At 50.9% G+C, this 70974-nt stretch overlaps 1 protein-coding gene across 1 annotated transcript; it reads right to left on the bottom strand.

The window, feature by feature from the left end:
* Positions 1-23458: 23458 nt before the first annotated feature.
* On the bottom strand, positions 23459-52980 carry GPR26 (G protein-coupled receptor 26). The gene is made up of 3 exons (XM_007519662.3): positions 52197-52980; positions 38230-38343; positions 23459-25692 (listed from the first exon to the last, which is right to left on the bottom strand). The coding sequence occupies exons 1-3, from the start codon at positions 52868-52870 to the stop codon at positions 25464-25466; spliced, it is 1017 nt and encodes a 338-aa protein (XP_007519724.1). The 5' UTR covers positions 52871-52980; the 3' UTR covers positions 23459-25463.
* Positions 52981-70974: the final 17994 nt, after the last annotated feature.

The raw sequence follows: 70974 nt of genomic DNA on the forward strand, positions 1-70974 counted from the left end.
TAGGCGTAGTAAACAGTGGGGAAACTGAGGCCCAGGAGGGAAGCGGAGCATGCAAGGTCCGGCTTCCTCCCTGAAGAGAAGGCAGGACTCAGGGAATGTTGTTGTTTCCTCTGTTTCCCTTGGGAACCCACAGGTCCTGGAGGCCAGCTTTCTGAGGGGCAGATCAGGACTCCCGGCAATGGCAGAAGCTTCTAGAAGCCCTGGTGCATCTCAGAAGCTGGAGAAGAAATGACAGGAGCCTGGTTTGATCTAGTCTGGGGGCAGCCTGTGGGGAGTTACGGTGCTGGTCACAAAGACCCCTGAAGAAGCTTGTTGTCACACTCTGGAAGGGAAGGTCTTGAAGCCCGGTGACATCCTAGCTCTGGTCTCCTTATTCTCCCTGGGTGATACTCCGGAGAGGCTCAGCTGCCCCCACCATCTGGCCTGCTCTTTGAGCACCAGGAGGTCAGCCACATGCTGCCACTTGTCATCTGTGATGACCATGATGTGACATTGGGAGGGAGCAGTGCTCCTGTCCACACACATGTTCCTGGCTGCACCAGCACCTCTCCCATTCAGCAGCTGTCCCCCAGGGAGCTTCCCAGCATCTGCACCACAGAGGGGGCCTGTCACCCTGTCACAGACAGGTGGCCTATTCCACCTCACTCTCCCTGGGGCCTTCGGGAACCAAAAAAATGCTGAGGAGTCTCCTCACCCACAGAGCTGGGAGCCTGAGTCACACACACTCCCCGTCTGGCTGTGAGGTTAGTGTCCCACCCCTGCAGGATGGACCTGCTCCCAGACCCTGTGGGGGAGCAGCTAGGCTACAGAGAAGTGTGGATGTCTTCTGTGGGTGTTGTTTCCCAGCACTGTGGAGAGTCCCTGCTATCCCCTGCTGTACTGGGAGGGAATCATCGCCACTCCTGTTTTTGTTTATTTTTAAGTGGGAAAATTGGAGTTTGGGGTATGTCTAAGTGTGTGAGGCCAGGAGAGTTACATTGTCTTTTTCTTTAAGACATTATCTGTTTGTTTATGTATTTGGAGAGAGAGAGGGAGAGGGAGAAGGGGGCTAGAGAGAGAGAGAGAAAGCGCATCACTTTGACTTTCATGGTGCCAGGGTTCAGACTCAAGGTCAGAAATCTGCAAGTCCTATATTTTACTGCTGCACCACCTCCCAGGGGCAAGAAGAGGGAGCCCCTGGGACCTCACGGTGCATTGGTGGGGAGAGGGTGGGGGGTGGGATTGAGGAGGCTGGGGTGGAGCAGGTGGATGGAGCCAGGCTGAAGTCTGACTCATGGCTACATGTGGCCACTCACACGATGTCCAGCTCCCAGACTCATCTCCCCACGTCAACAGCAGGAGCCATCATACCTGTCTCTTGGGTGGTGTGGAGATTCAATCAGTGCTACCTTCTTCTCCTTCTCCTTCTGCTTCTGCTTCTGCTTCTGCTTCTCCTTCTCCTTCTCCTTCTCCTTCTCCTTCTCCTTCTCCTTCTCCTTCTCCTTCTCCTCCTCCTCCTCCTCCTCCTCTTCCTCCTCCTCCTCCTCCTCCTCCTCCTCCTTCTTCTTCTTCTTCTTTATAGTAGTAGTAGTAGTAGTAGTAGTAGTAGTAGTAGTAGTAGTAGTTAGTAGAAGATCTGTGATTAACAGTGGTTTAAAAGATTGTTAGATGGCAGCGTATCACCACACCCACCACCACAGCTCTCACGAGTCTTAGAACCAGTTCGCTTTTCTTCTCTCCTCATCCTCATCCTCCTTCTTTTTTGCAAGTTCACATGCATCAGTTCTCTAAATTACACACATGAACAAAACTTTCTGGCAGTTGTCTTTCATCTCTTTATTTATTTTGCTAATCATAATCTCTCCCCCAGTTCCATCCATTTTGTCCCAAAGTTATACAATATTGTCTTTTTAATTGCAGAGTAGTATTCCACGGAGTGTTAGTTTTTAGAGAAAGTGGGAGAGAGAGAGAAGAGAGACATCACTACACCACTCGACCATCCACAGAGATACCTCGGTGCCAGCCATGGTACTTCTATGTGGTGCCAGGACATGAACCCAGGGCCTTACACATAGCAAGGGCTTCACTCTGCCAGGTGAGCCCTCTCCCAGCCTTACCAGTAACTTTCTGTAACTACATACTTTCCCTGAAATAGAATATATATTAAATAGAAAGAAAGAAATAGAAATAGAAAGAATACATATAATCTATAATAGAATCCAGCACTTATGCAAACAAAAAGTAAGTGTCTGTAAATTCAGACTTATGCCTACTAATGCTTCAGTGACTATCTCTTTTTTCTTTCTTATTGGGGAGGACTCTCTCCTTTAATTAATGAATCTTTTTCACCACTCCCATCACCAAAGGTCTGTGTCCCCATCTCCACCCCCATAGATAACTGCTATAGTTCTCCCACAATCTTAGATACAGGGTGACATTTTCCCCCCACATTTGTATATTTAATTGTCTGTAATCTGCGTATGAGTGAAACCATTCTGTAGTTGCCTTCCGCCTTCTTACTGGCTTCACTGAGCACCATCTTCTCCAGTTCCATCCACTTGATTCCAAAGGACACAATGTTATTCCTTTGTATTGCTGCATAATGCTCTTTTGAGTAGATGACCCTTAACTTTTATCCAGGTCATCTGTCGGAGGGCATTTTGGTTGTTTCCAGGTTTTTGCTGCTGGGAATAAAGCCACTATAGACATGGGGGGTTTGCATATATCCCTTTGAATCAGTGTGATTCTATCTTTTGGGTAAATGCTTAGTAGTGGAATTGCTGGGTCATATGGCATTTCCATTAGTATTTGTTTAAGGATTCTCCATCCTGTTCTTCAGTGACTTGTCTCACTTAGAAATTGTCTAGGCATTCATTTTATTAATTAATACAGTTAATCTCTGCCCAAGAATTTCAGTCACTGAAAGATCTTAGAAATTAGATTCAAACTGGCACAGGAAAACATGTAATTACTGTTGAAATATAGAATTTGGCAGAATAGCAATTGACTCTAGATGAGTCCAAATCCGCATTTCCGCATAGCTCTCAGCACTAACTAGGAATAATGTTAGCTTATTGGATCAGTAAGAGTGATGAATTCTAGGATGAAAAACACATCCACTAGAGTAGAATGCAGCTCACATTATAGATGGAATTAATAAGTGAGAGAAACTATAGCTATTCCTAGTCAATCAAAATCACTGAACTTCTCTCCTTGGTCAAAGATGTGCTGTAACTCAATGAGGTCCTCAGATGCCTCTAACTAAGTCAGCTTTGGCGAATAGACTGAACATCTCATAACCTTTATGCCCTTGATACGTTGTGTATGTGGTGCTGGCACCTTGCATGTGTATGCTGCTCGTCCTGGGCTGACTTTTATTTCATTCTCTTCACTTCAGATAGAGACAGAGAGGGAAAGGAAGGAGAGATGGAGTGAGAGGGGAAGTACTGCTTCAGCATTTGCAGAGTGGTGCTCTGATGTGGTGTCAGGACTCGAATCCAAGGTTTTGTGCAAGATACACTCACCCATCAGGTGAGCTAACTTTGGCTTTGAGTATGCATTTTTAAAAAACTTTTTTTTCACTTCAGCTCCTTATTTTTGGATAATTTTAAGGTGTTTATTTCTGTAAGCCAATCAAAACTTCTCTCTTTTAATTAATAATTAATTATTTTTTAATTAATTAATCTTTTAATTAAGAATTTTAAAAATTTTCATTAATTTTGGATCGAGACATTGAGAGGGGAGGGGGAAATGAAGAGAGAGAGAACAAGAGACCTGCAACACAGTTTTACTGCTTGCGAAGCTTCCCCTGCAGGTAGGAACTAGGGGCTTGAACTTGGGTCCTTGTGCATTGTAATGTGTGTACTCAACCAAATGCGCCACTGCCCAGTCCCTAATTTAGAAGACCTTATACTTTAGTTTATTAACACCCACCAGTGGTGGGAAAACAAATACAGAGCAAATGACAAAGACTTAGAGATTTACAAACATTTTTATTCCTAAAAATCCTTACAGCTTCAGTTCTACTGTTCTGGTGGAGAGAATCCACAGTCCACAAACCTAAGATGCCTTTTGCTGCTGGGCACATGATTCTCACTTGATTTTAGTTCAAACCAGACAAGCCAGGCTGGGAATGCTGTTCAGCTGTAGCTCACAGGTTATGTGTGTGTGAGAGAGATGCTGGGTTCAATCCTAAGGACCCCCCCCCAACAAACAAAATAATACATAAAGAAAAAATAAGTATGTGAACAAAAGACACAAGTAGAGGGATACTCTCCGTATTCAGGGCTCACTTGGCAGGTGCTGGGGGACACCTGCCCCTGACTCACCCTCTCCCGTGAGTATTGGCTGTGAGCTTGGAGATACCCCAACCTCTAGACCTTGATCAGGACAGTTCTGCTCAAGGCTGCCTTTGGTGAACTTGGCTTTTGTGTCTGTTTCTGCATGGTCTCTCCTTCCTGATTCAAGGTTTCCACATCCTTGCAGGTTTTTTTTTTTATTTTAGTTTTAGATTTAATTAATTTTTATACAAGTTCCAGGAAAGGACTAGAGAGACAGTTGACATGGATTGTCATTCTGCTGTACCCTGCACCCCTGCCCCTACCAAACTGAAGGTGCTGGCGTGTCCTTCTATTTCTCTCTTAAAAAAAATTTTTTTGTATTATTTGTTGCATACATCGAGAAGGGAGAGGGAGATAGAGAGAGACACCTGCAGCCCTGCTTCACCACTTGCAAAGCTTTCCCCTGCAGGTGGAGACTGGGGGCTCGAACCTGGGTCCTTGTGCACTGTAACATGTGCGCTCAACCTGGTGTACCACCACCACCCAGCCTCCTGTCTCTGTCTTTCTATCTATAGGAGTCAGCCTGCAGTAGCGAAGCTCCAGTGAGGAGAGAAAATAAAAAGTTGGGCAAACGCTTTTTCCCCCCATTTACTTTGGCACAGTGCTGTTCGCAGAGGCCTCATTTGCACATCCATTAATTTACTTGTTCCTCCTGGCAGCCCTCTGGCGTAGGTGGATGGTACTGGCGTAGGTGGATGGGACTGGGACTCTGGGACTGGGACTGGGACTGGGACTGGGACTCTGGGCAGCTCCACTGTACAAAGGAGGAGGTGAATTTGGAGCCTCAGTGATTTACTGGGCTGGCTGCCCCTGCCCCCGCTGGATACGCTCTGTGCAGGTGAGCTGTGCATGGCCTCACCCCATCCTGACCTCTCTCAGCAAGGAAGAGGCAAACCAAGCCTGTTTGCTTATGTGTTCATACAAGATTCACAGCCTCTCATCACAGGATGCGCGGCCGGTATTCAGAGCCAAGCTGCTGTCCGTGGTGCTGCCCCCTTGGACTTCCCCCCTCCATGTCCACCTCCACCTTCCTCCAGCCACTTTAATATATATGTATAATATATAAATAATATATATTAATGACTTAATAGTGATTTACAAGATTATAAGATGACGGATATAATTCAACCACCAAAGATCTATGTCCCCCTCCCCTCCATGGCATCACAATGGTTTGAGACCCTTGTTTCATTTCCTGACTCTGTGTGTGTGTGTGTGTGCGCGCGCGCACGTGCATGTATGCGTGTGTGTGTGTGTGTGTGTGTGTGTGTAGTGCATTCCCTTCAACTAAGGTTTAACAAGACCACTATCCTGGAGGGACTAGGTGGTGGTACACCTAGTTGAGTGCACACACATACCATGTACAAGGACCGAGGTTCAAGCCCCTGCTCCTCACTCTTAGAAGAAATGCTTCATGAGTAATAGAATAGTGCTGCAGGTGTCTCCATATCGCTTCCTTTTATCTCTACCTTCCCTCTCAATTTATCTGTCTTTATCTAATAAATACATAAAAATAAAATTATTAAAAATAACTGAAAAAACAAAAAACAGCTCAGCTGGGAGGGTGCCCATCCCCCACCTCCAGTGAAGATATATTTTGCTTTCTTCTGGCCGGTGATGCACAGAGGATCTGGGAGAGAGAATTAGGCAGCAGCAAAGGTTTTTATAAAGTTTACTGTAATAAACAAGTTAAGAAATAGTCACCAAGAGAGGGCCAGAGTGACAGTAAAAAAAGGACCCGTCTGCCTCTCAGGTGAGACAGAGGGAGGTGTGTCAGCAAGGAGAGAGGTGACTACCCTAACTACCCCGTGCTAGGCAGCAACACCGACATGAGATAGATTCCAGTGAAAACTGGGTCTGTGGGAAAGGGCTGGAGGAGTGTCAGGAGCACCCTGGTGTCGGGGGGCAGATGTCTGTTCAGTGCCTCCATTCACAGGAAGGGTGACCAGGGGTGAAGGCTTTATCTTTTGATGTCCTGAATGGCTTGAAGCCTTTTCTTTCCCTTGTAAATGTCTTAGACTTGGAGGTATTTCACAGATAGCCTTATTTTATAAATAATTTTATGACACAGTGCCTAACATTGGCAGAAACTGGTGGCATTTTTCACTCTCCTTTTCTGTTTTTTTTTTATCTGAAAATATTGGTTCAGCATAGTAAAGTTGCATTGATAACAAAATAAATGTTTTGAGAAGATATTGATTTATTTATTAGATTATGAGAGAGAAGAGAGGAGGGGGAAGGGAGAGGGAGAGGGAGAGAGAGGGAGATAGAGAGTGAGAGAGAGAGAGAGAGAGACCTCTGGATGGTGCCAGGGATTGAACCTTTGTCTCTGGGAATCCAGCCAGTGTGCAGGTGGATCCCTGACAACTGAGCCATCTCCCCAGCACCATCAGATGAACCTTGTCACCCAAGGCTTTGATCATCTCTTGATGATGGCATCCTGGTCCTGGGGCTGAGAGAGGGACAGTCTTCTCTGATGACTCAGGGAGTGGAGGGCAGGAAGGGTGACCTTCAGCTGCATTTGGAAGATGAGCCAGAGTTCTCCCCGCAGATCAGGAGAGGGTTAGTCAGCGCAGCCATGGGGATAGGGCTGGGGACAAGGGACAGTTTTGTGAGGTGACACGGGAAGGCAGAAAGACCCAGACGTGAGAGAGAACAGGGTCAGGTAGAGTAAGGTGCCGGCTCAGAGGAAGAGGGCAGAGGATGGAGCCACAGTGACTGTAGGACCAGGTGCTGAGCAGGGCTGCGTGAGCCACCGGCCTCAGAAAACTCAGCTAAGGGGCACCTGCATTCCCACAATCCCCTGGGGCAGGCACCGTGTTCCTCACAGCCTGAGATATAACATCACCATTACAGTGAGAGCTTCCTTCAGCCTGAACAGCTACATCTGAAAAGCTTTTCTCTGATAAATGGAGTAGAAAAATCATTTCCTTAAGAGAGGAGGATGCACAGACTTAAAAAAAAAAAGTAAACCAAAGCAGTAACAGCAGGACAGGTTTTAGGATTTGACGCCAGACCTCAACTTGGCAGCTCCACTACCTTGGCAAGCACTTTGCATGCCTTAGTAAGTCCACTGGCTCCCCCAGGACCACGGAGGGGTGGGGGGAACTATCTCCATTTGACTAATAGGGAACCGAGGCTGGAGGAGGCAGGACTTGGGACTCCTTGAAGCTCTCTGTAGTCAACAGCAAGCTGGCATTTTGTGAGAAAGACATTTAAGAAAAGGGCAAGTAATTGAAAATGCTGGAAGATGATTTGGAGCAGAAAAAAAAATGAGGGGCGGAGATAGCTTAGTGGGTGGATTGCAGACCTCGCCATGTGTGAAGCCCAGGGTTTTAGCCCTGCCCCAGGGATGGTGGAGCAGTGTTCTGGGGTCTTTGCTCCATCTCTCTCTTCCCTTGTTAGAAAAATCTGCTGGAAATCAGAAAGACTGGAGCCGAGGTGGGTGGAGAAGAAAGGGGTTTTGTATCACGTGGACTGAGAGTTGAGAACACTCTGAAGACTCATGGCCCCAAACAAAGGGATGGTTATATAGGGGCTGTGGGCTGAGAGCAGGAGCAGAGGCTGCAAGGCTAAGGGGTGGGCCTTGAACCCAGGCTCAGGGCCTGGTTGCCTTAGTTACTGTTAGGGTTACTGTTATCTTTTCCTGCACAGCTGTGTCTGAGGATACACCACTGGTGGTGGTGGTGGTGGGGTAATACCTTTTCAAAGTCTCTTATTATTTGGGGCTTCTCCTTCTTACAGTTTGGTTAGTTAACTCTTTCTTTGCCTTGACACTCTCTTTTTCATTGAAGGCCTTTTCTTTTTCTGGCCTCGTGCTCTGCTTATCCATTGCTTCCTCAGTGAAGTGCAGTCTGACCTTCCTCATCTCAAGTCTCTGTTCTCACTTACCTGACCTTCTGCAGAACCACTTGCGCAGTCTCGAACTCCTGCACACACGCCCTTCTCTTTATTGTCAGTTCTTCTATTCTGTGTCACTGTGATCCAGCAATATACGCTTGGTTCCCCTCCCAGTTCCATGCTGCCCCCCCCCCCCCAGCTCCGGCCTTCCTGCCTGGCTCCGTCCACCCTGATGGCTGCAAGGGCAAAGATATTCTTGGTACCCTCTGGGGCCTTATTACAGACACACCGTAGTTATATTCTAAGTGTCTACTATAAGCATATTGAGGAGCTTAATTTTGGGGGATTCCCTGTCATCCTCCCCTTAGTACAAAGAATAAAAGTGGGTCACAGAAACTATTTGGCAGTATTGTCCCCAGGCAGTCATTCCGTGCTGTCACTTACAAAGAGTCAAAGGGGAGTGGGAGGGGAGGGGAGATAGCATAATGGTTATGCACAGAGACTCTCATACCTGAGGCTATAAGGTCCCAGGTTCAATATTCTGCAACATAAGCCAGAGCTGAGCAGTGCTAAAAAGTTAAAAAATAAAATAAGATAAAATAAAAACAAAAAATTTCAAAAGGAAACTGTAAGACAGCTGAATAAAGAAAAGTTATAACCAACGTTTAAGCCCCCAACAAACACGATTTAATCAAAACTCCTATCTTGAGGACTAAATGGCTTTTTCACATCATTCACTAAAAGAAAAGGATACTTGATTTAAATACTGGGGAGGGGAGAGAAAGAGAGAGAGGGGAGGGGGAAGAGGAGAGGGAGAGGGAGGGAGAGGGAGAGGGAGAGGGAGAGGGAGAGGGAGAGGGAGAGGGAGAGAGAAACAACAGAGCCTGCTCTACCATCCATGGAGCTCCTGTGTGGTGCCAGGGACTCACAAAAGGTAAGATAAGCACTGTAGCAGATGAACTATCTCCCATCTGTCAGCACATTTGATGAGAGAGGGAGGGAGAGAGAGAGAGAGAGAGAACATCACTGGCACATAGGATCCTGGGTATAAGATTTGGAAGCTCCCTGCCTTCTCTCCTGAAGGCCCTACCAGGTCTGCTCCTACTCTGTAAAAGGTCATCTTCACTGGCTTCAGATCTACCCTCAGAAGTCTCCCCCAGGGGCCCAGGAGCCATGCCAGGAGCAGAATTCTGGACTTGCCTGAGGTCCTGAGTTTGGCCTCTGGCATTCTATATGCTGCTCTGGTCCCTCCCTTCCTTCCTTCCTTCCTTCCTTCCTTCCTTCCTTCCTTCCTTCCTTCCTTCCTTCCCTCCTTCTTTCCTTCCTTCCCTCCTTTCTTTTAAAAATATTTATTTATTCCCTTTTGTTGCCCTTGTTTTATTGTTGTAGTTATTGATGTCATCATTGTTGAATAGGACAGAGAGAAATGGGGAAAGGAGGGGAGAAAAGAGAGGGGGGAGAGAAAGACAGACACCTGCAGACCTGCTTTACCAGCTATGAAGTGACTCCCCTGCAGGTGGGGAGCCGGGGGCTCGAACACAGATCCTTACCAGTCCATGCGCTTTGTGCTGCCTGCGCTTAACCTGCTGCACTACCTACCACCCCACTGGATAAGAACTTACCTGGATCCAACAGACTGAGGGTGCCAGGCTGAGAACTGATTCCCTCACCCATACAGGAATAACTTTCCTTGCTCCTGCCCGCTCTAGGGACTTTCTTCCCAGGAAACCAGAAATATCCCTGAATATATCATAAAGACCACCAGTCTTTCCATGTCCTGAGCCAAGACTCTGTAAGGCCCACCAGCCTGTCCCAGGGTGGGCTCTCAAGCTCTCCTGGTCTCTTACACTTCCCCAGTGGGGCTCCCTCTCCTTCCAGGGTTCAGTCCCCCAGCTGCTCCAGTCTGCCCGATTAAAACTTACTTTGTCTGCTCACCTGACTCTCCTTGTCTCATTTGCTTCTCACAGAGGCTTAGTGTGCTCTAAGTTCTATATATATATATATATATATAATGGAAATATTGACAAGACCAGAGGATAAGAGTGGCACATTTCTACACAATTTCCACTACTAGAACGATGTATCCCATCCACTTCCTTGAAAGCTTTCCTAGTCTTTATCCCTCTGGAAGCATGGACCCAGGGTCATTATGGGATGCAGAACATGGAAGGTCTGGCTTCTGTAATTGCTTCCCTGCTGAACATGGGCATTGGCAGGTCGATCCATACTCCCAACCTGTCTCTATTTCCCTAGTGGGGATAGTATCTCAGGAGGTGAGGCTCCAGGACACATTGGTGAGGTCGTCTTCCCAGGGTAGTCAGGTTGGCATCATGGTAGCCTCTGGAACCTGGTGGCTGAAAAAAAAGTTAAGATATAAAGCAGAACAAATTGCTGACTAATCATGAACCTAAAGGCAAGACTATTGCAGATGAAGATTTGGGGTCTCCATTGTGGAAAAAGCTAGTAGGTCTATTTTTGGCATTCTAAATTCTAAGGAAACACTGGGGGATAATTGGCTAAGAGTGTGAGATTTGGAAAGGCCCCCACTCAGGTTCAATGTGTTGAGAGACATCACAGGGTTAGTGAGACGCTGGAGAATACAGATATGGCTCAGTGGCTAGCGTACACACCTGGCCTGTGTGAAGCACTGGCTTTGAAGCCTGGTGTCATATGGAAGCACCATGGGAAGAACCAAGGAAGCCCCACAGATAATGGAATGTCTCTCCCTCTTGCTCATCTGCTCTATAGGGAAAAAATGCCAAAAAAAAAAAAAAGAAAGAAAAAGACTGGCAAGGCTGTTGAGTGGTATCTTGTATGCACCGTGTCCCCAGGTCATTCCTGGTGCCATAGTAAATAGTAATAATAATAAGACTGCCACTGAATTGTAGGGCTTATGCACTGGGATATAATGCAAGCAGGTTCCCGGTAGTTCCCAGCTTATAGCCCTCTGGTGACTCTGGCACAAACATCAAGGCCTGTTTACTAGTGTTTCCTACAGGTGCCCTAGATCCCCTCAGAGTGCTGACTTGGACCAAATGTGGGAGCATGGGCTCACCAGAGAATGTGCCAGTCAGCCAGTCCAGGGTCACAGGTCCAGCCCTGAAGTTGGGCTGAGGTCACCTGTCCAGCAGGGCTGTTCAGGAGAAGACCCGCCCACAAGAAGATCAAGTGCATTATCAGAAGGGCCCTGGACAGACAGTGGCGATCATATTAGCAGCCCTCTCAGGATTCCAGACCCCAGAGCATGGTACAGAGGAAGGAAGAGGTTGAGCTGGACACCAGAGGGAAGAGTGGCCTCTGTGCAACACAGGTTATTGATTATCTGAGGGACAGCATGTCTCTGGCACACCTCCTCACCGCTGCCCTGTGTTGACTGTCATCACTGAAGAGCGTCTCTGGTAGGAATGGAAAGTCCTTGGCCTGCAGATATTAGCTTGTTTCTGCTTCTTCTAGCTGTGTTTACATTGATGGCACCTTCCACCTGTTCAAAGGACTATCCCCACTCTCCAGGCCCCAGGATTCTGAGGCGGAGGAGTCTGTTTGGGGAGCTGTTGTCTCATTAACTCCTAGCCGTGGGGACTGGACTCTGTGGCTCCTCATTTAGGAGACAAATAACTCAGCCTGACCTAGTCCTGTCTGCTGTCATGGTTTCCATGGAGATGTGGATGGAGAAATCAGTAGCTCTGGAAAGCTTGTCACCTTCCCTTGTTAGTCAGGGGAAAGCTTGTCACCTTCCCTTGTTAGTCAGGGGTCTGACTGAGGTCAGCAATCAGCCATGAGGTAGGTGTGTGTGTTTGCAAGCATGTATGCTGGAGATTTGACCTTAGATAGAAGTGTTGGAGGGCAGCTTAGGGAGAGCGGCACCCTCCCCCTGCACCATGCAGCCTCCACCCTGCACCCTGCAGGGAGCCAGGAGGAGGCCTAGAGGCAGCCCAGAAGCGCAGTGTGTCTGCACGTCCTGCCCCAGCTCCCTCCCTCCCTGGCTGCAGAGGCCCCAACATGCAGATGGAGGCAGATGTGACCCCTGGAGACCAAGGCTGAAGCTCATCCCTGAGGGTCCCGCCTAGTGGGAAGCCCCGAGGCTCTAGGCCTCTCTCTGTCTCTCAGAGGTCTGCACACCTACCTGGCTTGTGGATCCACCTGCCAACACCCATGTCCAGTGGAGAAGTGATTGCAGAAGCCAGAACTCAGGCCTCCTGCAGGAGCTGTGGATTCACAGTGCTAGCACTTGGCCCCAGTGACAAACCTAGAGGCAAAAATAAATAAATAAGTAAATAAATAAAATAAATAAGTAAATACATAAAGAAAATAAAGACTACACCAATGCCCGAGTCATATCATTGGCAGCTGTTGGTTAATGTTAAGATGTTATATTAACTTATATAATAGTAAGATGTTATACTGACTTCTATAATGAGTTAATATAACTCAACTGCTGGCAGCGTGGGGTACCGGGCTCAGCTTTCAGACTCTTCTCAGCCTGTCCTCCATCTCACTGGACAACATTCTTTTACTAATTTTATTACACCGCAGGGCTACAATTCCACACAGTTCCCACCACCTGAGCTCCGTGTGTCCCCTCCCCAGCCCACCTCCACTGGAAGCTAATCCCTGTTCTTTATCCCTCTGGGAGTATGGACCCAAATCCTTTATCACTGGAGAATATTCTGTGTATCTAGACAGCTCCCCTGAGCCCTGGATGCTCACCTGCCTTCTGAGCACCCAACTCAGATGCCTCTAAACATCAGAAACGCAGCAAACTAAGCCTAAGGCCCCTCTCACCTAACTGCTGCTCCCAGTGGTTCCCCCAAATCACACTGGTGGGAATTTCAGCCTCTCCATTAACTGGGCTAAAAACTTGGGTAGGGCTTGGAGACTGCCACCTGGTTGTTTGTTGGAACCCTGGTTTGGAATTCTGGTTCTACATGGGAGCACCATGCACAACACCCAGGGAGCCCCATGGAGGGTGGGCAGGGCTATGGGTTCTCTGCTCTCTCAGCACCATGCACAACACCCAGGGAGCCTCATAGAGGGTGGGCAGCACTGTGGGTTCTCTCCTTTCTCAGCACCATGCACAGCACCCAGGGAGCCCCATGGAGGGTGGGCAGGGCTGTGGGGTGTCTCCTCTCTCAGCACCCTGCACAGCACCCAGGGAGCCCCATGGAGGGTGGGCAGGGCTGTGGGTTCTCTCTTCTCAGCACCCTGCACAGCACTGAGGGGGTTCCATGGGGGGTGGATCAGGACTGTGGGGTCTCTCCTCTCTCAGCACCAGGCACAGCACCCAGGGAGCCCATGGAGGGTGGGCAGGGCTGTGGGGTGTCTCCTCTCTCAGCACCAGGCAGAGCACCCAGGGAGCCCATGTAGGGTGGGCAGGGCTGTGGGGTCTCTCCTCTCTCAGCACCAGGCACAGCACCCAGGGAGCTCCATGGAGGGTGGGCAGGGCTGTGGGGTGTCTCCTCTCTCAGCACCCTGCACAGCACCCAGGGAGCCCCATGGAGGGTGGGCAGGGCTGTGGGGTCTCTCGTCTCTCAGCACCAGGCACAGCACCCAGGGAGCCCATGGAGGGTGGGCAGGACTGTGGGGTCTCTCCTCTCTCAGCACCCTGCACAGCACTCAGGGAGCTCCATGGAGGGTGGGCAGGACTGTGGGGTCTCTCCTCTCTCAGCACCATGCACAGCACCCAGGGAGCCCATGGAGGGTGGGCAGGGCTGTGGGTCTCTCCTCTCTCAGCACCCTGCACAGCACTCAGGGAGCTCCATGGAGGGTGGGCAGGACTGTGGGGTCTCTCCTCTCTCAGCACCCTGCACAGCACCCAGGGAGCCCATGGAGGGTGGGCAGGGCTGTGGGGTCTCTCCTCTCTCAGCACCCTGCAGAGCACTGAGGGGGTTCCATGGGGGGTGGATCAGGACTGTGGGGTCTCTCCCTGCCTTTGATCTCTTTCTCTAGATACATAAATTATTTCATAAAATGAAAAGAATTGCCCTATGAACAGTGGTTTCCTGCATGTGCAAGACTCCAGCATTGCCTAAAAACAAAACAAAATAATTGGTCCTAGAATAGTATTTATTCTATGGAATATATCGCCCATAACTTCATTAGCCAGTCACCTGATGTTGGGCATCTAGGCTGCTTCCACTCTTTGGCTGTTGCGAATAATGCAGCTACGAACTCAGGGATGCATATGTTCCTTCTAATTATTGTTTCTCCACTGGATAAATACCACAGAGTGGTGTTGCTGGACCATAAGGTGATTCCATGAATATGGGAATAAATTCCATAAATATTGGGTTGAGGACTCTCCACACAGTCTTCCAAAGGGGCTGCCCCAGTCTGCGTTCCCACCAGCAGTGGACTTAGCAGGATGCCTTTTTCTCCACGACTTAGTTGTTGGCCACTTCCTCATCTTCATTTGATGGCATTTCTCTAAGTATTTTGTCTCTTTTATTTAATAATTGATCTTTTAAGCTATTATAGGTAAAATTATCTTGCCAGACACATTTTGCAGATATCTTTCCAATTCTCTAGTTCACCTTTCCTTCTTCTTAATGGTATTTTGAGAGCAGTAGTTTTAAATTTTGATAAAATCCACTTCATCAATTCTTAATTTTATCATGCTTCTTGCATGCATCAGAGTCATCTTAGCCTGCCCCAAAATTAAAAAGAAATTCCCTATATTTTCTTCTAGAAGTTTTGAATTTCAGTCTTTTACATTTGGGTCTACCACGTATCTCAAGGCAAGCTTAGTCTGTGAGGTGATGTATGGCTCAAGCTTAATTATTTCTTTTTGTATGTGAAAATCCAGACACTCCAGCCCCTGTGAAATCCATCCTTTCCCCCACTGAATCGCCCTGGCACCTTCTTTGGAAGCAGCTGACATGTGAGTCTATTTCTGGACTCTATACTCTTCTGCTGACTTAAATGCCTATCTTGACACAAGAGCTTTATTTCTGAAGAAGACAAAGTCAGAGTGGAGAAAGTGAAAATTCTTGCATAAAGTCAGACTAAAGCCAAGTCACAGCCTGTCAGAGCCAGGACAGAAGGGAACTCTTGTTAATATCTGCGTTTAACTTATGATGGAAACCAACAAAAGAGAGAAAGTATGAACGGGAGTGTGGGTGTTGATGCTGGGAGCAGAGCTGCCCTGGGACTCAGCAGCCTGGCTGTAGGGTCCCTGAAGAAGTGACGGGTCAGTGGAATGTAGATGACTTAGCAGGACATGCTTGTAGGCTCCTCCTCTTTTTTATTCTGTTCGGGCCTTGGAGAGATTGAATGATGTCCAGCTACACCAGGGAGACTAAAACTCTGCCAGCTCAGAAGGCAACTTATCTGAAAATAGACTCACCCACTCATCCAGAAATAATGTCTAGACACATGTCTGGGAACCTCAAGACCCAGTGCCGTTGGCACATCAAATTAACCACACATCTTGATGTGAAATGAGGCTAGCAGTAACTCCGGGGCAGGGAGATAACTCAAAGCATAGGATTTACATGCCCGAGGCCTCAGGTTCAAACTCCACCATTGCATATACCATAGAGTAATGCTCTAGTCTCTCTCTTGTGCTCTATTTCTCATAAACATATTCATTAAAAGGAGGTTAGCTGAGGGATAGCTGACTCCATGCAACATGCTCATTTGCCAAGTGCAAGACTCCCAAGTTTGAGGCCTGGCACCCCATGGGAGCACCGTGGAAGGCTTTGGGGGGAGCTTCATGTATGGTGGAGCAGTGTTGCAGTGTCTCCTCTCTTTATGACATTTCTTATTTCTTCTTCTTCTTCTCTCTCTCTGTATATACATGTACACAGAGAGAGACAGAGAGACTCGTGTGTGTAATTCCAGTAGAACTGGGGGTTGGGTTGGGGGAGGGTCCATGAATTACTTCACGTGACATCTGCAACAAAGCAGGTGTTAGGACACCCTTAGCTACTCATTCACTTCAGTGGGTAGAAGTGTCTCTCCTCAGGGAGCTGACCCCAGACAAGACCCCAAGGTGACTGGGTCCCTGTTGGCTGGCTCCCACCCCACCTTCACTCACCCCATCTCTCCTTTCTTTTTTTTGTTTGTTATTTTTATTTTTCTTGCCTCCAAAGTTATTCCTGGGGCTCGGTGCCTGCACTATGAATCCACTGCTCCTGGAGGCTATTTTTCCCATTTTGTTGCCCTTGTTGTTGTGCTTGTTGTAGTTGTTATTGTTGTCATAGCTGTTGTTGGATAGGACAGATAGAAATGGAGACAGGAGGGGAAGACAGAGAGGGGGAGAGAAAGACAGACACCTACAGACCTGCTTCACCGCTTGTGAAGCAACTTGCTGCAGGTGGGGGAGCTGGGGGCTCGAACTGGGATCCTTACACTTTGTGCCATGTATGTTTAACCTGCTGCGCTACCGCCTGACTCCCCCCATTTCTCCTTTCTTCTTTGTTTCTTCCAGGGGTTGAGCTGTGATGAGGGAGACTCATCAATGACTGCCTCAAGGACACTCCCATACTGGTGTCAGCTCACCCCACCCCTCAAGCAGAGAAAGGCCCCTCCATGCAGTCACCTGGACTCCACCCCAGAGGATTTGTGGGGACCAGGCCTGGTGCCTCATGAACAATGGTCACTCTTCAGCCTGGGGGGTGGGAGACAGCAGTGTCAGGACAGTGACTGTGTGTTCCCAGGTGTTATAAAAATAAAAGGGGGGCCAGGCAGTGGTATACCTGGTTAAGTTCACACATTACAATGCATAAGGACTCCAGTTCAAATCCCTGGCTCTCACCTGCAGGGGGAAAACTTCACAAGTGATAAAGCGGGGCTGCAGGTCTCTCTCTCTCTCTCTCTTCCCCTGCCAAATTCTGTCTCTATCCAATAATAAATAAAATATTTACAAAAATAAAATAAAATAAACTACTTTTTGTTGAGGATTTATAAGACTGGCAGATTTATTAGAATCTTAAAAACATGCAGAATTTCTGCCATGGGGACTCAGATGTACCCTCTTGGGGAAGAAGATGAAATAGATGACACACAACCACTCGCAAGGGGTGACAGTCCTTCCCACGAGCCTCAGAAAACAAAGAATGACCTCTTCTAGCGCTGAGACATAGACACCCACGTGGACGTGAGGATAAGACAAGGCACCTTTTTGATGTGTTCCTGTGTGGCCAAGGCTGTGTGTGCTTTGGACTTACTGGTCCCCTTGGAGATCCTGATGGGGTGAGTGAGACACCAGGGTCCATCAGTGACACTTACAGCTTCTGGAAGAGGTTGTGTTTATGTGCTTGTCATTCTACGAGATTGCTGAGGTTGGTAAGGGTGTTTGTTTAGGAGGGGATGTGCCACTGGAGTGTTCAGGGCTTGCTATCTGGTTCCTAGCAAAGGCTGCAGTCTGGCAGCGCAGCACCTGAATGCAAGGCTGAGACTGTGGGAGTGGGGGGCTTTGATTTTAGTCAGGCATGAGCAATCACTTTGATCCCACCTTCAGTATAGCTCAGGTCAACAATCAACAGCAGATCATCTTCATAGCATCTGATGCTCACCCCTCCCCCCAAAGTCATTTTCCACCCTGTGGTTGAGACCTTGGAGATCTGGGTCTTGATGGTGATCATCTGACTTGATTTAGTCTGTGATTGCTGTCTCCAAAGACAAATCTTAGGGTCTTTTTGTTTTGCCTCCAGGGTTATCACTGGGGCTTGGTGCCAACACTACAAATACACTGTTTCCTGGAGGCCATCCTCCCCCCCCCCATTTTATTGGATAGGACAGAGAGAAATTGAGAGAGGGGGGAAGATGGAGATGGACAGAGACAGACAGACACCTGCAGACCTGCTTCACCACTTGTGAAGTCTCCTCCCTGCAGGTGGAGAGCCGGGGCTCAAACTGGATCCTTGTGTGGGTCTGTGCTCTTAGCCAGGTCTGCCTGTGCCTAGCCCCCAATTATCTTTGAAGCCACTGAAACAGAGATCAAAGTCAGTCACACATTCAACAGTCCATCTGTGCTTGGACTAAGGAAGACACTGGTCACAGCATCAGGGGGCCTGTGAGAACAAGGAGAGAGATGCCAGGAGCCAGGCACACCAAGCTATTTCCAAGCCAAGGCACACTAGCCATCTCTGAGTCAATCACTCCAATGGTTTTCAAGTCCTGATGTCTGATAAAGCATCGCCAAGATCGATTTGATTCATGAAGTCTGACCTTTAAATGCTACAGAGCTATTTACATGACACCCACGGGCACAAGTCTCAGGAGGCCCAGAGATGAGTGTGGGTGTAGGAGGGCCCTGGGACTGCCACAGGAGGGTGTGCTCAGCACGGTGGTTTCCGCCGTGCAGACTCTGCCCTCTGTCCGCAGGGTGTGTGACAGCCTGTTTGAGGCTGTCCTGTGTGTGCAGGCAGGCGCTGCTTGCTTAGCAGTGAGGCAGACTCTCCCTGCACTCACTGCTGCTTCTCCATTCTTCATTCTTTGTTTCCATCCATCCATCCATCCATCCTCCCTCCCTTCCTTCCCCAGTGCTTTCCTTTCTCACTCTACTTTTCATATTTCCCCTTCCTTCCTTCCTTCCTTCCTTCCTTCCTTCCTTCCTTCCTTCCTTCCTTCCTTCCTTCCTTCCTTCCTACCTTCTTTCCGCCAGGCCAGGAATCCAAAGGTCAGGGTTCCAGCCATATCTGTGGGGATAGAAGAGAGTGCAGAAGGCAGCCTGAAGCCTGTGAGCACCCGGCCAGTTACTGCTCTGAGCCCCAAGAGCAAACCCTGCCTGTGGCCCTCCCCCTGCTCCTTGTGGTTCCCACCAGACACCACCATGTGGACCTCCTGGCTGACTGGAGACTTACAGAACATTTAGACAGAGTCCCTCACAGGCCAGGGCTTGTGGACCATAGACTCTGGGTGCTAAGCCCCTGCCCCCAACTCCCCTAGAAATAAGGCAGAAAAAGAGAATTCTAGAAGGTCCTTCCCCACAGGTGGTGATGGGGTGGACAGAGATGACTCCAGCTGACTGTGGGTGCACCGGCAAGGGGTCCTCTCCTGACAGTGAAAGATGCCCAGCAGAACAGGGCACCCGGGACCCCATCACAGCACAACCACAGGCCTCATGGTGTGTGCCAGGCTCCAGTCTCCCTGCGGCCCACACCAGCTGTTAGGGCCATTGCCATCTTCTTATTTTTGTCTTTTCTTTTCCTCTCTTCCTCCCTTCCTCCCTCCCTCCCTCTCTTTGTATCTCTTTCTTTTTTCTCCCTTTCTTTCTTCCATCCTCTTTTTCTTTCTTCCTTTCTTTCACCACCAGAGTTATCTCTGGGGTTCACTGTCCACTCTATGAATCCACTGCTCCCAGCAGCCATTTTTTTTCTATTTTTATTTGAAAGGTCAGAGAGAAATTGAGAAGGGAGGGGAAATAGAAAGAATGAGAGACACCTGCAGACCTGATTCACCACTCATGAAGTGTCCTCCCTGCAGGTGGGGAGCTGGGGCTTGAACCCAGCTTCTTGGGCTTAGTACTGTGTGTGCTTAACCAGGTGCACCACCGCCCGGCCACCCCACTGCCATCTTTTTCCCCTGGGGAACATTCAGACACAACTGTGATAGGTGACACTGGGCACGTGACTGTTCTTCCTCTTGGGGGTACTGACATCCAGAACTGTCTCTCTCCAGCCTGCCTGGCCTGGCTTTGCCCCTCAGGAACGGATGCGTGGTCAGTGACAGAGGGGACATACAGCAGAGTAACCCATGGCCAGGCAGCCCAGGCCACATTGGAGACAAGGCCGAAGTTAGTGTCCCTGGGGGGAAGGGGGTGGCTGGCTCTGAGTGCCATGCCTCTGGCTTTCTGTCGCCTAACAACTGATTTACTATGAGAGAGAGAGAGAGAGAGAGAGAGAGAGAGAGAGAGAGAACCAGTGCACTGTTCAGCTCAGCAAAGGTGGTTCCAGGGATTTAGGCATGAATGCTTGAAAATGCAGTCCCAGGCCCCGCCCTGCTGAAACTGAGCTCAGAGAAGATGCTGCAAGAATCTGCATTTGAAACATGCACCCAGGCTGGCTTTTGTGGTCAGGCAAGTTCCAGGGCCAACAATTCTATTCCAGATGCCTTAAGACCTTCTAGAAAGGTCAGGAAGGTGTATCTGGCTGAGCGCACATGCTACAGTGCACAGAGACCTGAGGTCAACCCCCCTCATCCCCACTTGCAGGGAAAAGCTTCGTAAGTGGTAAACCACAGCTGCAGGTGTCTCTCTTTCTCTCTCCCTCTCTCTCTCTCTCTCCCCCCCTTCGTCTCAATTCCTGGCTGTCTCTATGCAGTAAATAAATAAAGATAATAAAAAAATTTAAAGGAAAAAAAGAAAGATCAGGGGGACCCTCCCCCCCCAGTACTTTCAGAACCCCTCCCTTCCCCATGGGACTCATGGTCCAAAGAGTAGGAGCTGCAGCAGGGGGCTCCTGGCAGCTGATGAAACTGCCTGGTGGGTCCATCCTGAAGGCTCGAAACCTGAAGTCCCTCCAAGGTCACCCCAGCTGTACCACAATGTCTATTCACTGCACTACAAGACATGGAAGGGTGATTAGCACAGAGACAAGGTCTGTCCTACCCATTCCTCTTGGGAAGGGAAGCATCCTGAAGAAAGAAAACGGGGCTCCCAGATGGGAGAGGAGAGTTTTCTTGCTTGTGGTGACAGGTGACAGAGTGGATTCTAGGAGGGGGTGTTCATCTGGAGCCACGTAACTCAAGTCCTTGTCCCTCTTCCCCCAGCTGAGTGCTAAGGAGAAGCAGGCAGGCTCAGTGTGGGAGGCGTGTGTGTGTGTGTGTGTGTGTGTGTGTGTGTGTGTGTGTGTGTGTGCGCGCGCCAGTCACAAGACACATGGAGCCCTGAACCACAAGCACTCACTGAACCTGGCTGTCCCTTAGTGGGCCTGGGGGGCTCTGCAAACTGGCCCCTGCAAGAAGAAGCCAGGGACTTGGCTGAAAGACAACACGAGTGGGGTGAAACATGCTAACTGACCACAGAGGGGCTGTGGGTTAGAGATCTGAAAGTCTGTTTCTCTCTTTTTTTTTTTTTTCTTTTAATCTTTTTCCCCATGCATTTATAAAACACCTTTGCCTCCCCATCCTTCCCCTCTCCAGAGTTTGTGCCAGAATGGAGTCAATATAAAACACTGTTGCCTCCCCATCCTTCCCCTCTCCAGAGTTTGTGTCAGAATGGAGTCAAGGGAGCAAGCCCAGAGCTGTCTCTTATAACGAGCAAACAGCACCACAGCAGCCGCGCTGAGTTTGAGCTTGTCAAGTTTGAGCTTGTTTGACCTGAGGAAGCCATGACACTTGATTTATCAGATCACCTTCTTGGGGATCAACAGACTGGGACTCAGTTGGTAGAGCAAGTACTGACGGCAAAGATCATGGCCCGAAGAGAATGACTAAGCACTGGTGGGTACTGACTGCAGACCATGTGGTTTCCTTTTTGTCGGTACGCTTCTAAAACCTCTTCTGTTTCATTTGGTTTAATCCCCCCTGCTTAACACTATTCTATTTACATAACCACTTCATTCTATTTACATAACCACTGTATTCTATTTACATAACCACTGTATTCTATTTACATAACCACTATATTCTATTTACATAACCACTTCATTCTATTTACATAACCACTGTATTCTATTTACATAACCACTGTATTCTATTTACATAACCACTATATTCTATTTACATAACCACTTCATTCTATTTACATAACCACTGTATTCTATTTACATAACCACTATATTCTATTTACATAACCACTGCAGGGCATTGGTTCAATCCCCACTGGTTCATATGTTTTTGCTCCGCCCCCTCTCCTTGTCACACTCTGATTTTCACCAGTCACTTTTCTCTCCACCCTCTCTGCGTCGCATTCTGTTCCCACCCTACTGGGCTAGTATATTTATAAGGACAAGATTGTTTGTAGTTTTTAGATTAGTTTAGCTTAGCTTGGTATAGATTGCGCTGCATCCTGCATGAATAAAGAGATACTGCGTACAACCCAGCCATGAGTCTCGGGTCGTCTGTTACCCGCCTGTGAAGCCAGCCCGGCGAAAACAACACCTTTTGCTTCTCCTTGAGTTTCGGAACCTCTGCTTAAGGGTCGGGCAATTGTGTATCTGTTTGAGTGCTCACATTACCATGTGCAAGGATCTGGGTTCGAGCCCCCTGGTCTCCATTTGCAGGGGTGAAGCTTCACCAAGCTGGTGAAGCAAGTGCTGCAGATGTATCTCTGTCTTTCTCCCTTTCTCCCTCCCCTGCCTTGCTCAGTTTCTCAAATCTGGCCTATCAAATAAAGAAAGAAAGAGGGGGAAAAAAGCTGTCACAAGTATTGGATTTGCCTGCAGGCACCAAGCCCCAGCGATAACCCTGATGGCTATAAATGAAATAAATAGGGGTCTGGGCAGTGGTGCACCTGGTTAAGCTCACACATTATGGTGCACAAGGATGCAGGTTCAAGCCCCTGGTCCCCACCTGCAGGGGGAAAGCTTCATGAGTGGTAAAGCAGGGTTGCAGGTATCTCTCTGTCTCTCTCTTCTATTTCCCCCACCCCTTCTCAATTTATCTGTCTCTATCCAAGAATAAAAATAAATAAATAATTATAAAAATAAATAATCAGACAAATGAATGAATGAATAACTAACAACACAAACTGTGTTGAAATCAGAGTGGCCCAGTCAACAGGCTTTTGAGCTGAGGACATTGGGGTATGCTTGTTTAGCAGCCCCCGTGTTTGAGTGGAAGCTGTGAAGTGCCTCCATTCAGGGTGCTTGGCAATGTGGGAGACAGGTCTTGTTCCATAGCTGAATAAAAGGTGGAAGAGACCCAGTGGCTTCTGGGAGTGTTTGCTACCTGCAGATGGAGCAGGAAGACGGTTTGACAGCTGCACCTCCAACCAGACATGAACAGAGATGATCTTGATCCTTGAATTGGGTCACCTGCTGGCCTCAGCCAGCTGTTTTTATCTCTTTTGCCCAGTGTTGAGGGCATTTGTATAAAGGGGAGATGCTTACACTGGGTTTACCTGTGCATGCCTTCCCGGCAATAAGTTTCTCTTCTTTAAGAAATATTTTATCTATTGGATACAGATAGAGAAATTGATAGGGTAGGATGAGATAGAGATAGACGGATAGAAAGACAGACAGACAGACAGACAGACAGATAGATAGGTCATAGATAGGGACTTGCAGCTCTGCTTTACTTCTCATGAAGCTTTCTCTTTGCACCTGCACCTGGGGGGCCAGCAGTTTGAACCTGAGTGTTTGCACTTTGAAGCAAGTGGGCTCAACCAGGTGCATCACCACTCAGCTCTGCTGCTCTTCTTTTTAAAAGATTGTCTTTATTTATTACAAGAGATAGTGAGAATGAGACAGGTAGAGAGAGGGAGACCAGAGCACTGCTCAGCTCTGTCTTACAGTGGTGCCAGGGATTGAATGGGAGACCTCTGGGGTCTTAAACATGCAAGTCCTGTGTTCTAACAGGCCGGGCTGTCTCCCCGGCCTCCTGTGCTTATATTTCATGTCGGCTCTCAGGCTGATGGAGCGTGGGCAGCCGAGAGTCATCGGGGAACAGCCACAAGCCCCAGCATGGCTGGCTGTTGGAGCTGGTGTAGCTGCACAGAATGGGGGGCGGTTTGTGGCATTGACAGTAGAGTCTGGGCAGTGGTGTGCTGGCTGGGGTAGACCCCCAGCTTGTGACATAGCAACAGGCTTGCTGGCAGCACGCAGATCTTCTCTGTCTCACTTCCCACCTTGACTGGCTTCAGGCTACAGATGTGACATCCTGAGAGGTGGAACTGGGGGGGGGAGGGAGACACCCCTTGTCTTCTCCAGGAGGGTGGGGACACACCTCCAAGGGCAGTGGGAGGGATCAGGGCTCCTGCAGACCCTCCCATCCTAGTCTCCATGGAAACTGGGAAACTAGACAAGATGAGTCCAGGTTCTGTTCTTTGTTTTCTGCATGAGGAGTTAAGGTTAATCAGGCAGCATCTTCTCAGCAGACAGGGTCCATACTCCCCTTTCCTGCAGTGAAAAGGACAGGCTCTGCAGGGTGTCCTTGCTGGAGGTGGGGGAGGGGGCTCCCGAACTGGGATGTGCAGGTCTGTGGGGAGAGAAGGGCTGTCTGAACCTCTGGCTCTGGGTCTCACCACCCTGAGGGAATCACTCTGAGGCCCAAGGGGGTCACTGGTCCGAGCATGTGTGCATCGATTTGAAATGGTGACCACTGGTTAACTCACTCAGGCTTTTCTGAAACCATTTTGGGGTTGCTACGACAGGGAGGGATGGGCTCGTGTCAGAGTTATAGTTTTCAATAAAAATGACACTCTAGTGCAATACACACAGGACACTCTGCACCGTACTGGGTAGCCTCTGTTCTCTGTGGGCCAAAACTCAAATTCTGAGTCACAAGGCTCAAACCCTGGGCGTGTCCAATCCATCTTGAAGGATATGACAGACACACTGTGTGAGACCAGGCCCCGGGTATGTGGCCAATTCAGGTCACAAAGTTGGGGAAGGGGAAGGGGATGCCTAGCCAGCCACCCTCCTCTTACCTCTCTCTCCTTGGTGCTAACACCAGTGACATGGACATGTGTCAGAGGTGACTTCGAGGCCAGACTGTGAAGAGCGTGTCCCATAGGTCACCTGCCTACTGGAAGCACTTTCATGCTGTGATTGTCTACACATAAGAATGTTCTAGAATGCTCGGGGTGGTAGAAAGGGAGGAACAGGAGTTGGATTTGAGTGACCACTTCCAGGACTGGCCACCAGCCCTCGGGCAGTCACTTTTTGCTCCCTCATTTCCCCTTGAGGGACAGGGCCCCAGCGGGTTCACCGAGCAAAGCTTAGTACCCTGGGAATGAAAGCTGGGTGACAGCAGCCACCAGGAGAGGGTGGCCAGGCTAAGAGTAGGACTCGAAAGCCACTTCCCCGTGGCTGACAGCCCAGGGAGCCACCTCGTGTCTGCATCTTGGAGCGCCACACACAGCGGTGAGCCAGCTGTGAGTCCCCACCTGCTGCCAGCCTGTGTGTCCTTGATGGTGGCCGGAGTACCGTCCCCTGACAATCTAGGACTCAAGGCAGCTTCTCAGGGAGAAACTCCATTGTGAACACTATCTCCTTTGGTGACAAAAGGACAGGTCAGCAGCCATCCTCAGAGAGCAGGCGGCTAGCTCAGAGCTCCAGGAGCTGGGGAGGTACTTCCCCTGGGCTGCCTGGAGGTGGTGGTGGCTGTGGGGCTTGTCAGCCTGGGATCCCCCAGCCCGCACCGTTCTTGGCTCACACGTGGGCTCAGGCCAAACCCTCCTGCAGGCAGGTGCCAGTGTTTTCACTCGGAGACGGGCAGGATGTTCTGGCTGTGGGGATTCCCCGTGAAGCCCGAGGGGTGCAGGGAGCGGCGGTGTAGGAGCCGGTAGAGGATGTCCTTGCAGCTCTGGCGGTACTGGTGCCTCAGGAGCGAGTACACGAAGGGGTCGGAGGCCGCCTTGCCGTAGGCCAAGCACTTGGACAGCACGGCCCAGTGCTCTCCGACGGGCAGTGTGGTCAGCTCCACCAGCCTGTGGGGGAGAGCGGGAGAGTCAGGGAGTCTCCAGTGGCCTCCTGGAAGCCCCTGTTTCTTCCAGACAGGCCCCACCCCCAGCATTTTTATTGGGGGTTAATGGTTAATAATACAGCTGTTGACACATGGGGGCAATGTCTCCTCTCACCTTGACAGGTGTCTGCAAAACACTCCTGCCCCCCAACTTAGGCCCCTTCCAGCATCCTGCACCAGGACCCCAAAACCCCCTCCAGCCCCCTTCCTGCTTCCTTCCCCCGAGTCTTTGCTTTGTGCAATACACCAAGCCCAGTCCCAGTCCTACTCCGTGTTTCCCCATTTTCTGTTCTTGTTTGTCAGGTTCTGCTCACAAGTGAGGTCATCCCATATTCACCCTTCTCTTTCTGGCTTCTCTCACTTCACAAGATTCCTACAGGCTCCATCCAAAATGAAGAGAAAAAGCATTTTGAATGCAGCACGGAAAATGGCTCCTGGGCTTTGTGTGGGGCACTGTTTCCACTAACCAAAGTTCTGGCCTCAGTGTTTGATTCTTTAAATTAAAATTTTTTTTTATTTTTTAAATATTTATTTTATTTATTTATTCCCTTTTGTTGCCCTTGTTGTTTTATTGTTGTGGTTATTATTGTTGTTGTCGTTGTTGGATAGGAAAGAGAGAAATGGAGAGAGGAGGGGAAGACAGAGAGGGGGAGAGAAAGACAGACACCTGCAGACCTGCTTCACTGCCTGTGAAGCGACTCCCCTGCAGGTGGGGAGCCGGGGCTCGAACCGGGATCCTTATGCCGGTCCTTGTGCTTTGCGCCACCTGCGCTTAACCCACTGCGCTACCGCCCGACTCCCCATGATTCTTTATTATATATATTTTGTTGTTTATTGGGTAAAGACAGAGAGATGGGGAGGGGAGAGGCAGAGGGATAGCGATGCCTTCAGCTCTGCTTCATTGCTTGCAAGCTTTTCTTTTGAAGCCTGGGGACTTGAACAATGCACAATGTAATCTGCACTCAAATGGGTGCACCAATGCCCTTTATTGAGAGAGAGAGAGAGAGAGATGGAGAGAGAGGTGGAGAGAGGGGGGAGGGAGAGAGAGGTGGAGAGAGGGGGGAGGGAGAGAGAGGTGGAGAGAGAGATGGAGAGAGGGAGAGAGATGAAGAAAGAGATAGAGAGAGAGGTGGAGAGAGATGGAGAGAGAAGTGGAGAGAGAGAGGTGGAGAGAGAGATGGAGAGAGAGATGGAGAGAGAGATGGAGAGAGAGAGGGAGGGAGAGAGAGGTGGAGAGAGAGATGGAGAGAGGGAGAGAGATGGAGAGAGAGATGGAGAGAGAGGTGGAGAGATGGAGAGAGAGATGGAGAGAGGTGGAGAGAGATATGGAGAGATGGAGAGAGAGATGCAGAGAGAGATGGAGAGAGAGATGGAGAGAGATGGAGAGACACCACCGCACCCTTCTCCATACAGTTCCTCCTGGGGAACTTGGGATTTGAACCCAGGGCCTTACACACAGCATGGTGTGTGGCCCCAGCCCCTCCCTGAGACTCTCTTAATGACAATGGCAACAGCAAATACCTAGGACAATAACAGTGATGACAGGAGCCTGACACGTATTTTGTTCTAGGTACTATGCTGAGTACTTTACACAGGCGCTATTGTGAAGCCTTGAGGGTGTGACTATGTCCAGTTCACCTGCTGGGAAAGGAGGTGGGGGCTTTTAATTTGTTGGAGAGATGGGAGGCTGAGCAATCTGTCCAGGGTCACAGGGCCCATCATTGCAAGGTGGGACTGGAGTCTAGATCTGTCGGACTCTGGCACCTGTGCTTAGCTAAGAAGTGGAACAAAGGCTTCCATGTCCTTCCCAGCAGGCCCCAACTTTGCTGCTGGGAGAAGAACATCACACTGGACATTCCACACAGCTCCTGGCCGGTCTGTCTGTCTGTCTGTCTTTGTGCATCAGGAAGAATCCATTGGCACTGCCAGGAAGGCTGCTTCCCGGAGACGGGACTCAGAAGGCTCTGGCCACAGTGGAAGTCAGAGGCCCCCCAAAGAGACCTTCATTTGGGAAGGAGCAAAGGGGAGACACAGTGTGCGTGTCAGAGGAGGGCAGTCCTTAGTGTGCTCTCAGTCCCTTGCAAACATCTCCGTTCACTGGAGCCACACCAGTCTGAGAGACAGTCAGGCTTAAGACCTCCCTCTGTGTGCACAGAACCCCGCTCTCAGTCCCAAACATGTCTGTATTAGGGCAGGACCTCACCTTCCTACAAAGTAGAAAAGTCCCACAGAGCTGGGGAGGTGGCTTAGAGGCTAGAGGTTACCCCTTTCCCACCCTCAGTCACAGCAGGATATTGATGCCCTGCCCAGAGAGTGCAAGGAACTTCCCCACACCACACAGAAAGTCAGTGGTGGCGAAGGCCCAGAATCTGAGCTCCAGGGGACCTGCATCTGTTGCCTGGAGGCTGTGGCACCTGCCCAGCAGAGGACTCACAGGGGTCGTGTTCTGGTCAGCACTTGAGAGTTTCTGGGATCCTTCTTGGGCTGAGGCTATAAGCTCCAGCCTGACAAGGGAAGGAAGAAAGGACCTCTGGGCTGGGAACCCTGCTTAAGAGTCGTCCCTCATCCCAGCGGCCCCAGGGGCTGTCCTTGCCCTTAAGCTCCTGGGAGAATGTGGCCATATTCCTGCCCACATTCCCAGAGCCTACGTGGGGGTGGGACATGGAGCTGGTGACACTGGAAAAAGTGGGGTTTTTTATATTTATTTATTTATGTTCCCTTTTGTTGCCCTTGTTCTTTATTGTTGTTGTAGTTATTATGGTTGTTGTTATTGATGTCATCGTTGTTGGGTAGGACAGAGAGAAATGGAGAGAGGAGGGGAAGACAGAGAGGGGGAGAGAAAGACGGACACCTGTAGACCTGCTTCATCGTCTGTGAAATGACTCCCCTGCAGATGGGGAGCCGGGGGCTCAAACCATGATCCTTACGCCGGTCCTTGTGCTTTGCACCATGTGCACTTAACCCGCTGTGCCACCACCTGACTCCCAAAATTGGGGTTTTTAAGACATCTATTCTGGGAAGGGATGAATTTAAGGAGACAAAAAAAATCCCTGGATTTAGAATTCATACCTAATTATAACAATGAAATAGCTGAGTGCCAACGCACCGTTGTCATGGAAGGCCAAACTGAGCCTCCAAAGCGCCCAGTCTGCTTGGTCTAAGTTCCATCCTAGCATGTCATCCTCACCTGAGGATTCATGAAAACAGCCAAGTACTCTCTGCCCACTGGCAGGAGTAAACAGGTGCAGCCAGATCAGAGAACATGGTGACTGAGCATCTCTTATCACTGCGCCGTGCGGGTCCTTAGGAAGGAAAGCGGATCTCACTGGCAGCTCAGTTTGGTGGGAAGCCTGAATCTCATCTGGGTTGGGGATACTCACTCCCAGAGGAGACAGAGTTTGCTTTGGGTAACAGCTCATCTCACAAACACACTGTAGAATGGAGTCATACATCCATTATGGAGGGAGCAGGTCTCAGAGACTGAGCGGCCAGCCAGAGCCCCCTTCAGGTCCCGACCTGTCTTCTACCCCTCTGCCGGGAGGCAGAGCTTAGACCCAGATGAGTGCTGGGGTCCCTCTCAGCACGGGGCCCCCTTTTCAAGTGACTGTCATGGACCACCCAGAACCTTTGTCATTTGTTTTGGCCCTCAGCGCATAGGGTTAATTTCCATTTCTCCTTTGCAACATTGTGGTCAGAACTTGAAGGCAGTGTTGAGTGAGATGAGCCAGGGAGAGAAAGACCAATACCGGACAATCTCATAGGGGGAGCTGAAGAACAAAGGGCTGTAGGAAGAAACAAGGTATAAGTCAGACTGAGGGTGGCGTGTTGCACCAAAGCAAAGGACTCTGGGAAAGGAGGAAAAGGGATGAGATGAAGGAACACTGGGGTCCTGGTGTGTCTCCTAGACACCAATCAAGGGGAGATGAGAGGCTGTGCTTTGGTACTAAAGACTAGACTGGAGATCACGTTACCCCTAGTAAAATTAAAGATAAAAACACAGGCAATAGGGAGTCAGGCGGTAGCCCAGCGGGTTAAGCGCACAGGGCGCAAAGCACAAGGACCGGCGTAAGGATCCCCGGTTCGAGCCCCCGGCTCCCCACCTGCAGGGGAGTCGCTTCACAGGTGGTGAAGCAGGTCTGCAGGTGTCTGTCTTTCTCTCCCCCACTGTCTTCCCCTCCTCTCTCTATTTCTCTCTGTCCTATCTAACAATGACGACATCAATAACAACAACAATAATAACTACAACAACAACAACATAAAGGGAAAATAAATAAATGTTAAAAAAAAAACTTGAAAAAACCACAGAGACAATAACAAAAACCATCCAACCCCCTCCCCTCTCCACAGGAACCTGTCACCCCAGCCAGTCTGGCAGTTCTGGTCTCTGGAGGGAGAGACAGATGTCTCATCTCGGCAGGACACTGGGACCTTTTGGGGAAGCCAGGTTCTAGCGCGAGGACAGGATCCTTGCACCCAGGACTCAGCACCTTGGACCGTCCTTGGCAAACTTGGTCTCAAGTCCCCCTGAGTGTGTTGTCCCTGTGGCACAGAGGGTAGGACCAGGGCAAAGGGATGTGCCTAGAAGACCCTCTCACCTGCTCTCCTCACTGTCCACGTGCTGACTAGACCCTGCACTCTGACTCTAGAATTTAAAGTGAGGACTCAGCAAACTAACAGTGTGCTCTCCCTCCTACTTCTCTGCTCCCTTCTCTCCTCTCAGTGCACATGTGCACACAATAGCACATGCACACACAGATGTTCATACAATAGCACACGCACACACATGTGCACACACTAACACATGCACACACATGTGCACGCAGCAACACACATACATGTGCACACAGCAACACATATATGCACACAATAACACATGTGCACACAATAACACATGCACCTGTGCACACAACAACACATACCCACATAAGTGACATAATGACACACATATGTGCACACAGGAACATATGCACACACACGTGTACACAATAACACATACACACATGTGCACACAATAACACATGCACACACATATGTGCACACAGTAACACATGCACACACAGTGTACCAAGAAAAACCCACAGAAGACTCTGGGAAGCCAGCCTGGTGCCTTCTCAAAGATTCAGAGAAACCTTGGTCTGCTGTCTCAAGACCTGTTTGAAGAACTGCAGGCACTCCGCTAACTCAGTGTTGAAAGGCTTGAGAAAGGAGCAGGCACCGGTGTGGAGTGTTAGTCAGGGAGTGCGCCCCGCTAACTGGAGCCTCTGCCGTCTCCACAAGCTCAAGCTTACAGTTTTGCAAAAGATGCTGGCAGAGGAGGCCAGGTGGTGGTGGTGGACCTGGTTAAGCACACACATTACCATGTGCAAGGACCTGCGTTCAAGCCTCTGGTCCCGACCTGTGGCTGGGGATCGAGGGGTGGGGGGCTTTGTCAACAGTTAAGTGGTGCTGCAGGTGTGTGTGTGTCTGTCTGTCTGTCTATCTATCTGTCTATCTATCCCCTTCTTGATTTCTCTATGCCTCTATCCAAAAGGTAAATAAATAAAATATTTTAAAAAGATGCTGCCAGATGCATGGCTGTTGCAAAGTCTCCATTCCATGACCTGGGAGGGACAGCTGTGAGAAGCTGTGGGCAGAACTGCTGCTGTCTGTGGGGATCACAGCCTCTTCACCTGTCTCCAGCAGGCTGGGTTTTCAATAGGGAAATATTTACTCCTGGCTTGTGACTTGCTGGAATCTACTCAGAGACTCCGGAAACATCAACTGTGACCCAGGGCCCTGAAGAAATGGAGCTGCTGGCTACCAGAAATACAAGGTAGCAACTCTGATTAGTGAAGGTGGGGCAGGCAAGATGGTTTGACAGACTCTCATGCCTGAGGGTCCTGGTTCAAGACCTGGGACACATGTGTTGAGGTGGTACTGTGATTTCTCTCTCTCTCTCTCTCTCTCTCTCTCTCTCTCTCTCTCTTTCTTTCTTCCTTTCTTTTTACCACCATGATTATTGCTGGGGCTTGGTGTCAGCATTACTAATCCATTACTCCTGGTAGCCATTTTTTTCTTTTTTGTTTCTTTTATATTTTATTGGATAGAACAGAGAGAAATTGAGAGGAGAGGGAAAGATAGAGAGATACCACAACTTGTGAAGCTTCCTCCCTGCAGGTGGGTAAGCAGGGGCTCGAACTCAGGTCTTTGCTCATGGTAACATGTACTCCCTGTGTTTCTCTCTATTGCCTCAGGGCAGGGGAGTGCCAGCAATGACAAAAGTGGTGGTGGTGGGGAAACTAGGGGGAGAGCTTGGCTTGTTGGAGTGGCAAACCTGCAGACCAGAGGCCCCGGTGGTTACAGGTTCTGTTCCCTACCAGCTGATGCCAGAGCTGAGCAATGCCCTGGTCTCTCTCTTCTCTCAATGAATAGATCAACGAGCCTGAAGAGATGAAAGCAGGGGGACAGAGCTTCCCTGTGCCACACCCTGGCCAGGTGCTTAGTCTGGTGGGTACTCTTGGTGGAACCATGTTTTGGCAAGCTCTGTGACAGCCCAGTGGGCACACAGCTCTGGCAACCAGCACTGATGGCCTCTGCATACCCCCCTTGTTTCTACACAAGCTGCCAGCAGACATCTGGGAGGTGCCAGGGGCCTCCAAGCCCATTCAGCTCTTCTTTCTCCCAGAGGAAGGATGCCCATGCCCACCTGCCTTTACCCACTGGGTCACGATGCTGTATCAACTTCATGCCAACGTACGTGGGTGCCTGCAGCATCTCTGTGTGTGCAGTGTGCCCCCTCCAAGCTCATAGGAAGTTGACAGTGTGACCTCAGGACCAAGCTATTGCCAACAGGTCTCCTGTTGACCTCTAAACTTTGTGCCTGCTCACATGCCCTGGGGCAACTCATCCCAGTTCTCAGAACCTCTGCAAACAGAGGCTTCTGTTCCCTCCTGAGGAGGCAGGGAGGTGTGAAGAAGCCCGGTACCCTACTTCCGGGGTGTCACTGAGGGTGGCAGGTGCACCAGGAGACCTCGCATGGTCTGGCAAAGGAAGCTGGCTAAGGGTTCTTGGGGGGTCCCCAGTGGAGGAGGGCACAGCCAGATGTGAGAGAACTTAGGGCAGGTGTGACTGGGCAGGGGACACAGAGAGGAAGACCCAAGCTGCAGGGGGGAGTCACCCCACATCCCTGTCCCTGGCAGGCTGCAGATGGCACAGCCTCCAGGGTTCCCTGTGGCTATCCCCCAGCCACAGCCAACCCAGGGATGAGGAGACAGGGAGTGTGTTGTGGGAATATTCCTCTCTGCACTGACAGCTCAGTGAAGGTGCAAGTGATACACCAGCAACTTGATCTCAGTCAGCTTGGAGACGTGCCACTGCTGTGTGGTGGAGTGGGCAGCAGCACAGAGCGCTCGCTCCCCACAGACTTCTGGGAGGAGAGCAGGAAGCCAAGGGCCCCAGGGGAACAGAGTCCTGGCAGCAGGGACCCCAAGGCTGGGGTTTGGGGTTGAGGGTGTCACCCAGCAACAGAGTCTGGCTCCACCTTCAGGCACAGAGTTGGGACTTGGAGGGCTACAAAAGAAAGGACAGGGCCTGGGTGGTGGTGTACCTCATTAAGTGCACACATTACCATGTGCAAGGACTTGGGTTCAAGCCCTCACACCCCACCTGCAAGAGAGACCCTTCAGTAGTGGTGAAGCAGGTCTGCAGGTATCTACCTTTCCTCTCTCTCCTACTCTACTCTCCCTCCCCTCTCAATCTCTCTCTTTCATTCAATAAAATAGAAAAAAAGGGGGGATATGGCTGCCAGGAGCCATGGTTTCAATGTGCAGGCACTGAGCCCCCCAGCAATAACCCTGGTGGCAATGAAAGAAAGGAACAAAGAAGAAAGAAAGAAAGAAAGAAAGAAAGAAAGAAAGAAAGAAAGAAAGAAAGAAAAAGGAGATGTAGGGAAATTGTGGGGATTTGGTTGAGCATGGTGTGGGACCTCCTATTAAAAAGTGGGAGTCAGGATGGCACGGCCTTTCCTGTCAGTCTCTCTCTACTTGAGATTGAGCATGGAGGGAAAATGACCACCAGGAAATGTCTCCTCTGTCAGCCTCTCTGCTTCACAAAGGACCCTGCATGCAGCCCATTTCCTTGTTCTCAAACCAGTTGGTTCATTGACTCAGAAGTTAACAGAAGTCCATCAGACATGGCCCATACATCATTGTTCTGCTCTCTCAGATGATAACCAGGAACATCCTCTTTACTCCTTCACTTCCTAAAGCCCTTCTAATCCTACATGATCTATCTCCTCTCTTAAGGCTCCTCTCTGTCTGCTAGTTACTGATAACCCTACTTGCTTCATTCCTTTGATCAACTAAAGCCCTTGTTCAACATTTACTAGGAATGCTCTGACCTATTCTCAACCCCCCATTTCTCTTTGTCCCTCTTCTCCAAAACCATATATGGAATGGATAACTTGCTTCCTCCTACAACCCCTTATAAGCCCTGCTTTGCTGTTCAATAAACAGATTGCCCATGAAACAAGTCCCCAGGTCTTCTCTCACCGTGACACTAGCATTGGGCATAGAGAGAGACCTATACAGCTCTTCCCCTGCTGCCCCGGAACATTCTCTTAGGCCCCTGCATCTGGTGCGCAAAAGAGTGGGTAAGCCAGGAGTTTGTGCCCAGGAAAGAGCCCCCCAAAAAGCCCATAAAAGATATCAGGCAGTGGCATACTGCATTAAGTGTACATGGTATGAAGTACAAGGACCCATGCAAGGATCCCAGTTCGAGCCCCTGGCTCTCCACCTACAGGGGGTCACCTCACAAGTGGTGAAGCAGGTCTTCAGGTGTCTGTCTTTCTCTCTCTCTCTTTCTATCTCCTCTTTCTCTCTCAATTTCTCTCTGTCCCATCCAATAAAATGGGAAAAATGGGCACCAGGAACAGTGGGTTCATAGTGCCAGCACTGAGCCCCAGCAACCCAACAATAACCCTGGAGATGAGAGAGAGAGAGAGAGAGAGAGCGAGAGAGAGAGAGAGAGAGAGAGGTGGGAATCAGAAGAGAGCACATGCAGCAGAACCCACAATTTACTGTGAGAGAGGACCTGGGTTCAAGCCCCTGGCCAACATGTGGGAACACCACGCAAAAGGGGAAGTTTCATGAAGCAGTGAAACAATGCCTCCCTCCCTCCCTCTCTCTGTCTCCCACCTTCTCTCTGGAAAAAAGTCTTCTGAGAGTGGTGGGATTCAGGCACAGGTACAAAGCCCCAGTGACACCCTGACAGCAAATAAACACAGAACTTTCTGGAATGTTCTCCATTCCTTGGGATAGCTCATACGGCAGAGTGCCTGCCTTGCAATGTGTGCAGCATGGAGCCCCAGCACCACATGGGCAGTGTCCACAGAACTGGGAGAAGCTCCAGTGCTGTGGTCTCTCTTATCGTCTCTGAGAAAATACAAAAGGCGGGGGGAGAAAAAGAAAGAAAGAGAGAAAGAAAGAAAGTCAGCACCTGAGCAGTGAAGGTGCACATGCTGAAGGACCCAGCACTGGAAAACATCAGTCAATCAATCAGTCAATCAGTCAGTCAATCAAGCAGTCAATCAATCAATCAGTCAGTCAGTCAATCAATCAATCAATCAATCAATCAATTGCTTGTTAGGCTGTGCTGCCTCCATACCTTGATTCTTATCTCCACAGCCTGGAAGGACATTGAGAGGGAGAAGATGCCTCGTGTGAGTCCCCAGGGTGCCAGTGGCCAGCTTGGAGGTGGGGGTGGGGTGGGAGCTCAGGCTCTCAAGTTTCTAGTCAGATGACCTTGTGTGGCTCCCTTCCCCCTCTGAGCCTCAGTTTCCCCACCTGAGAGTACAGCCTGCCCAGCCTACCTCTCAGGAACCCTGCTGATTCTGGAACAACAATGTCAACAGGCTGCAGAATACCCAGGACAGCAGAGCCTCTGTCTGTGCAGCAGACCAGTGTCCTCAGACGCCCTCACAGGCCCCATGTGCAGCTCTGCCACCACACTGCCCCCCAGTGCTCAGCAGCTCTAACTACACCAGGAGGCCTGTCCCCCTGGGACCTGCCGCCCTGGGACTTGCCCCCATGGGACCTGCCCCCACCCCCCACAGGGCCTGCTGTCCTGGGACTTGCCCCCATGGGACCTGCCCCACCCCCTGCCTGAGCAGGGACCATACTTGCCGGCCTCCTGTGATGACACCTTCCAGCCCTTCCAGCCCAGAGGCAGCTGAGACCAACTCTCCTGTGGCAGGCTGGAGGGACACAAAGGACACAGGGACAGTGTCCTCTGCTCTCAGGGGCCTGTGCTATGAGTCCAAGGAAGTGACACCCCAGGGCTCACCCTTGATTCTGTCAGGGTGGCTCTCCGGTGGTCCTCCCTCAGGTGTCGCTCGAATTCATGTCACCCACACTGGCCCTGTGGTGCCCAGAGTGACCAGCCAGCCTGTCTGCAAGGCCGCTTCCGATAACAGCCTTGATGGGACCAGTGGTCCTGGGTAAAACACTGAGTGTCCCCCCTGCCGCGTGAGAAGGCACCTGTGCAGAGCAAATGTGGGGGTTCAGCCCCTTTTTTCCTGCATCCCTGTTGGGCTTGGATGAGTCATCTCCCCTCATAGGAGGATCTATGGCAGATGGTGGGACTTCTCAGGCCCCATAATTGTTGGATCCAGTTTCTTCTTGCCACACATGCACCCATACCCACACACACGTACACACACGTGCACCCACACCCACACACACATACACACACATGCACCCATACCCACACACACATACACACACATGTACCCACACACATACACACACATGCACCCATACCCACACACACGTACACACACATGCACCCACACCCACACATACACATGTATGTACACACACACACACACACACACACACACACACACACACGCCTGCTTCTCTAGGGTGCCCTGGCTGAGACAACAATTTGCAGCCTTTGCTAATCTGGCCTTGGGACTGAAAGGCCCCTGCAGATGGGCCGGGGAGGGAGGTCTCAGGCACCTGGCAGGTCCACGCTGCCAGCACAGGCCTGGGCCTGACCTGAAACATCTTCTGCATGTGAGAGCGCTCCAGAGGCATGCCACAGAAAGAACAGTGCCCCAGAGGGCAGGGAGCCCACTCCATGGGAGGAGGAGGGTGCTGGCGAGACAGGTGTCCAGGCTCAGCCTCCAGTTTCCTTGCCAAATGCCTCCAGGCTTAGCCATTTTGGAGATTTGGGGGGGGGGGTGTTCATTGGCCTCCAGTCTATGAACTTCAGCCAGGACAGAAGTTCTCCCTGTCAGTTTACAAAATTACCAGACCAAACCAGCACTACATTTAGAAAGGAGAGAGGGCGGGGGGGGGGGGGGGAGGCACAATGGTTTTGCAAAAAGACTCCCATGCCCGAGGCTCTGAGGTCTCAAGTTCAATCCCCTGCACCACCACAAGCCAGAGCCGAACAGTGCTCTGGCAAAAAGAAACAGAAAGAAAACTGGGGGCCAGGCTGTAGCACACCCAGCTGAGTGCACACATGGCCAGGCACAGGACCTGCGCCCCTCCCTAGATGGGGGAAGCTTTCCAAGCAGTGAAACAGGTCTGCAGGTCTCTCTCTCTCTCTCTCTCATCTATCTATCTATCTATCTATCTATCTATCTATCTATCTATCTATCTATCTATCTATCCATCTATCTATCCATCTATCTATCCCTCTATCTTATCTATCTTATCTATCTATCTGCCTGCTTATCTATCTATCTTATCTATCTGCCTGCCTATCTATCTTATCTATCTAATCTATCTATCTTATCTATCCATCTATCTTATCTATCTATCTATCTATCTATCTATCTATCTATCTATCTGTCTTATCTATCCATCTATCTATCTTATCTATCTATCTGCCTGCCTATCTATCTTATTTATCTAATCTATTTTATCTATCCATCTATCTTATCTATCTAATCTATCTATCTATCTTATCTATCTATCTACCTGCCTATCTATCCATCTATCTATCTAATCTATCTTATCTATCCATCTATCTATCTTATCTTATCTACATATCTTATCTATCTGCCTGCCTATCTATCTTATCTATCTAATCTATCTTATCTATCTATCTTATCTATCTATCTGCCTGCCTATCTATCTGCCTGTCTATCTATCTGCCTGCCTATCTATCTGCCTGCCTATCTATCTGCCTGCCTATCTATCTATCTATCTATCTATCTATCTATCTATCTATCTATCTGCCTGCCTATCTATCTCTCCCTCCCCTCTCAATTTCTCTCTGTTCTATGAAGGGAGGAGGGGAAGGAAAAGAGAGAAAAGTGTGGGGCAGGCTGCTCTGCAGGCGACTTGCTTGCAGGAGGCTCTAAGTGACTCCCACTCCTGGCTCCACTCTGCATAGGAAAGTGGACATGTGTCCTCCTGGTCACCTGACCCACACAGCTCACTCGCCTATCACAACCAGCTCAGCCCCATGGTGCCTCAGGAGTGAGTGGGGCCAGGAGGGGTGCTGAGCTCACCTGGTGATGACGTAGGGTGCGAAGCAGACCAGGAAGGTCCCGATGAAGGTGCTGATCTTCTTGGTGGCTCGCTGCCGCCGCCTCCTCTGCTCCTCCAAGCAGCGCTCCCGTACGCTGTGACAGAGGGGAGAGGTGACTTGGGGCTGGAGACAGGTGCCTCAGGGCTGGGGACAGGTGACTTTGGAGGGCTGGGGACAGGTGACCTAGGGGCCAGTGACAGGTGACTGGGGGCCTGGGAACAGGTGTGGGGGCAGGGACAGGTAACTCCAGGGCAGGGGACAGCACCATGGCCTCTGGAAAGGGGCCTGGATCTGGAGCCAGGAGCTCTGAGCGCCAGTCTCTGCTGGAGTCCTGTGACCCGGAGCCCTGCCTGCTGTGGATAAGCATCCAGGTCATGGTCTTTACAAGGGCTGCTTTCAGGTGGGCTGGGCTGAGTGCACACGTTATCATGCACAAGGACCTGAGTTCGAGTCCCTGGTCTCCACTAGTAGGGAGGAAGTTTCATGAGCGGCGAAGCAGGTGTCTATATTTCTCTTTCCCTTTCTATACCCTCCCCCTTTCAATTTCTCTCTGCCCTGTCAAGTAACAGTAGAAAAAGAGAGAAAAAAAAAAGCAAGAAAAAGTGGCCTCGAGGAAAGGCGGATTTGCAGCATCGGCACCAAGTCCTAGTGATAACCTTAGTGGCGATAATAAAAAGAGGAGGGGCTACTTTGAGTCAGGTGCACACAGCAGGTGGGCACAGCAGGGACCCGGCACCTGCCCAGGTGCTCCTGCCTTTAAAGGTGTCACTCATATCTCCACCCCCCCGCCCACCTGCTATGCCCCAGCCCCAGGTGCACACGCCCTGAACTCTTACCTTTGTCCCAAAGGGGTCCTGCCAGGTGAGTTCTACCTGGGCACATGTCATTGCCACCTGCCAGGTAATTTATCCCAGCAGGGGAGTTTTATCTTGCAGGCATGGATTTTTACATGTCGGGCAGGCTACTGACCCACCCTGTTTCACAATGAAGGTTGGGAAGCTCCCTGATTTGACCAACTGGGAAGTGGAGGCAGGATCTGAACCCGCACCACTGAGACTCAAATGCAACCTGTCTCTTCTCCTCTCCTTTTCTCTTCCTTTCATTTTCCTCCTTTCCCCCCCTTTACCTCCCCTTCGCCTTCCTCCCACTTCTCCGCCTTCTCTCTGTCTGTCTCTCACCATTATAGCGCCTCAGTGCCAGCACCACAAATTCACCACTCCCAGCAGCCATTTTTCCCTTGTTTTCCTTTCTATTTTATTTGACAGGACAGAATGAAATTGAGAGGTTAGTGGAGATAGACAGAAAGAAAGACACATGCAGACCTACTTCCTTGCTCATGAAGTCCCCCCCCCCCCGCAGGTGGGGAGTGGAGGCTCAAACCCGGGTCTTTGCCCCTGGTGACATGCTCACTTAAGTGTTTCTTGTCCTCTGTGCCTGTTCCCTCCATCACAAAGTCTCAAGCCCACGTGTGGCCATTGATGCTGTATTCTGAGTTCACTGAGGGAGAAAACCCATGGAGCCTCCAGACACCAGGGGAAGCTCAGTGAGTGTTGAATCGCTGGGGAGCCAGGGACACTGGTTTGAGGTTGGAATTGGGGAGTTGCTGCCTGTGCCCCACCTTCCCCTACCCCTGGAGTTCTGGTGGTCTGACATCTTATACAGGCTGAGCAGTGGGTCCTGTCTCTGTCAGCCATGTGGAAATAGCCCACAGCAAGCCTGGCCACAGGGACACACATGAACCCCCCCCCCCCGCCCGCCACACATGTCCCTGAGTTTCCTTCCAGGGACCACACCTCTGCTGTTTACTTTTACATATTCAGGCATGGAGGAGAAGGGGAGGGAAGAGAAAACCAGAGCATCACTCTGACACCTGCAGTACTGGGGACCTTACAATTCCTTCTTGGTCCCTCAGCACCACCAACATACTTAGTGCTGATGACTGCACTGACACTGGGGGCAGCTAAGCTATAGAGCTCACAGCGTCTGTCTGCTCTGCCTACAGCCTTTAAATGATGAGTACACAGGGAAGCAGGTGCATTTCACTCTCTGCAAATTAAAGATGAATAGACTTGGTTTAACAAGTAAAGCTCTCTAGTCCCTCCTGCTTCCACTGAAATAGTTCCTGAGCCACCCAGTGCAGGTAGGCTTTTACTTTTTAAAGTGTTTTTATTTTATTGGGTAGAGACAAAAAGAAATCAAGAAGGAAATGGGAGATAGAGAGGGAGAGAGAGAAAGATAAACACTGCAGACCTGCTTCACTGCTCCTGAAGCTTCCCCCCTGCAGGTGAGGAGTGGGGGTTTGAACTAGAGTCCTTAGATGTGGCAGTGTGTGAGCTCAACTAGGTGCACCACCGCATGAATGCCACAGTAAGTTTTTGACAGAGCTGGGATATCAAGCATGAGTGATTTCATCGTCCTCATGCTGTGTCTTCATTCACACACACACACACACACACACACACACACACACACACACACACACACACGGAGAGAGAGACAGAGAGAGAGAGAGAGACAGACAGAGGAGATCACCATCGTACACCTTGGGGCTGGGTAGTAGCACACCTGGTTGAACACACATGTTACAATGTGCAAGGACTGAGGTTTGAGCCCCAGTCTCCACTACAAGGGCAGTGGTGAAGCAGGGCTGCAGGCGTCTCTCTGTCTACCTTCTTCTCTGTCACCCCCTTCCCTCTTGATTTCTGACAATCTCGATCCAATAGATAAAGATAATAAAATAATAATAATAATAACAATAAACAGTAGCTCTTCCCTCAGTGTTGTAGAACTTCCACATGGAACCAGGGTTTGACCTGGGCCTCACACATACTGAGGCAAGGCATGAACCCTGCCGAATGAGTTAGCTATCTCTTTTATAAAAAACAAATGATTCTTACCTTTAGTTATGGGATAGAGATAGCCAGAAATTGAGAGGGAAGGGAGAGATAGGGAGGGAGAGGGACAGAGAGACGCCTGTAACACTTCCTCACCACTCACAAAGCTTTCCCTCTGCAGGTGGAGACTAGGGGCTCGAATGTGGGTCCTTGCACATTGCAACACGTGCACTCCACCAGGTGTGCCACCACCCAGCCACCTGAGTGAGCTATCTTTCCAGTCTTTGGTCATACACTTAAAAAAAAATGGTTCAATAATTGGGGACCGAGTTGCCCGGAATGTGAAGTGTGTTTGGCAGGGACCCCTCTGGGCTGCTGTGACCAGCCTCCAGAAACAGATCCATCTGTTCTGCAGAACACAGGAACAGAGAACATTCTAGAGCCAGGTTCATGCACAGCATTGGTGCCGAGACAGCCTCCCCTCCTCTCCGTTCCAGAAGAGCCATCCTTCCAACATGTGACCAGAAGCCTGCCCAGCAGGATGGACCATGCCTGCAGCTCCTGTGGAAGTTCCGAGATCTCCTGAAGGGGACTCCCCCCCTGCCCCCCGACTTGAGGCTTTCCAGGAATTGAGGAACCTGACGCTGTTGACTGGCTACGGAAGAAGGGCAAACGCTAGAAGAAGAAGAAGAAGGGAGCTGGGACTAGAGTCTGGCTTGGCCCTAGCATGCTTCCTACCTCCAGGAGATGTGTCACTCATGACTAAACGCTCACTCACGTTGCTGATTAATTTCCGATACTGACACTGAAGTGTTCGTGTATCCTCACATCTTTTGTGTCTCTAGCTTGTGCCTTCCTGGGTCCTGCATGTGGCCCTCTGGGTTCTCACAGCTGCTCTCTGCAATACGGACTGACATCACCACAGCCCCTTGCTTTTTCTTCTTAAGTTTATTATTTACTTTCGACTGAGCACAACAGTGGGAAATTGAGAAGCAAATGGAGATATGGGGGAGAGAGAGGTAGGGAGAAGGGGGAGGGGAGAGAGAGAGAGAGAGAGAGAAGGAGAGAAAGACCCAAAGACCCGCAGCACTGCTTCACTGCTCAGGAAGCATCTCCCCCACCCTGCAGGTGGGAACTGGGTTGAGGTGCTTGAGCCCAGGTCCTTGCACTTGGCAACAAGTCCACCCAAATGAGCTGTGCCACCCCCCACCCCCGCCAGTCCCCATCCTTGCTTTTCCAGATGTGACTGAAGCACAATGGAGTGTCGTACTCAGGCCCCGTCACATTCTGGGCAAGTGAGAAAAGGAAGGGGCAGTTTTTCTAGGGAAAGCCAAGTCTGTCCCAACTACAGTCTAGAAAGTATCCTTGCCCCCAGCAGGGCAGCTTGCACAAGGCCATCCTAATTTGAAACAGAGACTCCAGCACTCAAGATGCCCCCTCACTGCAGATAAACCAGGACAGGGAGTGACCTTGGTGATGGCAGAATCTGAACCAGGCATGCCTGAAGCTCCCAGGTTCAATCCCCTGCATCACTATAAACCAGAACTGAGCAGTACTCTGGTTAAAAAATAAATAAATCTAATCTGAACCAGGGCCAGTAGACCTGGGGGCTGACACCTCCCTCCTGCTGGTCTGTGTCACTGCATTCTCTCGGGGACCTGCCAGAGCAGCATTTCATACAGAAAGCAGCCGGGCTGGGGACTCAGGGAGGGGCTGTCTGAGGCCACACAGAAGAGACTGAGTGGAGAGAGCTAGACAGACAGACAGACAGGCAGACAGACAAGCTCTAGCACAGCAAAGGTGATTCAGTCTAAGCTTGCAATCTACAAAAGCCAAGCTCAAGGCAGCTGGGTGGTGGTGCACCCTGTCAACGCACACAGTACTAAGTGCAAACACCCGTGAGAGGATCTGGGTTCGAGCCCCTGATCCCTACCTGCAGCAGGAACGCTTCACAAGCAGTGAAGCAGGTCTGCAGGTGTCTGTTTCTTCCTCTCCTTGTCTATATCCCTTTTCTCTTTCAATTTCTCTCTGTCCTATTGAATAAAATGGAAAAAAATGGCCACCAGAAGCAGTGGATTCGTAAGTGCCGGCACCAAGGCCCAGTGATAATCCTGGAGGGGGGGGGGGAGCCAAGCTTATGGGAGAAATAGAGTTTCAGTCAGACCCTCCCAAAATATATGCAGCACTCTACCCAGAAAACTCAAAAATAAATCCTAAAATCACTAGTATGTTAGGAAGATGTGAAATTGCTAAAAAGGGTTATTTTCGGAAGAGAAAAAATCCAGAAGATTATTAATAACACACACACCTCCTGGATGTGTGGGAGAGACCCAGAAAAAAAAAAACTCACCCACACGGCTGCAAAGACCAACTCTAAAGACACTTAACTGGGCCAGGGAGATAGCACAGCACTAGAGCACTGGACTTGCATGCCTAAGGTCCCAGGTTCAAACCTTGGCACCACATTGGTCAGCTCTGAGCAGTGCTCTCCGAGCTCGCTTTAATTCTCATAAAGAGAGAAAATAGCGAGACTTTTTAAAATAGCAAATGTGGTTTGCAGATCGATTTGGTTTTTCATTTAAGTATTCTTTTTAGAAAGAGACTAAGAGGAAGAATGAAAGAGGAGAGGGGAGAGGAGGAGGGGGCAGGGGGAGGGAGAGGGGAGGGGAGGGCAGACCACAACACCAAAGCTTCTGTCAAGACTGTGGGAGTCAGGCTTGAAGCTGGGTCACGCCGTGGCAAAGTGGCACACTCCACTGTCCAGGTGAGCCACTTCACTGGTCCAAGGCCTTGGTAGGATCAGGGTGGGCACAGAGACAGGGCATTAGTCCCCTCCTGGAGGTCTGGAACACTGGGGTGACTGCCTCACCTTGGTTTTGCCTGAAACAGTCTTTGTTGCCAAAGTCCAAGCCCTCCATTCAGACAGCCCTCTCCGTCCCAGATCATCCAGAACACTTCTGACCGCCCCCACACAGCATGTCCGACCCTTTCTCTATCACAGGGGGCTGTTTTAATAATATCACACTGTCCCCATGACACCCCGGACAATTAACGCGAGACTTGGGAGGGAAGACAGACAGTCTCAGCTACCACAGCACCTTCAGCCCCGGAGAGGTAGAGAACATTCTGGCATGCCCTTAAAAGGGAGCCCTGAATCCATATGAGTGACTCACAGGCGGGGGCGGGGGGGGGGGGGGGGGACCAGACCAGCTGGCGGAGGCCCTGGGAGGAGCCTTCCTCCAATCTGTGACCCTAACATGAATCTCTACCTCCAAGAGACTTTATTTTTGTCTTTTCAAACATTCCTTTTACATATATTTATTTTATTTTTTATTGCACCATGGTTCTCATTAGGGGTCAGCGCTGACACTATGAATTGAACCCACCACTCCTGGAGGCCATTTCTCCCTTCTTTCCCCCTAATTTTTATTTGATAGAAGAGAGAGAAATTGTGAGGGGAGAGGGAGACAGAGAAAGAGTGAGAAAGAGTGGATCCCCTGCAGGTGGGGACCAGGGGCTTGAACCCGGATCCTTGTGTATAGTGATACCTGTGTTTAACCAGGTGCACCACTGCCCGGCCCCCTTGATTTTATTTTAATGAAAGAGAGACACACAGAGAGGAAGACACAGAGAGGAAGACCAGAGCATTACTCAGTTCTGGCTTGCAATGGTGCTGGGGTTGAGCCTGGGACCTTGGATGAAAGTCTTTTGCAGACCATTATGTTGTCTCCTCTGCCCTCCCAGAGACTTTAAAATCATGCTGGTGTACACCAGAGCTCTTTTTTTTTTAAAAATAATTTATTCTATTTATTTTGGATAGAGACAGAGAGAAATCAAGAGGTAAGGTGGAGAATGAGAGAGACACCTGCAGCACTGCTTCACCACTCATGAAGCTTCCCCCCTGCAGGTGAGGACCAGAGACTTGAATCTGGGTCCTTTCAACCTGGGTCCTCTCAGCCAGGTGCACCCACCACCACGCGAGCCCAAGGACCAGAGTTCTGACTCCCGCCCTAGCTGTGCTTTCCAGCCGTGTGGCCCTAAGCAGTCACTAGACCTCTCTGAATATGGTTCTTGTGTTCCCTAGTGGGGATGGATGCCATCACAGTTCCTGCTAGAGTTAATCACTGTTTGGCGAGGACAGGGAGGGTCCCCCAACTACCAAGCTCCTGGGGAGTGGGGAGCTTCCCCTCCTGCCCCGAGAATGGACCTGGAGTCCCCACTAAGGACTCAGCTGTCTCCCGGGGAGCACTGCCCCCCACCCCCTTTGCTCTACCCTCCCCCACCAACCAGGCAACCCTTCCCCAAGCAGAGGGGTTTCAGAGAACATTTAAAACCACTGTAAACAAAGAGCTCCAGCGATCTTCTGAAGGAGAAACCTGAAAATTTATTTCATGAAGCTAACAGGACAAAATGGACCCTGAAAGGCCAGAGCCATCAACGCTGCTGCTTGATGTGGGGGAAAAACATGTGCAAATTAACACCATTTGTTCTACCAAGCTTTGAGCAGCAGGAAAATTCAGTCTCAGGCTCTGTGCAGACATGAGATTTCTTTCAGGGGTCAGAGTTGGGGGCCCAAAGCCTTAAGTCCATATCTGCATGACACCTGCTAAGTCTGTGTGGGATACATCAATGAGGAGCCCTTTGAAAATGCCGTGGGAGACGAGATTCAGTCGTTTGCCTAGTGTGGGTTTGAAGGAGAGAGAGGATTGTAGACATCTGTTTTTTTTTTTTTCTTTCTTTCTTTTTAGATTTATTATTTTTTTTCCACCACCAAGATTATCCCTGGTGTTTGCTCTAGTGCTCCTGGTGGCCATTTTTTTTTCTTCTCATTTGTTAAGACAGAGAAATTGAGAGGGGAGGGAAGTAAGGAGAGGAGGAGGAGGAGGAGGAGGGGAGAGGGAAAGAGAGAGAGGGAGGGAGGGGAGAGAGAAAGAGAAAGAGAGAGAGAGAGAGAAACCTGCAGCACTGCTTCACCATTTATGAAGCTTCCCAGCTGCAGGTGAGGGCCAGAGATTTGAACCCCAGTTTTTGTGCATGGTAACGTGTGCTAACCAGGCGTGCCATTCACTGCCTGGTCTCCAGATTTAATTCTTTAGTGGGAGAAAAGGGGGCTGAGGCAGGCAAAGAGGGGCAGCAGCACTGTCTTATTTGGTGTTGGGGATCAAACTTGGAACCCCATGAAAATATAAATTCTGTATTTTTCCATTGTGCCATCTCTCTAGCCAGTTAAACAGATTTAAAAAATTGTTATTTTCTTTTGCAGAACCAGGATCTCTCACCACTGTGGACTACTTTTTATTCAGATAGAGACAGAGAGAAAAAAGGAGAGACATTGGGAGTCGGGCGGTAGAGCAGCGTTTTAAGCGATGGTGGCACAAAGCACAAGGACCCGTGTAAGGATCCCAGTTTGAGCCCCCGGCTCCCCACCTGCAGGGGAGTCGCTTCCCAGGCGGTGAAGCAGGTCTGCAGGTGTCTGTCTTTCTCTCCCCGTCTCTGTCTTCCCCTCCTCTCTCCATTTCTCTCTGTCCTATCCAATAATGACATCAATAACAACAACAATAATAACTACAACAATAAAAAAACAAGGGCAGGGTGGGGGTAGATAGCATAATGGTCATGCAAACAGACTCTCATGCCTGAGGCTCCAAAGTCCCAGGTTCAACCCCCCGCACCACCATAAGCCAGAATTTAACGGTGCTCTGGTTAAAAAAAAAACAAGGGCAACAAAGGAAATAAATAAATAAATATTTTTTTAAAAAAGGAGAGACACCAAAACTCTGGAGCTTCCTCCAGTGTTATGACACCTGCCATGTGGTGCTGGGGCCATGCACATTAACAAGGTACGGTTCCCAACCCGGTGAGCTACCTCTCTGGCCCGAGACATTTTTAATGAGACATTTTTGCCTAACATACAAAGCAGGTTTGTTGCTGGACCCAAGGCCCACAAGTTTCCAGTGGCCTGAGGTTTTCTATAGTGACAGCAGCCTGTAGCAGAACCAGACTTCTGGGTTCAAATCCAGGTTTTACCACTTGGTTGCTGTGAGGTCTTAGACAAGTGACATGTTCTCTCTGTGCTCTCTCATCTCTGAAAGTGAGGGAATAAGAGAACCCACCTCCTAGGGGCCTAGGACGAGTCACGAGCATAAGAAAGGTAAAAACATAGGACCCAGTGCATCTTGGAGTAAGCATCCCACAGATACTGCCCAAGGTCCCGAGCCACCCCCACCTGCTTCCTCAATGACGGCCACTCTGCCACTGCCGTGAATGACAGACTCACAGGGCTCAGCCCCACGTCCAAAGCTCTGTGTCTGTGGGAGAGGGACAGAGTGAGGGCTGTCCAGGGCCCAAGGGTGCAGTGTCCTGGCCTCAGTAGTTCCCAAGACACCTGTGCTACTGACCTGGCAAGGCCGTGTGTCCATGTTGAGACAGACTGACTGGGTGCTGTGCCCTGAGCTTCTTAGGAGCTCATATCACCCTTCCACTGCAGAATTCCCTCTCTTTTTCTTTCTCTCTCTCTCCTCCCTTTTTCTTTCTTTTTTGTTATCTTTATTTATTTATAGGATAGAGACAGTCAGAAATTGAGAGGAAGGGGGAGACTGAGAGGGAGAGAGACAGAGAGACACCTGCAGTCCTGCTTCACCACTCGCAAAGCTTTCCCCCTGCAGGTGGGGACTGGGGGCTTGAACCTGGGTCCTTGTGCACTGTAGCATGTACATTCAAGGAGGTATGCCACCAGCCAGCCAATTCCTTTCTTTTTATCAGGCAGGACAGAAAGAAACTAAGAGAGAAGGTGAGCAAAGACAGAAAGAGATACTTGCAGGAGTTGCTTCATCACTTGTGAAACATCCACATCCACTTGCAGGTGGGGAGTGGGGGCTCGAACCCGGGTACTTGTGCATGGTGATGTGTGCACTCAACTGGGTGTGTTATGACCTGGCCCCCAGAATTCTCAACCCAGCTCACAGACAGGGAAGCTGAGGCTCAGAGATGCTAAGGCCCTGCTTGCCCAGAGAGAGACGTGCCGGTGGGATTAGCACCCAGCAACCAGCTCCTGGGCCCACATGCTGCACTAGGAATAACACGGCTGCTTCTGCCAGCCTCCTGCAAAAACCAACAGAAAACCTCCCCCATCTCTTCTGCTTGGGGCTCCCCAGCTTCCCAGTGATAACCAGGTGACCTGAAAGAGGAGGGAGGCTAGTCCCTGGACTGGGAGGAGCAAATCCTCCTGTTTGTCATAGTCTGATTAAGGGGCAGCCTGCTTGCTCCCTGAATACCAGAGTCCTCAAATCTCTCTGCGATCACTGTCATACCACCTCCACCCTCCCACCTTGGTCTTCAGAGGAGAACACCCAGGGTCTGTGTGGTTCAATCAACCCCAAGGTCACCCAGTGCATTTGGAATAGAACCAGGACTCACTCCAGGTCTGTTGACTCCAACATCTGGGGTGTTCACCCCAGGCCCCACTGATACCCCACAAAATAGCCAAGCAATGTGCAGGCCACAGCCTGAGGGCTGCGCTCTATTCTGAGCCCCTGGTCCAGAGGCCTCTGGCTTTTAGTGGAATAATACATCAGACAAGGATAAGCTGACAGAGGGTGGGCACAGGCCTGGGCCCCAGGGTCAGGCTGGCATGAGCAGCTCTGCCCTCACAGCAGCCAGGAAAGTCCCCATCTCTGTCCCTGGGCACTGAGAGCTCCATGTCTCTCTCTGTGGGAGGCAGAGGGTTAAGGAAGCACCACTCACACCCTGCTTGGCGAAGGAGCTCTGCATGCCTGGAATGTGGAATTCCTAAGACTCTGGGGAGAGATCTCAGTGGCAGTGCACAGGACTTGCCTGCAAGGGTCCAAGGTTCAATTCCTGGCATCACTGTGTGCCAGAGATCAGTAGTAGTGGGCGGGGGGGTGGGGGGAGAAGAGAAAGGGTAGGAGGGAGGAAGAGAGAAAGAGGACACACATGGGCATCTTCCTTGGACTCTCCTGCAGGTGGGGCTGGGAAACTCTGGCAGTGCCCCCTTGGTTCCAGGAGTCATTCCTTAGCTCTGTTGGCAGGAGGCTGTGTTGGGGTGAGCACCCTCTCAGGCTCCCCCAGGTAGTCTCTGCAGGGCTCATTCTGTCCACCGTGCTCCCGCCCTGATGCGCTTCTGGGGGGCACTCTGCCAGTCTCTGCAGAGTCCTCAGGACAAGGACGAGGGTACTTGAAATTCCTTCCTGGAAGACATTCAGCCTTGGCTGGACTTCAGAGCTCAGGGCTGCCATCCCTATGCTTGGACACCCCCCACACACACACACACACTAGCTCTCCATGTCTCCAAGTCACCTGACAGCTAGGCTCTCCCTCTAAATGGCCAGAGCTGGGCCCAGGACACCAAACAGAGGGGGGGAGCCAGATGGGCAGCTGGTGTAATCACTTTGTGGACTTAGCACATGGAGAAGCCATCACAGGTGAGGCTGTGTGGGAGGGGACACTTCTCAGATCCCTTAGGTCAGAGGGTCCAGACCTCTGGGGGGTAGTTGAAGCCTAGGTGTGTAGCCCACCATGGGCCACTTAACTAATCTGGGAAGAGGCAGTGGCAGCAGGGAGCCGCTGAGAAGGAGCAGCCCGGGCCCCAGGGACCTGAAAGGGGGGCGCCTTTAACCAAGTCCTTCTGCAGGCTGCCAGTGTGACCCCTGCTGAACGCCTAAGGAACGAACACTCCACCTGCCCCCCCCCCCCAGCTGCCTGGATGAAGACATTCTGCCCAGCACTCCCAGGCCCCCTGAACCTCAGCCCCAAACTGGCCCTGGAGGGCTGGCATCCTCAAACCCAAGACAGTGAGGAAGCTCAGCCACATTTTCAGCGAGCTCCACACATTTTCACTTGCACTTCAGCTATCAGGAAGCTCGTGTCTCTCTGGGGAAAGACAGGCTGTGTCGACAGGAGGGCTGTGTTCTCATATGCCCTCACTGTGATTCTCCAGGCCAGGTCAGCCCCGGGTCAGTGGGGGGTGTCTGACTGGGGAGGGCACTGGGGAGCCCTAACCATCTCCCTGGCAGAGTGGTGTGGCTCCTCTCTGTAGGGGTCCCATGGCAGTGGGAATGGGGGTCCTCCAAAGCATCCTGGGGTTCTGAAGAGATCAAGAGCGGCCCGGGGAAGGGCTGGAGGGCAAGGGAAGAAGTCAATGTGTTCCCAGCAGCCCCTGGCCGGGAGCCCTCTGCAGTGCCTGGTCTGGAGCAGCCAAGAGATTTACTCAGCAGGGATGGTCCTGTGTCCCACGTGGGCAGATCAGAAGCCATGGTCCCCCTCTCCCTCCTCTTCTGGAAGCTGGAGGAAGACTGGATGGGCTGTGCTCTGGTCTAGACAGACAGCAGCCCATGGCCACTCCACTCTTTGTGACAGATGGCTGTTCTCAGAGCTCCTCCAAGTCCAGCACTGACACCCCGCCTCCCAGCAAGCAGAGCTGTGTAACCCTGCACTGGAGGGGCGGTACACCTTCTAAGGGGAGGTCACCCCACAACCCTGGGGAGGGGCAAGGGGGCAGCAGAGTCATTTCCTTAGTGGCCACGAGGGGTTCAGGGGCACAGTGAGTCACTGGTGTGTACACACACCCCTCTGCCTGTGCTTTCTATACCTGCTTCTGGGATGGGAAGCTTGGGGGGCTCGACTAAGTGATGGTGGGGGTGGGTGGGGATGGAGTGAAGTCCTAGGACCTCTCTTTTTGTATTGCTCAGGGAGGAAAAACTCAGATTCACACCCCGGCCAATGAGCCTCTTTGGTGGGGCGTGGAGGAGGAGGACTCAGCACAGACTCTCACACATCTCAGTATTTTCTCTGCCTCAGTCTCATGCTGTCTGAATGCCAAGACCCTTTGGCCCAGGACTCAAGAAAACAGAGGAGGACCCTGTCTTTCTTTGCTGGTGACAAAACATGAAACAGCATCCCCAGAGCCACCTTGCATGGTCCCCTCCTCCGTGTCTTATTCCAGGAAGGGAAGTGGAGGTGAGCTCAGGACAGCTCCTTCCCAGAGGCTCCTGGTAGCAGGGTCCCTGAGGCTGGAGTGATTGGGGACGGGGAACTCCTGTATTGGGCTGCCCCTTCCTAGGAAACTATATTCAAAGAAGGGAGGAGGTGGTGGAGATACAGCTGTTTGTCCTGGGAGCTGCTCTGGTGACACTGTCCTTCTGCAGAGGCCAAGTCCAGTGACAAGGGACAGTAGTACCCTTCCCATGCTCATTCCCATGCTGGAAGCCCTTCAGACATTCTGCTAAGACCTCACGAGGCAAGTGCACATGGAGAAGACACACACACACACACACACACACACGACCAAGCGATAGAGACCCCCACAGAAAGACCAGGTCTGAGAGAGCAGCAGGCCCCCTGAGCTGCTGGGCCAGGCTCCTCAGCCTCGTAAGAACTTTTTAAAGTCCTTCATCAAAGGGCCAGGCTGTGGCACAACTGATTAAGTGTGTGTGTTACCGTGCACAAGAACTTAGGTTCAAGTTCCCAGTCCCTAGCTACAGGGAGAAAGCTTCACAAACGGTGAAAACAGTGCTGCAGGTATCTCTCCATTTCTTTCTTCCTCTCTGTCTCCCCCTCCATTTCAGTCTCTCTCTGTTCTGTTAAAGTAGATAAATAAAGTAAATAAATAAATAAATAAATAAAGTTATTCAGCCCGGTCCAGGTTCCAGGACTCCCCTCAGGCCTTGAAATTGGATACCAGAGTTTGTGTGGGAAGCCATCCCAGTTACCTTGGTTCAAGCTCCCACTCCAGTGAAGCAGGTCTGCAGGAGTTTGTTCCCTCCCCCCATGTCTCTCACCTCTCTGGATTTCTCTCTGTCCTATCAATAGAAATATAGAAAGAAAGGGACACCAGGAGCAGTGGATTTGTAGTGCTGATACGGAGCCCCAGCCTGGTGGCAATAAAAATAAATAAGAAAAAAAAAACTTTTCAGAAAGTGAACACCATACCCGCAAGTTCTCTGTCCATGCCTTGTGGCCGATGCCCTAGGCAGCGTATACACTGCCACACTCACACTTTTTTTATGGGGGGGGGGGGCAAGTGGGAACCCTGCAGCTGATGCCCCAGCCCTAGGGCCTCCTTCCCCTGCCTTCCCTTCCCGGCGCGGGTCCTCACCTGGGGTGAATGTCCACCAGCAGCACGAGCGTCTGCATGGTGATGACGTCGATGCGCTTGCAGTGGGAGCGGGCCACCCTGAGCACCTTGAGGTAGGTGCAGCACAGCACGACGAGCGCCAGCAGGAAGCTGAGCGCGTGGAAGGTGCCGGTGAAGGCGGCGAAGCGCAGGTGCTCGTCGGGGTCGGGCCGCCGGCTGCACAGCGTGCAGGACGCGTAGAGCCGGTGGAAGCCGAGCCAGGAGCGGCCGAGCGCCGCGGCGGGGAAGGCCAGCGCGTGCAGCCAGGTGTAGCCCACCACCAGCGCCGCGTCCCGCAGCCGCACGCGCGCCCGGTAGCGCAGCGGGAACACCACGGCCAGCCAGCGGTCCAGGCTCAGCGCCGCCATGCTCAGCATGGAGTTGGCGGCCAGGAAGGTGTCCAGGAAGGCGGCCAGGAGGCACAGGCGGTCCCCCGCGGGCTGGCGGCGCGCCACCAGGCCGGCCAGCGTCAGGGGCATGTTGAGCACCGTGCACAGCAGGTTCCCGCACGTCAGGTTGAGCGTGAAGAGCGCGGGCGCCTGGCGGCGGATGTGCGCGCTGTGCAGCAGACACAGCAGAACCAGCGCGTTGGCCAGCAGCGACACGCCCATGGTGGCCGCCAGCAGCCCCGCCAGCCCCGCGTCCCACGAGTCCATGGTGCCAAGCCCCCGGCCCGGGCGAGCTCAGCCCCGCGGCGACCCCGGGGCTGCAGGAGCCTCTGTTGCCATGGCTCCCGGGTTCCCGCGCGCAGGATGGAGGGGAGAACCCGGGGTGGGGGAGGGGGGAAGCTGCGGGGACAACGAGGGGGTGCACCTAGGTGCGAGGCACCCCGGGGTCCTGTGCCGCGGATGGAGGGGTCACCTGTGCGCGCCGCATCCCAGAATCCCGCGCCTCTGATGCGGGGGCTGCAACTAGATGCGAGGCACCCCGGGGTCCTGTGCGGCAGATGGAGGGGTCACCTGTGCGCGCCGCATCCCAGAATCCGGCGCCTCTGATGCGGGGGGTGGGGTGCAACCCGTGTGCAAGGCCACCGGATACCGGGTCTCAGCAAATCAAGTGTCCATGTGCGCGGATGAGCCCTGGACCCCGCGCCTCCTCCTCTGGGCAGGTGCCTTAGGTGCTCGCTGAGCCTGCAGCCTCGCACCTCCGCGGAGCAGGCACCTGGGTGCGATGCCAGCCCTGGACACTGCGGCTCCTCCAGGCGGGCAGGTGTGTGGCTGTGTGGTCACTAAGCGGGCGCCTCCTCCTCCGGGCAGGTGTGCGGATGCCTGGCTGAGCCTGCAGCCTTGCGCCTCCGCGGGATCGGCACCTGGACGCGGGTGAGCTCCTGAGCCGCCCTCTCTGGCAGGTGCCCCTGTGCACAGCTGAACCTGCAGCTTTCAAGCCGCCTCCGTTGCTGCAGGCGCCCCGCGGCCTCTGCTTGCTTCCCCCGCGCTCACCCCATCCCTCCAAGCCCAGCTCAGCAAACCCCAGCTCTCTGCTCCATCGCCCTCCCCTTCCTCTGCTCGCTCGCCTAGCTCTCTCTCTCTCAGCTTTGATTCTCTCTCTCTCTCCCACTGCTATTCTCTTCTCTCGTCGTCTGTCTCTCCCCCACCCCCAATTTTCTCCTCTCCTCTCTTCTCCCCCCTTCTCTTTGCTTTCCTCTTTCTCTCTGTCCTCGGAATCTGGCTGCTTCTGTCAAAGAAATACACACACACACACACACACACACACACACACACACACGAACCAGCCCTGAAGGCTCTATGCAGGGTGATTGGCTCTGAGAAGCCCCTCAGCCCCCAGCCTCCTCCTGTGTGTCAAAGCCAGGCTGAGTCAAAAGAAGTTGTGTGAGAACAGGGAAAGAAGCCTGCTGGTCACCTTCACACCTCAAGGCCACCTGCCCCATCCAGGCCAGGTTGTGACCTGGAGCTGGGCTCCCCGCTCCCTCCAGGCAGAGTCCCAGGACTTGGGGTCCTCTCTCTGGGCTAATCTCAGGGGGCTCAGGTGGGCTCTCTCTGCTGAGGAGGGAAGGGGCCATCTCTCTCCATCCTGCAGAATGGGGGGGGGGAAGCAGTTCTCCTGTGTCCTCAGCCCCCCCCCCCCAGCTGTTCCCAGGGCAGCTTTATCTGGGGAGTGGAGGGCAGAGGGAGGAAGGTTGTCTGTTCTTGGTGGCTTTTGTCATCACCCTTTAGCTGGAACTCTGCCAACCTCCTCAAGCCTCCTGAACCTGGCTCTGGGCAGCCACGGGGAGTACAGTCAGTGGAACCCCAGTAAAGTGGCATATGCTGCCCCTCCCCACCCCCACTCTACCTCCTGCAGTTTCTAAGTTCACCCACCATCTGCCCTGGGGCTGCCCAGCCCCAGGATCCAGTTTACAAGGGCCCCTGCCTGGCATGGTAGAATGTGCTGAGACTCTTCAGAGATAAAGGAGGGTGGTGGCTGGTATGGCTCAGTGGAGACCCGCCCTTAGTGGATTCTGGGGGACACAGGGTCTCAGCTTCCCCTTCTCTCTGGGACAGTGCTCCTCCCCACCGTAGTCTCTCTGGGGTCTGGACCTCAGTTTACTGTCAAACAGGTATCTGCTCCCTAATAAAGCTGCCGGAGCGGCCCTTGGCTAGAGACCTTGTCAGACTTCACCATGTCCCCTTGTGGTACCAAATGTCTTGGGTATTTGTGAACTGAGGCCTGCGGAGGACAGGGGTTCCCCTCCCTCCTTGGGGCTCCCACTGCCTCCAGCAGGCCTCTGCAGAAATGACTTGTGGGCGTGCCCCCCTCTGGCAGAGCTTAGGGCTTTTTGAAGAGGGATAGTGAACTGGCCTCATTGTTGTCACGCAGAGGCGGTCAGCGGAGAGCACGGCCAGGTCTGACTGTGTGCAGTGATGCCTGCTTGCACCTGCTGGGGGCGGTGAGGGGGCTCTGAGCCTCTCTCTTCAGCTCTACTGTCAGCCAGCCCTGCAGATCAACCAGGACAGGGCTAGACAAACACCACAGCCATCAACAAGGGAAACTGGCAGAGGCTGCTGTGCAGGGCTCCCCCCTCTTGAGCCCCAAGAGCCCTCATACACACACATCTCTGACTCTCCAGGACCCTGAGAGAGGCAGGGAACTTCTCTGAGCCTCTGCTTCCTTCTTTCTTGCTCCGGTGGGCAGTGACTAAGATGATGTGGACACAGTGTATCTATCAGTTCTCTGAGCAGGCAAAAGTGATGGGCAGATTTCAGGGCTGGGCACAGGTTTGCACTCAACACTCAGCAAGCGACATCAGAAGCAGGTGTTCTCTCTGCTTCATCTCTGCTCCCAAGGGCTTTGTCTCCTGTCATTTCCCAGGTGAGTGCCCATGGTCTGTGTGGGAAGTCGATGAATCGGTTAGTAGGGATCCAGAGACACCCCTGGAGCTCTGATTCTCAGCATTAGTGCTTATCAGAATCTCCAGAATTTGCATTTAGACTTAGAGGTCTGGGCCGCACTTTGGGATTTCAAAATCAGAGGATCTAGGATCTAGGATCTAGGGATCTATATCATCATCATCACCATCATAGTCATCATCAGTGCTTAATAATGGACTCAAAATCTCACACATATGATAAAATACTGACTCATGTCCCTCATTAATTTTTTAGTGCTGCTTAGAGGAAGAGAACAGAAGAGGAATGGTTGTGTGTGTGTGTGTGTGTGTGTGTGTGTGTGTGTGTGTGTGTGAGAGAGAGAGAGAGAGACACCAAGGCACTGCTCTCTCTACCATCCATGGAGTTCACCTGCATTTACCCTTGATCCTGTTCCACGTGGTACCAAGACTTGAACCCAGAGCTTCACACTGGAAAGTGTGCACTCTATTTGCTGAATTGCCTCTCCTAGGGCTTGGACATACACCTGCGGTCCCCAATTCAAATCTTGATAGGTGCACATGACAAGGCAGGTGTCCTTCCTGTGGTCTGTCTCTTGGCCCCTGGATACGGGTTCTTTGTAGATGACAGGTGACCAGAGAGGGCTGAGAGACAGGACTGAGTCTCGCCATCTGTGGGTTAATGCAGCTGTGCACTGAGCAGGAGCTCTGTGCTCACACACACCTTGCGGAATCCTTGCCACAAACTCAAGAGCACATATCACAGTTTTGACCTGGTAGGTGAAGGGGGCAAGACCCAGAAGACTCTATATTCTTTGTTTTTTATGTTATTATTGCTACCAGGGTTATCACTAGGGCTTGATGCCAGCACTATGAATCCACCACTTCTGACATCCATTTTCCCCCTTATTGTATTAGACAGGACAGAGAGAAATTTAGAGGGGAAGAGGGAGAAAGAAAAGGAGAAAGATAGACACTTGCAGACCTGCTTCACTGCTCATGAAGCATCCCCCTTGCATGTGGGGGAGTGGGGCTTGAACCTGGGTCCTTGTACCTAGTACTAAGTGTGCTTAACCATGTGTGCGACCACCTGGCCCCTGAACAGCCCATATTCTTCTCTAGGTCAATACAGGTGGGCATCAATAAGGCTTGGATCAAAATGGTAGAATGTTCATGAAAGAATCCACACCCTCTGGTGACTGAAACGATTATTCTTTGTTTTCTTCAATACATAAATATTTTATTTATTTGTTTGTAATTATTGGCTAGGGACAGGGAGAAATTGAGAGGAGGGAGAGACAGAGAGGGAGAGTGACAGAGAGACACCTGCAGTTCTGCTTCACCACTCATGAAGCTTTCCCCCTGCAGGTGGGGACCAGGGGCTTGAACCCAGGTCCTTGTGTACTATAATGTGTGCACTTAACCAGGTGTGTCACCACCTGCTCCCCAGCCCCTGTATTTTTGCATGATGATTATCAAGCCTGTGTTAACACATACACACACACACACACACACACACACACACACACACACACACACACACACACGGAGGGAGAGAGAAGGAGAGATAAGACACTCCCAGTGAGAGTCTGGAGACTATAATGTCCTTCTTCATGGCTCTTTTTAGAAAAGATAAATTTTCCATAAGCCCAGTAAAACCCAGAATGTAAAACCAAGTCCCAAGTGAGGTCCCACCCAGGTGCTGTGGACACAGAGCAAACACACCCTGTTAGGGGATCAGAGGTGGTGAGTGTCTGCAGGTACAAGGACCCCAGAAGCCAGCTGTTGTTTTGGAGACAAATTGTACCTGAGCTGATACTCAGGGCCCCCAACCCGATGGACATGTGGGTTCTGGAAAGAAGGCAGCCAGCAGAAAGACTGGAAAAGAAGATGCTGGCACATCCTGGGCGCCAGCCTGATAGCCAAGCCAAAGGCTAGAAGGGACAGTCCCTGCCCAGTGAAGGTTTTCGGGATCTCGGGCAGTCAGCATGCCTGGGGGTCATTCACCACCAGACCCCCACCATCAAGTTCCCATGTGCGATGCACTTGAACATGACGCCTGGGGCTGGGGGCCATAGAAGACTGCCCTGCACTTTCTTTGCTGTGCTCTCCAGGCTGAGAGCGCCTCTTTACAGACTGTGTGTGCACACACCCTCCTGCTGACGAGACTTCGAGACAGGCCAGCAAAGCCAACAGCCCAGAGTCCTTCCCACAGAGCCTGGACACTCGGGTCCATTATCAGGGAGGGGGGGAATTCAGTCCCTGGATGAGGTGGTCTTTGCCACCTGTGAGTCTCCTGGCTGTCCCAGGTCCCCAGGCCTGGAAGCGTGTGGACCTGCAGAGCGCAGAGGAAGCCTGCTGCCTGGCTGTCTCAGTCTGGGGGAGACTCAGCCACATACATCGCAACCTCCTTACCCCGGGATGAAGGCTGTTTCCATCAGAGGCTTGCTGTGACTGTGACATAGACACACTGCTTGCATCTAACGTTGCCCCTTCACAGAAGCCCCCCAGGAGGCTCTGTGGTCCCAGCCACCACATAGATGAGGAACGCCAGGCTGCAAAGGTCTGTCCAGGCTGCCCCTCTGGGGTTCAGAGCTAACATGGAAGGTGGCGTGAACTCAGACTCATTTGACTTGATGCTTGGGTGTGTGATCACTGTGACTCTGTTCTGATGCCCTATCTCCCCGCCTACACACACACATCAATCCCCCCCCTAAGATACCTGTCAGCCTTCACCCCCATTCTCCCCTGCTTCTCCTCCATCTGGAGTGGGGTGGAGGCAAATAGGGTGCGGTACATATGAAACTGATTTAGGGGAGCATGCAGTAGTGTACTTGGTTGAGCACACACACTACATTGTGCGAGGGCCCAGGTTCAAGCCCCACTACAGAAAGGAAGCTTCATGAGTGGTGAAACAGTGGTGCAGGTGTCTCTCTTTTTTTCTCTCTATCCCCTTCCTCTCTCAATTTCTCTTCATCCTATGAAATAAATAAATAAATATTTTTAAAAGACACTGGCCAAGCCCTTCCCGTGGGCCACACTGATCAACACCAGTGTCCATTGCTCAGCTTACGATCCTAACGCAGAGGCTGCCATGCTGCCAGGCAGCTGGGGCAGGACTGAGATCCAAATGGCCTTCCTCTCCCTGGCTCAGCTCCCCCAGATGGGCAGACAAAGTGTGAGGTGTGGTTGGAGTCTGTGTGGCCCCACACAGAGCTGGCCCTCTGTTGTATGCTTTACATTGGGTAGTTCTTCCCCGCCAAGAGAATTGCATCAGTCCTGTTAATTTCGCGGGCCTGCTTGGCCCCGCCCCAAGGAACCCCGAGAGAGGGTTCCTGAGTCCGAGAGTTCCTGAGTTCCGGAGTTCGAGAGTTTCAGAGTTACAGAGTAAGAGAGAGTTCCACAGTTGAAGAGTTTCAGAGTTCCAGAGTAGGAGAGGGTTCCTGAGTTCGAGAGTTCGAGAGTAAGAGAGAGTGTTTGTGCCGCCACAAAGAGACAGCAGAGTTCTGTTTGGTGATTAGTTTGTCTTAGTTTATGAATCGTTGTTCCTGAATAAAGAAATACAGCTTCCCTGCCCAGCCGTTGTCTCCGCGTCTTGGTTACCCGCCGTGAAGCAAGCCGGCCCGGCAAGAGCCTCCGAAATTTTAACAACAGCCCTCTCCACCGAGCTCACTGCCCACAGCCTGGGTGTGTCTGTGAGGCACTGAACCGGCCTGTAAACACTGGCTCCTTCATCTCTGGAGGGACTTCGGAGGCTGCCTGCACTCTGCTAATTTCCTGTCTCCCAGCTGGCATGGAGCACTGCAGCTTGTCTTGTGTTTCTAGGACTAGAATCTCCAGGAAGATTGCTTCCTTCTAATTCCTTACCTCATGGCTGTAGCTCTGCCATCGTAGCTATTCCTGGATATTTGGAAGCTCCCAACTCCTGCCTAGAACCAGAGCTGCCTGACAGATCAGCACTAGAACAGGGGACAGCTCCTCTCCAACCACTTCCTCTGCCCTTCCAGGTCACTTGCAAGCAAATAGGATGTGGAGGCTGGCTGCAGGATAGCTGATTCCTCCAACCATACAGACAGAGAAACTGGGGCTCCCAAGACTGGGCTGTGGTGACCCAGCTGAGCACACAAATTACCATGGACAAGGACCCAGGTTCAAGTCCCCAGTCCCTACTTGCAAGGGGGAAAGCTTCATGAGTGATGAAGTAGGCATCTCTCTCTCTCTTGTACTCTCTCCCTCTCCCCTCCCCCTCGAACCCTAACCCCTGTTGATGACAGCTCCCATAACATACACAGAACTGGACACTTGGTGTTCTGCCTCTGTCCCCCATGTGGCCTGACTTGATCTGATTCTCTGAGTCCCTAGTCCCCACTGTTGCCAGGGTCTGCATGTACCCAGTGACCTGAAAGGAGAAACTTTTCCTGGTGTCTCCTTAGTCTCTGCATGGTGTCCCCTCCCCAGGACAGGGGCTGCAGTTACACAGTGACCTTAGCAGGTCCCTGGAGGAGCCCTTCCCCTGAGAACCATGTTCTAGTTCTTTCTTTCCTCCTTCCTTCCTTCCTTCCTTCCTTCCTTCCTTCCTTCCTTCCCTCCTTTATTATTTTCTTTATTTATTGGATAGAGACAGCCAGAAATTGATAGGGTAGAGGAATAAGAGAGGGAGAAAGACAGAAAGACACCTACAGCCCTGCTTCACCACTTGGAAAGCTTTTCCCCTGCAGGTGGGGACTAGTGGCTCAAACCTGGGGACTAGTGGCTTGAACCTGTGTCCTTGCACATTGTAACATATGTGCTCAACCAGGTGTGCCACTGCCCAGTCCCCTGGTACTTTCCATGGTGAGAAAGAGCAGTGGACAGCACCCTTGGCTAGAAGGGAGGAGGATCCTCGTCTCTCCTTGGACCCTGACTAATCTGTCTCCTCATGCCACTCGGACCCCACCCAAGAAGTGAAGTTGTGGAGAGGGTCCCTGCTGTGGGTTGGGGATGTGGAGGATGCTGCCCCAGGGGAGAGGGAGCAGGAAGTGGATGGAGACAGACATGGACATGGTGGGGCCCACCTTCCCTGGAGCCTAGAGTTGGCTCCATCGTGCCTTGAGTCAGTTGGAATCCAGGCTCTTGTTAGCTTCAGAGGCCCGTGTGGGTGGGTGCACCCTGGCAGGGCCCCGCTCTCAGCACGATGCTCAGGTGGCCTGCTGTGTGCCTGCTCGGCAGATGTGTCCCAAGAGAGTGGCTGCTGGGGGTCGAGGCAGTGCGTGCATGTGGGTGTGTGCCCATGTGGGTGTCAATGCACGTGGCCATGGGAGTGTGTGCATGAGAGACAGAGACAGTGAGACGGAGAAAGCCAGGCTGGCGAGAGACATCACCACAGTCATTTCTTAGGCGGACTGGTTTGGCAAGCAGGGAACTCAAGGCAGGAGGAGATCTCCCCGCACTCAGTGAGTCAACCCTTCAGGGAGCCTAGCAGATGGGAAAAGCAGCAAAGCTCCTTTCTTTATTCTGGAATAAAGGAACACTGACGGGAAAGCAAATGGTTTTCAGTGGTAGAGTGGTGAGAGAGAGAATGGGACAGAGCAGAAACCAAGCTCTGGGAGGTGGTGTGCCCTGTGCAAGGACCCAGGTTCAAGCTTCTGGTCTCCACCTGCAGGGGAGCTGCTTCAGGAGCAGTGAAGCAGTACTGAAGGTATTTCTCTCTCTCTCTCCCCTCCCTACCCTGCCTCCCTTTCAATTTCTACCTATTTCTGTCATAAAGATAGATAAGAAACAGATAAGAAAACAATTTCGCCTAGCGATTTCAACAATCAGGCTGACCAGACACCCTGTTCACAGCGGTCAGTCTCAGAAGTCAGTGTCTCAACCAGAGGCTGGCCTGTCCCTCTGGTACTCAGGGGACCCAGGTGTCATGGTTGCCTGATCTAGTCAGGTGGGAGTGGGAGAGCTGCCCCCAGCCCTCTACCTCTTCTGTCTCCTGGTGCTGAGGAGGGGGTTGGCAGTTACAGATGTCCTGAGTTCTGTTCTGCTTACAGTACGTCTGAAACTAGAAGCACCTTTTAGTTTCATATATATATATATATATATATATATATATATATATATATATATATATCCTTCCTTTTTATAATATGAGATTAAATTTCTTCTTGAGGTTTGATTTCCAGAGTGAGAAGTACCAATCCTAAACAGAATCATCATCAGTCTGATGAGTTTGACAAATGCTTCATCACTGCAATTTATACTTATTCAAATGCAGAGTGTTTCCACAGCCTCTCCGCCCCCAGATAAGGACTGTGTCACTTTCTCTCATCAGAGATGAGCTTGGAAGGTTCTAGAGTTTGCTACAGATGGGGCCACAGACAGAGTTCTCTTTCCTATTAGAGTTCTTTCACGCAGTGTGGTATAGTTCAGGTTTCTTCATGTTGTGGTATGTGCTTTCTGCCCTCCTGGAGAGATCTATTGTATGAACATAACAGCCTTTGTTTAACTATCCTCCTGTTGGGGAGGGGGACATCTGTTTTAAACCCATTTGGGGGAGATTCCAAATAAAAACTGCTATGGACATTCTTAGTTTCTGTAAAATACATATGTTTTACTTTTGTTCAGTAAACATCTATGTATATATTTAACTTTATACGAAACTGCCAGACAGCTTTCCAGAGTGTCTGTATAAGTCTGTGGTGCAACTATGATGATTAAAGTAGGCACTTTGGAACCAGAAAGATGGGTGACTTCTGTATTGTCCTTGCTTTGTCATGGGCACAACCTAAGTTCGAGCCCAGCCTCACTGCAGAGAAAGATGCTTCAGGGCTGTTATATCTTTCCCTTTCTCTCTCTCTCTCTCTCTTTCTTTCTTTCTTTCTTTCTTTCTTTCTTTCTTTCTTTCTTTTTTCTTCTTGAGGTGAGCCAGCCAATAGCTGTTTTCATGTAGCCACCTTTCATTTATGATTTCTTTATTTTGATCTTTTAAATTTCTATTTATTTATTGTTTACTTATTTGTGATTGGATAGAGACAGAGAGAAATTGAGAGGGGGAGGGGAGACAGAGAGGGAGAGAGACAGACTGGTGAAGCAGGACTGCAGCTGTCTCTGTTTCTCTTTCCCTCTTTTTTTGTATCTGAATATTTAAGCACTGAATGAGTACTTGCGTCTCCTCTACAATTCCATATGTTCCAGTTCACCTGTGGCTCCTCCTCCAGAAATTCTATTCTCTCTTATTGAGCTACATATCAACCTCTGCCTCAGTGTCACAGTACTTTGCTTTTTTATTATAAATCTTGAAATAGACTGCCTGGACTCTCCTTAATTTGTTTTTCAAACTTGCTTAGACTAGTCTGATTGCTTTTCCTTCCCATTTCAAACCTTGAAATGAGCTTTCCAATTGTAACAGAAACTCTTTCTTGGCTTTTGAGTGTGTGTGTTTATAAATCTACAGACCAAGTTGGGGAGAATTAACATCTTAGCAATACTGAGTTCTGACTTATAAATCCATGTTTCACTCTTTTGGTCTCCTCTGATAGCCTTCATTGGTGCTGTGACATTTTAGGTTAAATGCTTTGCTAGGTTTGACAGCTTAAAAAACAGTATTTTATTTATTTATTTATATTTATTTCCCCCCCCCTTTTTGTGCCCTTGTTGTTTTTTATTGTTGTTGTAGTTATCATTGTTGTTAGATAGGACAGAAAAAATGGAGAGAGGGGGGAAGACAGAGGGGGGAGAGAAAGATAGACACCTGCAGACCCGCTTCACTGCTTGTGAAGCAACCCCCCCTGCAGGTGGGGAGACAGGGGCTTAAGCCCGAATCCTTAGACCAGTCCTTGCACTTTGCACCGCGTGTGCTTAACCTGCTGCACTACCGCCCGACTCCCTACAGTATTTTTTTTTTTTTTAATGCAGGGCTAGAGAGTGAGTCAGGGACCCAGGCATGCACTTTACCATGAATTCCACAGTTCTGGTGCAAATGCTTTATTTTTCAAAGTCAGAGAAAGTAGGATGAGGGTGTAGCTCAATTTTAGAGTGCAGGGCTTGAGTGCCTGGATCCCAGAGGATTGTAAGCAGTGTGTTGGCCTCTTGTAAAATAAATAACTCTTTGGGGAAGAAAAAGAGGGGAGATAATGAAAGACACAGAGATGTGAAGGTGTGGATAAGAGAAAGAGCAAGGGGGGTCGGGTAGTAGCACAGTGGGTTAAGCGCACGTGGCACACAGTGCAAGGACCGGTGTAGGGATCCCGGTTCGAGCCCCCGGCTCCCCACCTGCAGGGGAGTCGCTTCACAGGCAGTGAAGCAGGTCTGCAGGTGTCTATCTTTCTCTCCCCCTCTCTGTCTTGCCCTCCTCTCTCCACTTCTCTCTGTCCTATCCAACAACGAGAGACATCAGCAACAACAATAATAACCACAACAAGGCTACAACAACAAGGGCAATAAAAGGGGGTAATGGCCTCCAGGATCAGTGGATTCATGGTGTAGGCACTGAGCCCCAGCAATAACCCTGGAGGCAAAAAAAGAAGTCTTAAAAAAAAAAAGAGAAAGAGCAAGCACTACACCTCTATTCTTGGAATTCTTACTGCTACTGTGATGTGGTCCCAGGACGGAACCCAGAATGTCGTGTTTTCTGGATAGAGCTCTGCTTCTGAGTGACCTCCCCACCACGTGTTGATTTTCTGCTGCTGTTGGCTTCTTGTTGTTGTTGCCTATGGAGCTGGGGCCTTGTGCATGTGTGACTTAACCATTCCTGGCTTGACCTGTTTTTTTTTTTTTTTTCCATTAAGGTAGAGAAATACAGAAAGAGACAGAGAGAGGAAGAGACACCTGAGCCCTGGATGTGGCCAAGTCAGCAGTCTACCAGGGGATCTGTCTCTCCTCAGTCTAGCTGGCATCTTTTAAACCAGGATTCAACTTATTAAACATGTTCATGAGGTGTTTTCTGCACCTTTCATCTCTGGAGACCCCCCCCCCCCCAATGCTCTTTAAAGGGGGTGGAGAGAGACAATGGGAGGACAAAAAAAAAAAAAAAAAAAAAACCCAGAGGGAATAGCAGCAGGTCTGGGCTCTTTCTAGAACTTGTGGAAGCGATATGCTTGTGCAACTCAGCACATACGCTCACTGCCAGGCTGAGTCCTTTGGGAAGCTGGACAGAGACAGTGTCTGCTCCCAGGCTGCTGTGGGGGAGCTGGGTTGGAGCCGACCAGTACAGCCTGAAAGAAACTCCAGGCTGATGCAAAATTAAGAGCCAAGGAGAGGGGCTGGGTTGTGGTGCACTTGGTAGACTGCATGTATTATCATGCCCCAGAACTGGAGTTCAAGCCCTCCACTCCTCACCTGTAAAGGGAAAGCTTCATGAGTGGTGAAGCAGTGCTGCAGGCGTGTCTCTCTCTTCCTCTCTCTCTCATTCACCCCTCTCTATTTCTCCTTGTCTTAAAATATTACAGCTGCTGGGAGTGGTGGTTATGTTACCCTAATACCAAGCCCCAGCAATAACCCTGATGAGAGGGAGAGAGAGTAAAAGAGGGAGAGGGAGAGAGAGAAAAGTGGAGAAGACATGGACCAGCAGAATAGCTCATTTGCACAATGTACTTATTCTTCCATATACACAACCCAACTTCAAGATTCATACCCACGTCATAGGGAGAAGTTCTGGCTCTGCATTCTCTCTCTCTGTGTGTGTGTGTGTGTGTGTGCGTGTGCGTGTGTGTGTGATCCTGACAGTACAGTCCCAGTGATAACAGAATAAAAGTGAAGGAGACAAGCTTGGGGAGAGGAACTTGGGGCCAAACACGGACACTGGGGACAGACACCCCTCTTCCTGGGCAGGTCTGGATGGGACCTTGCTCTGCAGAACAGCTCCTGGACCCGAGGAAGCTCAGGACTGCAGCCACCACTGTACATGGGGACAGTTGGGCAACACTGGGGGCAGGGGTTGGCACGTGACACTCAGAAGACTTTCTAAAAACAGGCCTCCTAATCTTTGCATGCTTGAGAAAAAAGAAATATATTCAAGGGTTATTGAGGTCACTGCAAATATTGTTTTCACCCCAAGTGCCCAGCAGCACTTAGCATGACATTATAGACACATTTTGCAGAAAGTATGTAGTGTCCTGGGAGAGAGCTCACCCCACAGAGTCTGAGCCCCGACATCACAAGGGACCCCTGGAATGGCACCAGGGAAGATCCATGGGTGGTGGATTGGTGCTGTAGTGCCTCCCCTACCTCTCTCTCTCTCTCTCTCTCTCTCCTTTTCTTTGGCTTTAAATTTAAAAAGTGGCACATTTGTACCCAGGAGACTGCTAAGTGGTACCTGAACTCACTCCCTTGCCACCACATTAAAAAAGCAAAACGAGGCAATGAATGGTGAGAGAGGGTCTGTGATCAAGATGACAAGTGACAGGGGTGGGGGGACATAACCCTTAGCCTGTCCTTTCTTCTTCTTCCTTCTTCTTCCTGAGTTTGAGCTATGATTCTAGCAGCAAGGTCACTGGGCTAGGAGGTCTCATCAGTAAGTGATTCTATTCTATGCTGTGCTGTGCCAGGCTATGCCAGGCTATTTGGTGGGAGGTGGGCTATTTGGTGGGAGGTGAGAAGAGAGCTAGGTTCTCACTGAAGCTTTTCCAGGCTCTGAGAGAAAACTGTGCCAGCAGTGAGTATTCTAGCCAAGCCAACACATAACTCCCATTTCTATTTTGTCAATAAACCTTCCTTTTTTTTTTTAGCAGAACACTTTTGTTGGGGTTCTATGTGGTGGAAGCCTTCTGCCTATTACTGGCAACTCACAGTGATTCCCCTAGTTCACGGTCTCTTAATTTTATAGCCCCATTGCTGGGAGGCAATGATGGTTTTATGTAGCAGTGGAACAAACTAAGAGCCTCATACACACATAATGCCGCTGAGAAGAGTCCCCAGCCCCAGATTTTGAATTTTATTATTTTTTTTCTGCAACTAGGATTATCACTGGGGCTCAGTGCCAGCACTATGAACCTATTGCTCCTGGCAGCCATTTTTTCCTTTCTATTTTATTGGATAGGATAGAAATTAAGGGAAGAGGGAGGAGAGACAGACAGAGAGAGAGAGAGAGAGAGAGAGGGAGAGAGAGAGCGTTTCAGACCTGCTTCACTGCTTGGAAAATATGCCCCTGGCAGGTGAGGATTTAGGGCTGGAACCTGGATCCTTCTCTATGGTAACATGTATGCTCAACCAAATTCTCCTTGAATTCTAATAGTATTTGTATATTTTCTTTGAGTTTGGGAGCTAATCTCTGCCCTGATCCAGCTTTCTAGTGCTATTCTCAACTCTGACGCTATCTTCCCAGACAGTCTATCAGGCTCAGGCAAAAATCACCACAGTGCAGGATAGAAGAACCGGCACCGGAAGCTAAGCTCTACCCCTGAATCCTAGCCCCATAGCCCCCAACATATTTGGAACAAGAACTGCATTGTCCATGTGGAGTGTGGGGCCTCTTTATCCTCAAAGAAGTCACCTGCATGGACTGTCCATCACAAGTCCCACCAGCAGGGACTCTATAGGGCTCACACCTTAATGGCCAAGGAGGCATGTCCAGATGGTACCTGGGCCCCCGGCTGAGCTCCTATCCCCTTGCTGGCTGGCCTCAGGGGTGTCAGTGGCAAAGGAGAAAAGGGTCAGAGGCGGGTGGGCCATGTGCCTACAGAGGCAGGCTGGAAGGTGCAGCCCCTTGATATCTGCAGCCTTGGCTTTTGTCCCAGGTACCACACAGAAACAAGGAAGACAGAACTAGACATAGTACCATGAATGGTACAGAAGTACTCTGTCTCTGTCTCTGTCACACACAAGGCAAAATCAGAGCAGATTCAGTGCTGGGGAGGGGACATGTTGGAGGCAATTCTCTCTCTCTCTCTCTCCTTATTTCACAGCATGGATGCCTCTCTGGTCCTCCTGAACTGGGCTATTTTGAGGGGAGACTCACTAAGTCCATGGGGAATCAAGAGACTCCCCTCTCAGGGAAGGAGCTAAGCCCCTGCAGGAAGTCCATGCAGAGAGGAAAGGGTAGTCCTTGCTTGGGGCACAGTGCCAGCCAGGAAGCATGAATCTGCCTCTTAAGAAGCTCAGATCTGTGTTTCACCACTTACTTAGGAAGCTACTGCTTTATCCATAGCTGATCTTAAGATGCCATCACAAAGCAGTGAAGTTCGCTTTTCCATGTGTCATCTATTTATCCATCCATCTATCCATCCATCCATAGACCCATCCATCCATAGGCCAGTCAATCCATCCATCCATCCATCCATCCATCCATCCATCCATCCATCCATCCATCCATCCATTCATCCACCTATCTGTCCATCTATCCACCCACCCACCCACCAATCTGTCCTTTCAACAAAGGACAGGACCTTGCTGTAGGCCACAAAGACAAAAAAAGTTGCCGTCCCTGCCTCAAAGCTAGTACCCATGGAACAACAGGTGGTTGGTCGAGGTGGACTGAATGACCAAGGAACAAGGGACCTTTGGGGTCAGACATGAACTCCTGCCAGGGGAAAGGCATCACCTGCAGAAGGTGCCATGTTCACCGAGGTGCACAGAGGGAGCACAGGAAGATGTGGGGGTGTCTCTAGCACTTCCAGTGGAAGGAACCCTGTTGCTATGCTTCACATTGGTTTGGTCTCGCTCTCCCCCCGCCAGGAGAATTGGTTTGGCCCTTGCTAGTTTCGCGCCTCTCTTTCTCCCGCCCCCGAGGCTACGTAGTTCGGGGGTTCTTGGTGCGGCCACTGGAGGAGAAGGATGCAGGACAGATCTGTGTGGTGATTGGTTTGTGTTAGTTTATGAATCGTTGTTCATGAATAAAGAAATACAGCTTCCCGGCCCAGCCGTGTGTCGTCGAGTCTCTGTTTACCGCCGCGAAGCTAGCCCGGCCGGCTGGAGCCCCGAATATTAACGACAGAACCCCACTTGTCACTTTGCGTCCTTGCTTCCAAATTGAGGTGCCACCAAGCACAAACAAAACTCCAAGACACTCTTCTCCTAGTGGTCAGAGACCCAATGTCAGGACACCACTCAGCTGTGTGGCACCAGTCACCTCCAGTTAGCAGGTGACACCCTGTCTCCCCCATAACTGGCTGGCCGAGGGGAGGCTCACTTTCCCTTAAGGAAGAAAGTTAGGAGGTGGTGGTGTACCTGGTTGAGGGCACCTATTACCATGCTCAAGCCCCCTGTCCCTGTCTGCAGAAGGGAAACTTCATAAGCAGTGAAGCAGGGCTGCAGGTGTCTCTGTCTCTCTCCCTCTCCCTTCTCAATTTCTCTCTGTCTTGTTCTATCAAATAAAAAGGAACAAAATGGCTGTCAGGAGAAGTGGATTTGTCATACAGGTACTGAGCCCTAGTGCTAACCCTGGCAGTGTAAATAAAATAGAAAAAAATAAAGAAATAAAACTAGGGACATCCCAAATTGCTGACAAAAACTGGATTTAGACAACACCTGTCACCACCTATGCCTGAGAAGGAACAGGCTGGTGACTTTGCACACCCTTGTTTTGGAGGGCAGGGCTGCTTGACTGTTTTTGAATGTTCAGCTGGTTGGCATGGGCCCAATGCCCTCTTTGTATTTGGGCGCGCGCGCGCGCGCGCGCGCACACACACACACACACACACACCACTTCCTTTTGTTTTGTTTCTTTTAGGAACAAGATTGCTTGTTAAAACTCAGGCTGGTAGCATTAAATCTGCTCAAGGTTTCCCAGAATTCTATCTTTTCTTCTCTTTCCCTTTTTTCCTTCTCTTCCTCCTTCTCCTCCTCCTCTTCCTACTCCTACCCATCTTCCTCCTCCTTCTTCTCCTTCTTTTATTTGCTCCCTGGGTGCTGCACCTGGTGCTGATAGAGGAGGGACCCCCACAGCCCTGCCCACCCTCCATGGGCTCCCTGGGTGCTGTGCAGGGTGCTGAGAGAGGAGAGAACCCCACAGCCCTGCCCACCCTCCATGGGGCTCCCTGGGTGCTGTGCAGGGTGCTGAGAGAGGAGACACCCCACAGCCCTGCCCGCCCTCCATGGGCTCCCTGGGTGCTGTGCAGGGTGCTGAGAGAGGAGAGACCCCACAGCCTTGCCCACCCTCCATAGGCTCCCTGGGTGCTGTGCAGGTTGCTGAGAGAGGAGAGACCCCACAGCCCTGCCCACCCTCCATGGGGCTCCCTGGGTGCTGTGCCTGGTACTGAGAGAGGAGAGACCCCACAGCCCTGCCCACCCTCTATGGGCTCCCTGGGTGCTGTGCCTGGTGCTGAGAGAGGAGAGACCCCACAGTCCTGCCCACCCTCCATGGGCTCCCTGGGTGCTGTGCCTGGTGCTGAGAGAGGAGAGACCCCACAGCCCTGCCCACCCTCCATGGGCTCCCTGGGTGCTGTGCTTGGTGCTGAGAGAGGAGAGACCCCACAGTCCTGCCCACCCTCCATGGAACTCCCTGGGTGTTATGCTTGGTGCTTCTGTTTGGTTCCAGGGATAGAAGCCAGAACCTTATATATAGTGGTGCATGTGTTCTGCCAAGCCAGTTATCTCCTGGATGTGACATGTGTTTCCTACTGTGAGGGGTTACAAGCCTTCTTACTGTACCTCACTTTATTTTATGTGATGGTGGCGAATGAACCCAGGGCCTCATGCATGCTCAATGCCTCATGCATGCTGAGTCAGGCTGGGTGGTGACACACTTGGTTGAGTGCACATGTCACAGTACCACTGAGTCACCTTTCAAGTTCAATATTTCTTAAAGAAAAAAAAGCAGAGATAGACAATAGAGAGGAGAGATAGTGTATCACCCCTCCACCATCCGTGGAGATCCCTTGGGTGCTGGGCTCACACCCAAGGTGCACAGTTGGGCAGGCAATCTATTGAGTGAGTCTCTCTTGGCCTCTCTGTGGCCCTCTCAACTGGCCATGACAACATCATTGGTCTCCACCCTCTCAGCATCCTTGGACCTCACTGCAAGGACAGCCCAGCATTGCATCCAAGAGATCTGTCACAATCTATTGGACCAGTCTCCAAATGCTAGATGCCCGGAGGAGGGAGAACTTTTCAGACAATAATGTCATGACAAGAATCCCAGTTTTCAGAAGATAGTCTATTCTCTCTATATATATATCTTTCCAGGCAAGAAATTTCTGTGTGGGGACATCTGTGAGCATCTCTTTGCTTCCTGCCGTCTTTCTCTTCACCAGGAGGACTGGGTGGATGTGTCCTCCCTCACCCTGCTCTTCTCACAGCCTAACTAACTGCTGTCCACCTGCTGCTTGTTAATTTGATGGGCGGAGGGTGGTCCCTGGCTTTTTTTTTTTTTTTTTTTTTGTATCTCCTGGCTTGCTGGCAAGGCTGAGCATTTCCCAGTGAACTCACCATTCACAGGCCTCTGTTGGTGGCTTTGCTACTTGAACCCTGGGCTCCTGCCTCCTGTGAGATCTTGCTGTCGTCTTGTTCATCTAGAGGAAAGATTCCCTTGAG

The sequence above is a fragment of the Erinaceus europaeus genome, chromosome 14 (genome assembly GCF_950295315.1).
Source record: "Erinaceus europaeus chromosome 14, mEriEur2.1, whole genome shotgun sequence".
Taxonomy (NCBI): domain Eukaryota; kingdom Metazoa; phylum Chordata; class Mammalia; order Eulipotyphla; family Erinaceidae; genus Erinaceus; species Erinaceus europaeus.

What these genes read in the sequence shown, in the direction of transcription:
- GPR26 (XM_007519662.3), bottom strand. Translation starts at nt 52,870, where the DNA reads ATGGACTCGTGGGACGCGGGGCTGGCGGGGCTGCTGGCGGCCACCATG. An exon ending in CTGGTGGACATTCACCCCAG is followed by an intron (nt 38,344 to 52,196) that starts GTGAGGACCCGC and finishes CCTCTGTCACAG; the next exon opens with CGTACGGGAGCGCTGCTTGG. An exon ending in GCACCCTACGTCATCACCAG is followed by an intron (nt 25,693 to 38,229) that starts GTGAGCTCAGCA and finishes TCTCCCCCACAG; the next exon opens with GCTGGTGGAGCTGACCACAC.